Below are 70,839 nucleotides of genomic sequence, written 5' to 3'. Positions count from 1 at the left end.
TGTGTGCATGTGTGTGTTTCCTCCTAGAGGGAAACAGCTTGGAAACCTGGAGCCTTAAAGTCCTGTTGATCTTGGGGCAAGAAGAAGAGACCCTGCTCTTGAGGGCTTAGCCTGGAGCCCAGGGGCTGGAAGCAGGGTGAGGGAGGCTGAGGGGGCCTTGGGGGCTGGGGGCACTTTGAGGTCAACTATACCAACAAAGGCAGGCACGGCGGTGCATGCCTGTAATCCCAGTGACTTGGGAGTCCGAGGCAGGAGGATCACAAGTTTGAGGCCAGCCTCAGCAACTTAGTGAGACCCTTTCTCAAAAGAAAAATAAATAAACAAAAAGGGCTGGGAATATAGCTCAGTGGTAAAGCACCCCTGGATTCAATTCTCAGTACCAAACAAACAACACCCTCCCAACCTCCCCCCAACAACAAACAAAACCAAACCACCGAAGGCTGCCACTGTTCAGCTCTTTCCAGTGCAGTGCACCATGCCAAGGGCTTTAGAGTCACCCATTTGTTCTCTGCTATGACCCTGGGAGGAAGGCAGTAAATATTTCAGAGATGAGGAAACTGAGGTTCTAAGTGGTTCAGAAGGTGACCTCTAGTGGGAAGCCCCCCAAGATCAGAAGGATATGGGGATGAGAGTGTGGGAGGTGCAGGGCTGTACCCTTGTTCCAAGGCCCCTCTGGGTTGGGGAGCTCCTGGAAGGGACACATCTACCATGATTCCTGTGGGTCTCCCACCAGGAACACGGCATGAATGTCCCCAGGCTCCACCTTGCAGGATCCCAGACAATGGGTTCACTGGACTGAGCAGTGAGAACTGGGGCCCAGAGGGCTTTCTAGGTTTAAAGTGGCAGTGTCAGAAGAGGGGAGATTTCATTCTTGAGTCCTTGCACCAAGAGCTGGTGTTCAATCTGCACCAAACTGGAATATGATCACACTGAGATATTAGAATTGTTTGTTACAGCAGCAGAACCTGTCCCACCCCGACCAGTAGAGAGAATTAAAGAACTGAACCAATCCAGAGGTGAAGTCAAGATTTAACTGAAGTTAAATGTTCTGTGTGACCTACAGACTCCTGTTGTCCCCCGAGGACTAGGGGTGGCTGGTGCTTTGACTCATACTTACATTTACTATATCTGAAATTCATATGGTGTTAGAATAAAAGTCATTCCTGTTACCATACCTGGAGCAGGCTGAGGGCCCCAGGGTTCGGCCAGTCTTGCTTCCGGGCCCCTCCTCCTACTCTGACCAAATTCAAGGTGGCTCCATTCCTAGGTAGTTCCTGAACCCTGCACCGGCTGATCCCTAGCAGCCAAGACTTGGCCACTATTCACAGAGCCTGGCCCACGCCTTGGTCTCTGCCTGTCTGAAATGCATTTATTTGGGGAGACTGAGAACCAAACTTGGCTTAACTCAGATTGGCACCAACTGAGTACCTTCACTTCTAACCTTCAAACCAGCCTAAAGAATTCCCCTAAGCTGCAGTTAAGAGCCTCCCCCCACCCCAAAACACTCCTGTCAAAGTTCTTGGCAGGTACTTGATAGGAAGAAGTCGGAATTTGACTGTATTTGTGTCTGTTGCTTAATAGGGTTTAAAATGTTCTGGGGGGAGGAAGTGCATTAAGAGAGCAGCAGGGGGCTGGCAGAGGGGGCAGGCACTTAGAGGGATAGGAAAGCCTGCCTTCCCCTGCTCTGGAGGGAGCAGACGACAAACTGCAAATCAAATAATTTGTGTGGGAAATGGCAAGGCCATCCTCACATCAGGGAAGAATAACAGCAGGAAGTACTCAGAGCAGCACGTATGGAGAACTGCACTACTGCCCTCCACGCCTCGTCTCCTCTCTCACCGCCTGCATTGTACAGACGGAAGAATCAGAGAGGTCAGCCAAAGTGCCCTGACCACACAGCATGGGGCTGAGCTGTCTGATGGCTGCTGTCCTGATGCAGGAGGGCAACAGAAGAGCCCAGCAGCTCTCGGCCCTGGCTGCACGGTGGGAAAATCAGCTGGGAGCTTTTAAAACAGCACTGGTGCCCTGAAGCCACCCCAGAGAATCTGACTTAATTGAATTGGGCCGCAGCCTGGGCATCGGGAAGTCTTAAAGCTCCCCAGGTGGATCTCGGGTGCAGCCAGGCCTGGGAACCCAGGATCCATGGTCGGGAGCCTAGACAAGTCCTGAGCTGACCTGGGCAAGTGTAGGGAGATGGAGGAGACCAGTGGGGGGTGCTGGACAGCTTGGGAGAAGGGGGACAGAAGTGACCACTGTTTAGTTCTTTCTTTTTAATGACAAGTGGCTGTATCAGGTATTAAGAACTTCAGATTCCACGTTTCCCTAGATAAAGCATCAGGAGACCAAATCCTCCAATGCTTCCTCAGTAGTTGGACCTGGTGCTGCTGCCTGGACCCTGAGCTGGGCTAGCCCAGACCTGGGAGTTCACCCAGACCTATTTTTAAAAATTATTTATTTCTAAAACTATGACAAAATATTTATAGCATAAAATAAACCACTCTAACCATCGGTAGGAACACAGTGCGTTAAGCTCCTCCCCCTGCTGTGTGACCATCGCCACTGTCCATCTTTGGCCCTTCTTTATCCTGCAAAACTGAAACTCCATGTCTGCTCAACAAGAACTCCACAGTCCTCCCTTTCCCTCACCCCTGTTCCCACTAGGCTGATTTCTGTCTCTGGGAACTTGACTACAATCCAGACCTGTTTGGATGACGTCGATACACTTGTGCCAGCTCAAAATCAAATAATAATAACTACCTTTGAACAAGCAGCTAATAGCACAGTGACCGTTTAGAATGTACTGCAGCCTCCAGGCTCAGGCAGGCTGGCAGCGAGGGTTCCTTGTGCTCACAGTGGAAGATTGCCTTTCGTAGCCCGTATGATGGTTGCGTGCGACCGTACTGCTGGGTTCTAGCCAAATGAGAGTGGCAGAAGTGAGACAGATCATTTCCATGCCTAGCCACACCCTCCCTGTCCTGTATCACCTGACATACCCTCTTCCCCTTCCGTAAAAACCTCATAGGCCACATGTTTGAAGTGGCAGTGTCAGAAGAGGAGACATTTCATTCTTGAGTCCTTGCACCAAGAGCTGGTGTCCAATCTGCACCAAACTGGAACATGATCACACTGAGATGTTAGGTATATTTGTTACAGCAGCAGAACCTGTCCCACCCTGACCAAAAGAGAGAACTAAAGAACTGAACCAACCCAGAGGTGAAGTCAAGATTTAACTGAAGTCAAGATTTAACCCCAGCCCTCCCTGCTTCCAAATTTGATGGTTGGAAACATTACATTCAATTTTTCTCACGTGTCCCTATTGCTCTCAAACTGTTTTCGGTTAAATAGATGATTTTAGAAAAAAGAAAATGAAAACACTTCTGTAAAAAAATTTTAGACATTTTAGCATTTCTGTCTCTCCACATCAAACCATCCCCCCAAAAGAAAAATAAAACCAGCTTCTGCTGAGCTCTCTCTTCTAGCTGATAAAAATCCTAGGAGCCTCCGGGACTCGTGTCAGGCAGACGTTTAAACCTATTCTTTAAGCGATGTTTCTCCAGCAATTTATTTCCTGTCACAGCCTGTGTTTTCTGCCTATGAAGGATGATGTTTTGTTCACCTCTGGTGCCCTCAGACCATCGTCTTCTGCAGTAAATGTCCTCAAACAGGGCTTGCGCTATCCATTAGGTAGGGCTGTCTTGGTGGCTTGTCACCATGAGGCTGCTTCCCCAGCTGTGTAAGCTTCATGTCACTTCTCAGCATGTCACCTGCTCCTGGCTCCTACTGAGTGAGTGTGTGCGCCTCGTTGAAAAACACCCCTTCCAAGTGTTCCTCTCTCTTCTTTCTCAACGTAGCATGAACAGACGTGGAGCACAAGCCCAGGGCGGGGTCGGGAGGTGTAGAAAAAGGACCCAGAGGGAGGGCACAAATCTGGGGACTTGGAAACAGAAAAGCAATGTTGGATGGAGAGCGGCAATAACGGTAAAAAGGAAAGCACCAGAAAACTCTTCACACTGTGAACCTCAGGCCGCAGAGAGGGAAGTGGTCGGCGGCCAGATTCAGCAAGCGAGAGCCCGACGTCCAGGTCCATTCAAATCTTGTTTTGCATTAGTGTGTCTTGTGTGATATTGGGGTGTCCTTAGAATAAAAGTATTCAGTGTTTACCTGAAGTTCAGCTTCACTGGGCACCCTTCATTTGTCTGGCAACCCTAAGATGGGCGGGGGGTACCGCTGGAAGCCTGGGCTGGGCGGGGGGTACCGCTGGAAGTTCAGGGTGCTTGGGTTCCTGCCGTCGCTGGCTGGGTCCCTTCCGATGGGATATTTAACCTCCCTGAGCCTCAGGTTCCTCTTTCTGCCATGGGGGTGGTGCGGGCACAGTTGTGAGGCCTCAGCAGGAAATGCTAGTAAACTCCATGCTCTGTGCTTGGCCACGTAGTAAGTGTTCAGTAAGCGCACACACCTTGCTGGAGCGCTAAGGCAGGACCAGGCCTGTCGGCATCCAAAGGCTTCAGGTGCCCGGTGCCATCTTGGGTGTGTCCCACAGCATCCTCCTTGGAGTCGGTGGGCGGGTGCTGATGCCTCTGAACCTCACTCTGCTCACCTGCAACCCGGAGCTGATAAATGCACCTTTCAGGATCGCTGGGGACATTAGAGACTGGGTACAGGGAGTGGCACCAGTGACTTCAGCTGTTCCCATTCCTGTGCCCCTCAGCAGGTTCAGTCCTCCTCAGGGCCCAGGGCGGCCCAAAGCGCCGAGGCTGGCTGGGAGATGGGCAGGAGGTCCAGAAGTGCCAGAGGAGGAAACGGCCCTCCTCCAGGGACCTCAGGGACACAGAAGAAATGGCCTCTCTCCTTGCACTTGGCCTTGTGCAGCTGGAGCTGGGTTTCCATTTTGGTGAGGGACCCCCCTACACACTGCCTGCCCTGTCCCCACACCCCAGAGGCTTCTCTGTTATCTCTCCACCCCTTCCTCTCTGATTGCTGATGTTGCAAATATTTTCCTGGGAGGACCTTGATCCTTAACCAACTGGATTCTTCAAATGTTTGTGGAGAACCCACCGCACACATTGGGGTGGCAGGTGTGGGGCGGCAGGTAGAAGGTTTAAAGGGATCCAAGACCGAGGCTAAAGGGGGGGTGGGGTGGGGAACGCAGGACTCTTGGAATCACACTATAAAGCTATGCGAGTCCATCATATGTAAAGCATGTTTTGAGCATCTATTCTGGACCTGGTACTGCTGGGGGCTGGACAAGACCTCATCTTGCACTTGCTCATGGTCTGCTAAGCAAAGTGTTCAAGTGCTGTGCTAAGTCCCCAGTGAGTGCCGTGGGACATGGAGGACGCACATCCAACCAGATCTGCGGTTGGGGGACAGGGAAGCCTGTGCAGGGGGAGGCACACTCTGCTAGAGTCTTGGGGAGGAGCGGGTCTTAAAGACAGGGAAAGAACAAAGGAGGAAAACGTTTCAGGCAGGAAATAGAGTGGCCCCCAAGACGCAGATCACCCACGGAAAACCCATCCACCATAACCAGGCATCAAAAATAGGAGCAGCCGACATTTCCCGAACGCTTCTTGTAAGTACAGGCCTTTACACAGCTGATCTCACTGTCCCCTCACTCAGTCCCTGGAGATGGGGGTCACTGATCTTCCCATTCTCCAGGTAGGGAAGTGGAGTCCGGATGCAGTCAGGCAATTTGCCCAGTCACCAGACCCAGTGGGCCCTGGAGCTCCGTGCTGTACCTGGCTTTTCCAATTTCTGAAGTTCATCTCCTAAGTCCTCCTCCACGCATCTCCTAGATTCTAATTTGGAATGTTGACCTGAGACACTTAGTACATCTTTCTATATGATTGCCGTTTTCTCTTTGATGGAAAATCTGGCCCAGTCCGAGGCCCCTCCCCAAACCCACTAGCCTGCTGCACTGGAAGGTCTGGGCTCCTTTCTGCCCATCCTCTGTCCAGATTCCCGGTCATTTATCTTCACAAAGCACCGAATCAGAGAAAAGTTCTGGGAAAGGCAAAATCAATGGCCGGATGTCCCCCCAGGCCCTGAAAGAAACCACAGTCCTGCTTGGCTTGTGGTGGCCTCCCCCACCGTCCACCCCGGCTCCCCAAGCACTTAGCTGCCCCTATCGATTCCAGGCCCCTGGAGGTGGAGTCATTAGGAGGAGCTGCTCAAGTCTGGGTCTCCTTCCCTCCTATTGTCAAGTCACAAAGAAAAATAAAAAGAGGGGAAAGATGTATTGGTCCTGTTGCTCTTGACTTCCTTCCCCGTCTAGAGCTGCTCTGTCCCAGGGGGAGCTGACCCTGCAGGCTGGGCTGCAATTGACCTTGGCCACGTTTGTCCAGGGGGAGGCGATGGCGGGAGCCTGGGGCTGGAGAGCAGGCAGAGGCCGGGGTACGTACCCCCAGCGCCCCCAGCAGCTCTGCATTGTCTCCGGCATCTTCCTCCAAGGGCCCTCTGTGGTCCTGGAGGGCCCTGGCTCCGGGCGTTGGTAAGGCCACCTACTTCTTTGTCCCTCTAGCCTAGGGGTGGACTCACCAGCCTGCGTTTGGCATCTTAGCCACTTCATCAACTGGGCAAACAACACCCGTATTATAGTCCTTCTGAGTTAAGTACTTTGAGCGATTTCTGTTTACCTGGCTGGAGTCTAACTGATCCAGAAAGGGAAACTAATTTGCTAAGCAAAGACGTCTGGGATGCACCCAGTCTATAAAACCATTGGCAAACCCATCCAAAATGATCCGGTTCAACTCAGGGCAATGCAATGACTCAATTCAGCCCAGTTCAGATGATGGTGCCCCTACTTTGAGAAAGGCACTCTGCCAGGGGGTGGGGAGACGAAAGGAGGAGTCGAGGAGCACCCCTCCACGGAGTTGGTGGGCTGGTAGCGTACGTGGTCAAGACAACTGGGTTGAGCTACTCTGCAGGGTGGACTAAGGGTATTATGAGATGACCCTGGATCTGGGGTTTCAGGAGACCTGAGAGGGACTTCCCAGGGAACAGCACTCAAATGGGAAGATGGGAGGAAGGACTGCAGGCACAGGGAGTGTGTGAGCGTGGGGTGTAGGCCAACAGCTGTAGGAGATCTAATCCTCAGAAAGCAGGACATGAAAATGCGTCTCTAGAATCCACCCAGGCAGCCGGCTGTGCACCTGTAGTCCCAGCACTTGGGGAGGCTGAGGCAGGAGGATTGCAAGGTGGAGGCCAACCTGGGCAATTTAGCAAGACACTGTCTCAAAATAAAAAAATAAAAGGGCTGGGGATGTGACCCAGTGGTAGGGCACCCCTGGGTTCAATCCCCACTACCGAATAATAAACGAACAAACAAAATCCACCCAGGCAGATGGAGGAATGGAGCAGAAGAGTTAGCTAGGAGACCAAAGGCTGAGATTTCTATTTGACAAAAATAATAAAGGTTTAAAAAAGACCATTAAACAAATGGTGTTGGGACAGCTATTTAATTATTGGAAAGAAATATAAATATAGGTTTTGTCTCTTGCTTCTTATCAAAATAATTGAAGAGTTAACTCCTCCCTCTCAAAGTAACCAGAACATCTAGAAGACACTCTAGGTTCAATTTAAATTGGACTGGGATGGAGAGGACTTTCTGGAGCATATGATTAAGAAAAAGAAAAAGTTATGGAAATTAAACTCCAGGAACGTTACTAAAGTTAAGGTGGCATAAACTAGGATTAAAAGTTTGCCAAAAAATATGACAGAGAGCTTTGGATTCTTAATATAGAAAGAATTTTACAAACAAATATGAGGAAACAACCTAGTGGAAAATATGTGACTTAAGTGTGCAATTCATATGGAATGTGTGGGGAAATTGTAACCAATTAGTCCTTGGAGATATGCAGATTCTCTATAATAAGACATCTTTTCCAATGAAATTTGCAGGGTGTGCTTTGTTTTCTAATTTAAACTTGAAGCTGGTGGGCATTGTCTGAGAAGGGGTCTCTTGTCATTGCTGGTGGGAGTGTGAATTTTACCTTTCCAGGAAATGATTTTGTGGTGTGTATTAATGACGGTAAAAATGCCCGTGGCTTTGTTTCATCTCTATAATGCCACTTTAGGAGTATGTCCAGAGGAAATTCACAGGGAGGCATCCTCTTGGTATTATTTAGAGTGAGAGGGAAATGTGTGCCCTCGGTGACACCGCAGTGTAACAGAAAACCAGCGCGTCTCCTGTCACGCCACAGTAACATGTGATAGATATGACATGATAAATGCACTTTGGGATAAAGATAGGAGCAAAGGAAAGGGAGAAGCCAGGCGAGAAAGGGAACATTCTGCCCAGAACCCCATGGAAAGTTCTCACCGAGATGGTGATATTTAAATTGGGTCTTGAGGGATGAATAGGAGTTTACCAGGTGGAGCAGAGGAAGGTCCAGGCAGCCAGAAGAACACGTGTCAATGTGTAATGTGGGGAGTCCTGAGTGTGATGTAGCAAGAGCTAGACTGGCTATTAGAGGAGGGAGGGAGGGTGAACAGGGAGGGGGGTGTCAGGAGGATTTTGGTCAACTCAAATTTGCAGGCAGAATTTGGGGCAGATTAGTTTGGTTCAGTAGGTTGCCGGTGCTCTCAGGAGGTAGGACGACACTGAGGAGGCTTGGAAGAGAGGCTGGCCAGGAGAGATGGCGAGGTGTGAAGGGGCAGGATTGCTACCATGAGGATAGGCAGGGGCAGAATTCCAGGATCTGAGACTTGTTGAAGCAAATGGGAACAGATAATTGGAATTCAGGAGGCACGTGCGAGGCAGAAAGCCACCGAGGAAGAGGAAGTAGACATAGTTGATGGAAGTCATCGTGTCAAGCAGCAGCAGTTCCAGAAGAATCCTGCCCCGGCTGTCAGCCTCCCCCAAGAAGACAAGACCCTGGTGCCTCCTGGAAGGACTCAGGGAGCCCGTCACCTGGACGACCCCGGGGAGGGCTGGCAGGTGCTCAGGTCTGGCATCTCCCGGTCTAGCCTGTGCTCTGCGGCGGAGCTGAGGGAATGGAAGTTCATGAAGTGACACCTCTGAACTTCCACGGAGGCCAAGTTCAAAGACGGGGCCAGGCTTGAAGTACAGGTTTTCTGTGAAGATCTGCAAATAGTCCCTCCAGCAGGGAGACGGACAGTGCAGACAAGGGAAATTGGTAAAACAGGCACACACACACACACACACACACACACACTCACACAAACACTCACTCACACGTGCACACTCACACACACACTCATACACACACACATTCACACACACACACTCACACACATTCACACACACACTCACACACACATTCACACACACTCACACAAACACTCACACATGCACACTCACACACACACACTCACACACATTCACACACACACATTCACACACAGTCCTCTGCCCCAACACCTGGCAGGCATTTTTGATCCAATATTGGGTGATCACATGCAGAACTGTTGTGAACGCCCGTGTGCAGTGCCACCTGTCACGGTGGCAGTCTCATTTATAAAACAAGACCAATAGGCCCTCCTATTGGAGTGGGGGGTTGGCCGTAGTGTGGTGGCCTGGGTCCAGCTCTCAGGCCCACAGTGTGTAGGCTGATTCCTCCTTCTGTGGAAGAGGCCGCCTTCTCAGGTCTGTGGGAAAGAGGAGCATGGCTTACCCCAGGCACTGCTGTCACAGATAATGCAGGATGTCGCCACCTCACCAATGTGTCTTGAAGGGGACAGGCTTACAGGGGGTGCAAAGAGGACCTCAAGACCAGGAGACAGGGGAGAGAAGAGACCACCACTTATGACTTTGGACATGACCTATTGGAGCACACTGTCAAGGTCACCTGGGGACCGGTTATTGGGCCCTGGTTGAGAGGGTGCACACTTTGGAGCCTGCTTCCAAAGAGCACTGTCCTCACTGCCAAAGCCCTTACATGAGTGATAGCCCCGTGACAGCAGGGTTTAAAGTGCCAAGTGTGTGGCCCTTTAGTAAAGCTGGAAATCGGCCTATGCCCTTTATCACTTGGTTTCCTCAAAATGGGCTGCCCCTCCTGATGGAACTGCAACTGTACAGAGACACGGTCCCTGGTGATGGCTGCCTTCCCCGGCCCACCCTCCAGCAACACCTGGGGACGTCCTTGCCCAACTTGTGCTCCACTGTCCCACCTGAAGCACTCCATCTCTGGTGGCCGCTCACCGCAGCCTCATCCTGGGCCCCGTGTTTTAGGGTAAATGTGAACCTACTAAAAGGGCACTGGATCATACACAGCCCCCGACAAGACAGAGATCTCCTTCTCTTCCTGATCACTTTGGGTACAGGAGGACGCTCCAGGCAGGGTGGGCACTCTTGTCTGTGGAGCCCTGGGCCACGGGATGTGGCTTTTGGTCTCTGGCTTCTACATCTTCTGTAAAGGACCAGTCAAGAAGCATTTCAGTGTCGTGGTCCATGAGGACTCGATTGTGACTACTCAACTCTACTTTTGTAGCACTCAGGTAGACGGAAACTATGTTTACACAAATGAACATGGTTTTGTGCCAATAAAACTTTATTTATAAAGACAGATCATGGGCAGGAATTGACCCCTAGTTTGCTGGCTTCTGTTTTCATGCTGCCCAATGGAAATATCAGGTGAGCCTCCTACATGACTTTTAACTTTTTAGTCATCACATTTAAAAAGTACAATGAAGCCTGTGAAATTAATTTTAATATTGCATTGTTTTAAATTTAATGCAATCTATTTAAAATCTTATCATTTAGAAATGTAATCAATATTTTGAAAGTTTTTTTTTTGTGTGTGTGTGTATGTTGCTGGGGATTGAACCCAGGGCCTTGTGCATACGAGGCAAGCACTCTGCCAACTGAGCTTTATCCCCAGCTCATTTTTTAAAAGTTCCAATGAGATAGTGCACGGGCACCTGGTCTCTGAAATCCAGTGTGTACACACTATGGCACCTCCATGTGAGCGCCTGGAGCCCTCCTGAGGCCAGCGGCTGCCGCGTGAGAGCGCAGTCCTCACGGTTGCTCTTGGCTACGTGCTCAAAGTCGTCTCCTTGGCACCACGTCTGCCTTCCAGTTCATGAGAAGAGGAGGAGTGCTCACACCCAAGTGTTCTAGAGTCAAGACTCCAAAATCACAGGTCACTTCCCCATATCCACTAGGGTAAAGATCCAGTCACGTGGTGCCCTGGCTGCAAAGGACCTTGGGAAATGTAGTCTCTAGCTGGTGGCCATGGGCTCAGCTAAAACTTGGGGGCAGGGCTGTCACAAGGAGAAAGGGAGAAGGGTATTTGCTGGATCTTCTCTATTTTATCATTTCAACAGTCTTCTCTCTGATTCTGAGATAATACTCTCACCAAGGCTGGTCTTGAAAGTCAATCTCCTGGAAGGTGTGTTAGTGAGCCTTCCGCACTGTGACAAAGAACCTCAGATAATCAAGTTAAAGGAGAAAAGGTTTATTTTGGCTCATGATTTCAGAAGTTTCACTCCATGGTCGCTTGTCCCTGTTGCTTTGGGCCCGTCATGGCACTGTATGTCATGGAAGGACAGTGTGTGGAGGAGCCCTGTTCACCTGATGGCATTTGGGAAGTGAAGGGGAGAGACATGAAGGGCCCCGAGTCCCAGGGTCCCCTCCAAGGGCACATCTACAATGAACTAACTTCCTTCCACTAGGCACCACCCCCTAAAGGCTCCACCCCTCTCAATTGCCGGTGGGCAGGTGACCAAAGCCTTTAACACGTGGGCCTTGGTAGGACACTCAAGATCCTAACTCCAACAGAAGGGAAGTGTTAAGCTGAATTAAGTTTGGCCTAAGGGTTTCTCAGACACACCTAACTGGACGTGTCCACAGACCACAGCAGTCCTGTAACAAAGAGCTGCGTCTCAGCCAATCACAATCAATCACCTGTGCAAACCACGAGCCAATGAGACAGACACAGCTGTAACCAGTCGGGCTCTCTCTCTCTACCCCTCTTCCATTTTCTGTGGGTCCCTCACTTTTCTCTGGCCATAATGTGGCCTGCCTGCGTGGCAGGGTGGAGAATTCTGGGGCGATATGCTGGGGACTGCTCTAGGCGATTCTAGAATCATAAAAAAGCCGATTCCGATCTGCAAATCTAGATGGGTGATAATTTTCCCTTTTAGCAGAAGGGACGGGGACTCCTGTTTCAGACCCACCCCCTTGACACCTCCCACCCCTCTGCCATGCCCCTGGTCCCTCTCCTCCATCTCCCCTGGTCCCCTGTACTCCTCCACCTGCACGGGTGTCCTGGGGCTGCCATGACTGTCCCTTAAAGTGGTAGCTTAAAACAGCAGAAAGGGATTCTCTCACAGATCCAGAGGCCGGAGGTCAAAACCAAGGGCAATGCCATGCTCCTTCCAAAGTCCCAGGGACAGTGCCTCTCCCGCCACTTCCGGTTTCTGGTGGCTCCTGGTCCTCCCTGGCCTATTGACCATGGCTTTAGCCACATCACCTTCTCTTCTGTCCCCTGGTGTACTCTTCTTACAGGGATGATGCTCAGTGGATTGCTGACCCTTCCTGAGCCCAGGCTGATGGAGATCTTTAATCAGACCTGCCTGGACCCTATTTCCACATAAGGTCACGTTCCTGGTGGGCGTGAATTTGGGGAGATGTTACCACACCAAAGGATACTATCCTGTCTGCAGGGTGGCCGGCAGCTTTCCAATCACACTCATTTCTGCCACAACCCTGACTTTCTGTCGCTCAAAGTCTCTGGCAGGTGGGAAGTCTCCAGCACAGGGACCCTCAGGGAGGCCGGAGGACCCCAAGAGACTGGAGAAGCCAAAGGGGGCAGGGAGAGAGTGAAGAAGCAAACCTCGGCGGGAAGCAGAGAAGAGTGCCCACCCTGCCCCAGAGACATAAAAAGCACCGACACTCTGTGTCCCCAGATAAACAACAGAGCCAAATAACCCGATCCCCTTATCTAGTTCTAGTGCCCGAAATCAGCGAATTCTGGGGCATGTCCTGACGGCTGCTGACGACTAGCAAAACGCCTCCACCTTGTCCTCCTGCAGTACGGCTCTGATGTAGGGATGACAGTCCTGCCTGAAAACAGCTGTTCTTCCACCGGGGCGACGGGGAGAGTTGGCAGCCTTGTGCAGGTGTTTCATTCTGTTCTTTTAAATATCTTGGTGTTTTTTCATTTCCTGGCTTCCTTGTCATTCTTTGCAAATGACCTTCGTGTCTTTGCCTTGAGTCTTGTTCCACAGCAGGACCCCTCCGGATGGTGGCGTGGAGCGGGAGAGGACCCTCCTCTGTCTCCACGACCTGTGATTCCATCTCTCACTGCCCCTTCCTTATGTCCACTTTTCTCCATCTGCACTCCAGGTCCCTGTTCAACTCTCCCCCAGACCACTGCAACAAGCAGCAGCTTCCCCCTCCCCACAACCCATTCTCTACCCAGTGAGGGGTGGTCTTCCTAAAACACAAACCTGATCATGTCCCTCTCCTGCTATACGCCGCTCTGTCTCCCTGTTGCTCTTAGCATAATAGCTAAGAGGTGCCCAGCACTGTGTGCCAAGCACTATGCGGACAAATGTTATGCACATCTGTATTAATTTGACCCTCCTCCTAACAGCCTCACATTTCACATTAGCAAACAGAGAAATTAGGTAGCATACTAATAAGTGATAGAGCAGGGATCTGATCCCAGAGACACTTGCTCCGGAACCTGTTCTTACCTGTCACTCTGCACAATTGGCCTTGTGGCCTCTGCAGCCATCCATGAAGCCCCTGCCACCTTGCCAGCCCCCTCACTCCCTATACTCTGAGGATACTGTCCTGCTTGCACTTCCTCGTACCTTCCAGCTCTTGTCCACCCCAGGTCCTTTGCACTTACTCTGCCCTCTGCTGAAGACACTCTTTCTCCCCACTTTCCAGGCCTGGGTTCAGAGATGCCATCCTCCATCTTCCAGACCAGATCAAACCCTCTAGGGGCTTTCAGAGCACAGAGGGCCTTCCCTTGCAGCACGCGACCCAGTCCCACCTCCCCGGGGTGTGGGTGAGCATTTGATAATGGTCCTGCCTCCTTTCTCTCCACTTCTTCCACACGAATGTAGGCTACAGAGAAAGGGAGGGTTGTTCTCACTGTCCCTCCAGGGCTTGACCCAGGGTCTGGTTCACAATATTTGCAGAATAAAGAAATAGATGAAGATGATAAATCAGTGATGCCTGATATAAGGTGAAAAAAAATGTCCTTACTGATAAAGGTCACGGAAAAGCTGACAAGGGAAGAGAAGCACTAAACATGGAGCTTGTTGTGTGATCGGCACGGGTTACCCATCCTGCCACCATCGCACCTGGCACAGAACAGGCAGTGGGTAGGCTGCAGAGAGGGGATCAGACGGCTCCTGGGTGCGCCACCTCGGGTGAATGTCCCGCCACGGCTCCGCGGAGTCCAGACGCTCCCTTTTCCCTTCAAATTTTAATGTTTCTGAAAGCCAAGTTCATCTTACAACGAGCTGTACACTTAGTGAAGTGTATTTTTGTTGTTGTTGTTGTTGGTCCCTGAAAAGCGGTTAGGGGATCAATGGCGAGTCCTGCAATCAACGGCGTTTGCAATCGAGGGAATTCCATGTGTGGCCTGGGGTAAATCCTTTGCTTTCCTGAATCCTAACTTCCTTATCTACCAAAGGGGCAGGGGTGTTGTAAATATTGAGGATGTCCATGTGGCCTTAGCGTCGTGACAGGTACCTTGAATTTCTCCAGGGAAAGTCTGAGTTTCATAAAATATGAGTCAGATGGGTGTTTTGCTGGAATCGTCCCCACACCGTGTCCGCAGGGTCAGTCCCACATTTGGCTACTCATCCTTTCAGAGGAGAATCGAGAGAGGAGACTGGGGAGGCTCTGTCTTCTTGACATTTTAGTTGATGCTGCAGGAAACCTCTTCTTGTCTCTTGGGAAAAGCCTTCCCCAGCCGGGGCGACGGGAGAGAGGCACCTTCTAGCCCCCACCAGGGCGCATCCTGGGGCTCAGACGGCTCCTGCTCCCTTGATAAAGACTACGAGCTTCTGCATGGGATGTTCCCCCTGCGTTAAAAATAGCAGGGAATTTGACTCATTTATGGAGCACCTGGCTTTTTTTTTTTAAACCTAGGGCAGCGACTTGTTCTATTTCGACATCTAATGCTCTTTTTCCTGTTATTCTGGATGCACATTAGTCAGTGCAGCTACGTTGCACTGAAAGTCTGCATTTGCTCTGAAGCGGTCACTGGGTACCATCTCGGCAAAGCTATCCAGAGCCTTCGCTGGGGTCACTGCCGGCTCCTCCACTGACTTGAGCCAGGGCCTGGGTCATGATGGAAATGATGCCTTCAGATGACACTGTGAAAAATCACGCCTTTATGAACAGCCTCTCTCCCCTTCACAGGCTCAGTGCAAGTCGCAGCCACGTTTAAGTCGGCAGGCTCACGCGCACTCTGAATAAGCTGGAAAACAGACATTTGGGTTAAAATGGAAAAACCACGGCAGAGGTAGGTGCAGAAGTGGAAAGGAGATTGAGACACCTCCCAGGTCAGAGGGCCCGGTCCCTTTCCTGCTGACGGGTGGAACACACCACAGCCTGCCTGGTCCAGGGACCAACTTTTGTGGATGTCAGCAAATGGTTTTTCATCTCTGCTTAAGCCACCGCAATAGGCCTTCCGCTATTTGCTGTGGGGCAAATGGCTTGTCTTTTAAGAGTTGATGTGACCTTTGAAAAAGCAAAAACTTGACCACTAGGTTGGGTAAATGAAGTGGGTGATGGAATTTGTGTGTGTGTGTGTGTGTGTGTGTGTGTGTGAGAGAGAGAGAGAGAGAGAGAGAGAAAGATTGATTTACTTCCTCTAACCACACACTTCCTGCCTATGGTTACCACCCAGTTAATCCATATCACTGTCTCCAGAGCCAGCAAGTAATCGTAGCAGGTTGGTGCTGTCTCTCTCTCCAAAAGGTCTGCCTATGTCTTAGCAAGTGGAATCTGTAAATGGGACCTTATTGGACAAAAGGGGTCTTTGCAGATGTAATTAAGTTAAAGATCTTGAGATGAGTTCCTGCTGGATTACCCTGGTGGCCTTATATCCAACAGTGAGTGTCCCTACAGGAGGAAGGCAGAGGGAGGTTTGAGACCACAAAGAGCAGAAGGTCCTGTGAAGTCGGAAGAGGAGACTGAGGACCCAGCCACAAGCCCAGGAGCACGGGCAGCCGCCAGAGCCAGAGGTCGCGACGGAGGACTCTCCCCTGGAGCAGCCGGAGGGACACAGCCCTGCTGACACCTGGATTTTAGGCTTCTGGCCTACACTTCTGAGAGCATGCATTTCTGTGGTTTGAAGCTGCCACGTTTGTGGTGGTTTATTACAGCAAACACTTTCTTGGTTACTTTATTACAGTTGATTCTTTTTTTGTCTTGAAAACTTGGAACTAAGACAATTCCCAAAGAAACAAGAATTTCAGAACTAATTTCAGTGGTGACAGTTTCATTGAACTCAGTGTCTATTTTTCTCTAAAGCCTACTTAAAATAGTTCCTTATCAACTTCATCAATCAAGGCCCAACTAGGCATGTAGAAGCCACTTGAGGTATTTGTAGAGAGGAAATTTCATGCAGGAATTTGTCACGTTGGTGATGGAGGGGCTGAGAAGTCACTAGACCACAGAGAGGTCACCCAGAAATTAGCAGCAACAGGAAGCCTTGCCACTCCTAGGGAGGAGGTGCTATTACCCGAGCCCCGGGGTAGGGCCACTTGCAGGGAGCTGGGAGCATGGTGGGCTTACGTGGGGGGACTGTGAAGCTGAGAGGACACCTGAGGTGGACAGGGGACGGGGGGGATGCCAAGCTCTTCCTTCCTCCACCTTCTGTCCCTGGCTAGTCCCTCTTGCTGTGACCCCAGCCAGCAGCTGCCCCACGAGCAGCCTCAGAGAGAGTGACAGTCCCCAGAGGACAGAGCAGGGGAAGGTGAGGGGACCTTGGACTGAGCCACCCAGGACCTGGACCGTCTCCTGAGGACGCACTTCCAGAAAAGCTGCCCAGGATGCCAGGGCTGGGGTGGGGGCGGGACAGGGTGCTCTCCGCCTTCCCAGGAGACTCGGTCCCATTCCTCTTCATGTCCCTCATGGCAACAGGGGGATGCTCCCCGAAGAGGTCTGCCGCCCAGTCCCTGGACTCTGTGAGTACGATGCCTTGATGGTCCAGATGTGATAAGTTAAGGATTCTGAGATGGGGACATGAATTGCCCATTGTCCCAATGGACCACAGAGGGACCATAAGAGGGAGGCAGGAGCATCCCAGATGAAAAAGGAGAGGGACGACGAAGCAGGGGTTGGAGGTTAGGCTTTGAAGATGGAGGAAGGGGCCCCTGGCTAAGGAATGGGGGGCCCCTAGAAAGACAAGGAAATAGCCCCAGGAAGGAGCTCAGCCCCACCAGCAACCTGAGGCTAGTCCAGGGAGGCTGGCCAAGGGCTTCTGGCTTCCAGATCCCTGAGATGATACATGAGCGTGGGCTTAAAACAGTTTGTGGTGGTTTCAGTAGGAAAACATCCATGGGCCCACTTCAAATGTTAGGGTGAAACACCCAGCCCCGTTCTGTGCCCAGCGGAGACTGCGATGGACCCAGTTCCTTTTTCACACGTTCCTCTGAGCCTCTCTTCGCCCCGAGTGTTCAAGGCAAAGACAAACAGCCAAGCAGCTACTGGCCGCGGCTTGATGCCATCGGGGGAATTACAAACCACTCTTGGTCCTAAGTGGTGCTTGGATGGTTTGTGTGGAAGTGTGACCCACACCTACGGAGCAGGGGTTGGTCCTACGCCTGCACCAACCAGACAGTCGCACTGAGTCCCCACCACGCCCCTTTCCACCTGCTAGGTGTGATTGCTTGGCTCTGGTAGTTGGTCAGCATTGCTTTGGAGGCTATTGATTGAAGCTGTGAAAGTCTTCTGCTATTCCTGGAGAGTCTTCGTTAAATGAAGCAGGCTTGATTCAGACAAATGAAGTGGGAAAGAATGTTTTCTAAAATGATAGCTCCTGTTGTTGCAAGATTTCTGTAATCTAATTAATGGCAGAGGCCTCAAGCTCCTGTCTCCATTCTAGAGAAAAGGAAATAAAAAGAGGAAAGGAAAAGCACCAGGAACCCATTCCTTTTACTCCTAAAGACAACAGACTAAGAACAACAGCAGCGATAGGGACACAATGATTGATTTCACTGCAGAGAGCTTACGTTGAGAGCGATCTTGCATATCCTTTTCTCGTCACTTAAGGAGAGAGGTTGGATTGGCCAGGTTTTCATAGGAAGCAGTTAGGTGTTGGCAGGTCAAGTTCATGCAGGTGGGAAGCATTGGGCTGGAACTCTTGAATCAAATATTTTAAGTGCTATATTACTGTTGCTTGTATTTGGATCTGAGAGAACACCCAACTCAATAAACTAATTAAAACTAATTAAAATAATAATAGTAATAATAATAATAATAATTTACACCTGGCATACATTTGTTAATGACTGATCCCAGTCAAATGTCATGAGTGAAAGTGGTCCACCCAGCCACAGCCCACCCCCAGGCCAGTGACTGCCACTCGTATTCCTGAGCGAGTGTTAGTTCCAAGAGGCGAAGCAGCTTCTGGTTTGGGAAAGAGCAAATGTCTTGGGCTCGTGGGTGGTGGGTTCGTTCGATCCTTCAGACCTTTGCTGAGCAGTCATTGCTGAGGGCTCACCTTGAGCCAAGTACTGCACAGGGCAGAAGGAGTCACAGTCCCCTCTCTTAGCCGAGGTCATTGGCCTCTCCCTAGGGCCTGCCCCCACAGCCCACCCTGACAACTTGGGAAAGACCCTAGGCTTACAGAGTCCAGACCCGAAGGGGACCTTGGAGGGTTATCTTTATGTGAAAGGGGGCCCGGCTGACCAGCTGGACTACGGCTAAGAGTCGCAGAGGTCTGAGTTCAAATTCGGGGTCGGTGCCTTCCTAGCCAGGCTCTCCTCGCTGTGCCTGCTGGGTTGGGGATGATACTCGTGTGTACCCCAGAGGGCAGGGGTGAAGTTTAAAGACGAGATAAAGCGATTCGCTAAGGATCTGTCCATAGCAAGTGCTCGATACATATTCAAGCTCTGTATCACTGTCACGACCCTGCTCCTCCTCTCCATTACTGAATATTTAATGTTCGTGTGTCCAGTCCACAGGGCAGGTGCCTTCGGGATTGGTGAATATAGAATTATGGTTGTATGTGCAGATCCCAGTCCTCCCCCTCCTGGTACCACGGCTGTCCAAGCCCCATCATGCCCTCCCAGTGCCCCAAGACCTGGCCTCCCCGCTCCCTGCTTGGTTGTGGGGTCCATCCTGTGAGCAGCATGTCCTGTGGATGCTGTGTGGTGGTCCTGTGACTCCCCCACCCTGCCCGCTCCTGCTGCCCTGGACATCCAGCCTGCAGGTCCCCGTCTGCACCCCTCCGAGCCGCCCCACAGCCTCCTTTCTGCTCCTTGAACACACCGGGTCCTCTCCTGCCCCAGGGCCTCTGGGCCTTCTGTTCCCTCTCTCCAGAATGACCTCCCCACTGTCCCTGGTCTTGCCTGTCTCATCAAGGGCCACCTCCCCACATCCTTGCAGAGCACCTCCCGGTGTCTCCTTCTCTGGCAGGGAAGCTCCAAGAACATGCCAGCCCCCGGGGCCCGGAACAGAGCCTGGCGCAGGTCAGGTGCTCCATGAATACCTGGGAAGAAGGAATGAGTCCCTCGCAGCCGTGGTTTTCCTAATAGGAGCTTGAAGAGACAAACTTTTATGATTCAATGACGTGGTGGATTCTAATTTTTAAATCGTACCTGCTTGAGCTAGAATCATTTATCCACAAATTTATCCATTGTCTCCAAAAAGCTAGGGGACAATGACCGTCGCCCTTCCACAGACACGGGACACAGCAGCCGGAGGACCCTTTATGCCCAGTGGTCCCAATATGCTAGTGAGAAAGGGTCCTGCACCTGCAGCTGCCTCAGCAAGTCCAGGCAGATTGACCAACCCAGGGGGAGGCCAGCGCCAGGAAATTAGATCTCCAGCCAGAGAGGCAGGTTCGGTGACTCTACTAAGAAGTACAGTGTGTGCACATCCAACATGCCTGAGGACATGGCTCTGCAGTCTTCCCATCTGCCCTCCTGTCCCTGCACCCTTGAGGAAGGTGACCTGGGGGAGAGGGACCAGTGTGGCTCTCGGCACCAATGCTTGTGTTGGAAACAGATGGGAACCCGGCTTTGGTGGCTCATGTAGAAAAATGACGCAGATCTCAGTGGGAAAGCTGGTTTGAGGGTGGCAAAAATCCTACTGTTTTATGTATAAAGAACATTTAGATATTTATACACATTATATGGGGGCAGGACTCAGGAGAAAATAAACATTTAGATGAGGTCTAAAGTTCACCTACCTAACAAACCCTTCGAGGGTGGACTTGGTTCACCACTTCCCAGTCGGGGAAACCGATCCTCCCGACAGGGTAGGCTGCACTCGAGTTCACCCAGCTGTAAGTTGGAGAGCAGAGAATAGAAGTGTCAAAGTTCCACGTAATTCCAGAAAAAAACTATTTCTCATAGAACTGTGGAAGGTGCCCAGGGCCAGTGAGTGCTGCTGGACACCCTGTGCATTAATAGAGAAGACAGCAAAACTGGGAGTTCAGGCCTTCCAACTCTCCATCAGGAAGCCTCTGACTCCTGAGGATTCTGACCCCTGCACCTGGGGGAGGGGTCTCATAAACACACCTGAGACCTCCGGTGATGCCCCACCATTCACCTGTCCTCATGTGAAAGCACAAGGCAACGAGGCAGGAGGAATCAGACAGACATCACCAAGCACTGCGGGGAGATGTGAGGAAAACAGGGAAGAACGCGACTGCAGAGAAACCACCAGGCTTCCAGGACGGGTCTCCATGATGATGAAGGATAATGCTCCAGCTCTGTCCCTTGAACACTGTGTGACCCAGACAAGTTGTCCAACCTCTCTGAGCCCCAGTTCCCTCACCTGGGAGAAGGCTGTGAGAACTAGTGAGATATTCTGAGAATGGGCCTTCCAGCCTCTGTTAACAGAGATGCCAGTGTCTCCATGACCATCCTTCCATACTCTAAGAGAGTTTCCTTCTCCTAAAAGTTCCGTCTTAGTTTGTTTTCTGTTGCTATAGCAAAATACCCGAGACCAGGTGATTTATAAAGAATAGAAGATTATTTGGCTCACGGTCATGGAGGCTGTAAAGTCCAAGAGCAGAGCACTGGGATCTGGTCATGGCCTTCCCGAGGCATCCCAACATGGCGGAGGACATCCCATGGCGAGACAGAGCAAGCCTGACACCTCAGGTCTCTCTTCCTCTTCTTACGAAGCCACTAATGCCACCACAAGGGACCCATCCTCATGACATCATCCAACCCTATTCACCTCCCCAAAGCCCCACCCCCAAAACACAGGAATTACCTTTCTCAGGTGTGGACTTTGAGGGGTGGTGGGGGACACAAACCACGGTGACTTTTCTGCTTCATTACAATGTTTCATTTGTCCCTAATGATGGGGTAGTGGGAGGGGACAGGAGCCCCTGAGCTCAGATGTAAGTGTTCAGATGGATCTGTCCTCTGTGGCCCCACAGAACCAGCTGGACAAAGACCACGTCCAAAGAGGAGGGAGATGCTGTCAGACATACACTGTGTCAAGTGCCTTGCGGTTCAGCCACCGTGGGTACCTTGGGGTCATCTCTTCCTCCCCACTCCTGGGAGCCCAGCTCTGAAGTGTCTCTCAATGACCCTCTTTGTTTGTTTGTTTGTCTATTTTTTAGTGGTGCTGGGGATTGAACCCATGGCCTTGTGCATGCGAGGCAAACACTCTACCAACCGAGCCATATCCCCAGCCCCTCGATGACCCTCTTTGAATCTAGCTCTTTTCCCCCCAAGTGTTTGAATGTTCCATTTTTATTTTTATTTTTTTTTACAGGAAATTAAAACGTCCTGTTACTCACAGTCAGTGTTTGTGGGTTGTCATTCTCTCCTCTGTGCCCTGTCCACAGGAGCCAGCGCAGACATGTGGCAATGCCACCCTCATTGGAGAAAGCAGGAAATGCAGGGGAGTCCCAGAGGCTGATGAACTTGTTACTTAAGTTCTCTGAGCCTCAGTTTCTTTATTGCTAAAACAGAAGCAGTGCTATTGCTTAGATATGAGGGTCCCCCAAAAGCTCATTGTGAGAAATGCAAGAACATTCAGAGCCTAAGTGATTGGGTTATGAGAGCTTTAACCTAACCAGTGGATTAATCCACAGATATGGATTAACTGGGTGGTAACTGTAGGCAGGAGCGTGTGGTTAGAGGAGGTGAGTCCCTGAGGAAGTGCCTTGGGGTTTATACCTTGTCTCTGGGGAGCCCCCCACCCCACCCCCAGCTTCCTGTTGCCACGTCCTGAGCTGCTTCCCTCCACCATGTCCTTCTGCCACACCTGACCTTAGGCCTAGAGCAATGGAGTTGGCCGTCTGTGGACTGAGACCTCTGGAACCGTGAGCCCCCAAATAAAACTCTACCTCTGTGTTGTTCTCATCAGGTCTTTTGGTCACAATGATGAAAAGGCTGACTAAACCAAACAGAGATTCCTGATGTGAGAATTAAATGACATTGGGTTTGCATTCTTAATAGTAAGTGGCAAATGGACAAAGTAAATTCTATATCCTGCAAATGTAGAATTCACTGGTTCAAGGAACAGCACAACCCAGGGACACACAACGTCAGATTCCACTAACAATGTCAGCAAAGGATGCTCCTTACACACTCAGGGGACAGAAAGGAGGCCACCCCAACCTGGGTTAGGTGCTGTTCCACCACTTAACTACACGACCCCTTGGAACTGAAGACCCACTGTGTGCTTACATTCCGTGCATATCAAAAGGAAATAATTCATGTAGTACTCATTGTTCCATTGTTGGAAAATTTTAAATGTTTTGAAATTTGGGGGTATATGATTTTTTTTTCCAACTGGAAAATTTATAAGGTACAAGGATAGAAGAAATAGCTATGATGAAAATTTTCTGCTATAAGTATGATTACAAGTATAAAAATACGCCACTCTACATCATGGTATAAGTATAAAATTCACTACCGTATTTCAAAGACTTGGTGTGAAGAAAATAAAATATTTCTGTAGTTTTTACATCAATGACAAGATGCAATGAAAATATCTCGAATCTCTTAGGGGTTGGAATTGTGTCCCCTCCAGGCCACGTGTTGAAGCTCTAACCCCAGCACCTTGGAATGTGACTATTTGGAAACAGTCGTTGTGGATGGAATTCACTGAGATGGGGTCATTCCCAGCCCAACAGACTGGCGTCCTTATTAAAGAGCACCTAGTGAAGGGGCAGTGACCCACTCTCAGGGAAGACAATGTGAGACCCCATTCCTAAGCCTTGGAATGCCGCAGAGGGCCTGCCACCACAGAGGCTGGGGGAGAGGCCTGGAGCACATTGTCTGTCCCAGCCCTCGGACTGTGGGCGAGACATTTCTGGTGTTTCCACCACTCCGTTTGTGGTTCTCTGTTACAGTCCCCTTAGCAAGCTGGCACATCTGGGCTAAATAAAATATATTATTATGTCCCTTCTTTATTGACTTTCTAAAAATGTTAACAAAAGGTTTGAGATTATACACACATCATCCCATGTTGCTCTTCCATGTTTCTATCCCATGTTGCTTTTCCAGGGGTAAAGTCCAGATACTGTAGGACACAAGACAGGGGACTTGACCCTTGGGAGTGGGATTGGAGAAGGGAGGCTTAGACTGAGTTGGGAGATTCATGAGGGCTTAATTAATGGAGAGAAGCAGGATGTGGAGGGCACAGAGCTAAGGGATGGTGTCTTCTCCTGAGCCATCTCCCCAGCCCCTCCACCCCAGGAACAATGTGGCCAAAGCTGACCAAACTGAAACACCCTCTGGCACAACGTCAGTGGATACCTGGGGGCAGTCACTGGCTGCATCCCCCTCCCCTGCTGCTGAGGGGCGCTGAGTGCAAGACCATGCTGTGGAGCTGGACAGAGAGAAAGAGGTCCACGGCTTCTGGGGGACGTCCCGTACCACTGAGAGCTTAGAGTTAATAACTCATCTAATTATTTACAGGTGTAAATGGTTCAGGCTCACTCGGAAGATGAGACGAGCTGTCACCACACTCAAAGATTTCAAGTTCCTAAAACATTCCCTGCTCATCGCTCAAGGGAAACAGCTCCACTCTACCCTGGGGAGCCAGTGGTGACTCTCAGGGTGTCCTTTCCTGGCCAAGATGGACCCGTTTTTTTATTAGATTATCAGAGATAGCAACCCCACAGGAAATTTCATACCAGACCCACTAGATTCCCATCTATGGCCAGAAGCGGCCTCCGTCCTCCAAACCAACACAGTGTGGACTGGGCAGTCTGAGACAGGAGCATGGACCCCATTGTGCTCAAGAAGATGACCGAATGAGAGCGGGGGTGGTGGAGAGCAGACTCAGGTATTTATTTCCAAGCTAAGCCCTGCCACCTTCAAATATGTCTGATTCTTGTGAAAAAAATTCCCTAGCTGAGTGCAGTGGAGAATGCCTATCATCCCAGCAACCTGGGAGGCTGAGGCAGGAGGATTGCAGGTTCAAAGCCAGCCTCAGCAACTTGATGAGGCTCTGTCTCTAAATAAAAAAATTAACAAAGGGCTGGTGATGTGGCTCAGTTGGTTAAGTGCCCCTGGGTTCAATTCCTGGCACAAAAATAAATAAATTCCTTTACATTTTGAAAAATGGACACATGGCTGGTTAACCCTGGAAGGACATCTCTGAGGTCATCTGATTTCCCAGTCATCGAACTCCCCTCCCTCTAGGCTCCATTGGAAGTCCCTACAGCAGGGTGCTCTCGTCCCTCCCTTCACTCCTTCCTGGAGCCATTTGGGGAGCCCAGAGAGCCCCGGAGGTGGTGAGGTTCACAGAGACAGTTAGCGCTGCGTCTGTTTTGTCTGAAGCCTGCTTCCCTCTGATGGAAGCAGAATTAAACAGCTGACCTTCACAGGCTCCTCTCAGACCAGGGGTCCGAATGGCCCAGGGGCCTGGAGAACCTTCAATCCTCTCTGGTCTCTCTTTGGGTGGCTTCTCCTCTTCATCAGCCCTTGTGCCAGGTGCTCCAAGCCCTGTGGTCTCCAGGACATGTCCTCAGTCCCACTGGGGGAATGCCAGCCCGGACCTGGGTCCTCCCTTCATTCTTCCTCGTCACCATCCATCAGTCATCCCGGAGGCTGTCACGGGCACCGTGCGGGGTGATGCGGCTGGACCAGCGAACCCAACATGCTGGGCTCTGTGGGGCTCCTTTGGGAACACTGGGTCTCAGTGCCACCATCCTCCAACAGGGGCCATTTGAGGCTTTCAGGATTCAGCAGAGAGCAGGACGGCGGGGTTCTGTCTCCAGGAGGCCACACCCTGGTGAGGAGCATGCATTCAACAAGCCAGGAAATGGACCCACGCGAAGTGAAGCAGTGGGAAACTGCTTGAAGGGGGGTGGGGTGGGGGGTGGAGGGTGACGGAGGGACCCTTGAGAGGGGTGGGCAGGGAAGGCCTGTCAGAGGATGAGACCTGCACCAAGCAGGGTAGGTGCTGCTGAGGGGCGACGGGCCGTGGGCATCACTCCTGCAGGGGGAAGCCCCGCTGAAGGAAGGCCTCTGTCCTCCGCCCTGTGTAGGGAGGGTTTGTCGGCAGGTGGGAGTCTTCCCGCTCGGTGTCCTGAGGCCCTGCCTGCGGGTGCTCAGGCTCCTCTGGGACGGCAGGCAGAGCGGTCTGCAGACTGCAGAGAGCCAGCTGAAGGAGGAGGCCCTGCACACAGCCTCCTCCATCTCACCTCCTGCGAGTCCTCCATCTGATCAGGAGGGGCAGTCGTACCGACCAGAACTGCTTGACCACAGCCTCATGGTCCCCGTAGCCATGAGTGTGAGCCGTGGGACTCCTGTCACCTGGCACTGGAAAAACGGGTCAGCAGCCAGGACAGAATGTGCCGCCCCCGAGAAGTGCCAGCAAGGGCCAGGGTGCCCACTCCGCTCGGTACAGACACGTGTACCCCGGGGTGAGTACTCCTGTGGCCAGCACCATACAAAGAGGATCGTGGCCACTTCCTCCCGAAACACGCTATGACAGTCCTTCTACGTTCCACACCAGCTCCAGCCCTCAGCTCCCCAGCCTTGGCCCTCCACAGCTCCAGGGGCAGCCCCCGGCGGTACCCCCCTTGGCACCCAGGACAATGCAGCTCTTCTTTCTGCTCCTGTCTCCTGGCCCATTCTGAAGGGCCCACAACGTCACCACGGGAAGGGCCCTGGGGCTGTGGGCTCTGGGGCTCCCTGCAGCACTGAGGCCCGAGGCGGAGCCCGACAGGTGCCTCAGGGCAGCATCAGGCCCGGCTCCCCCTTGGCTGGGGGCTGCCTCCGTCCTCTCTCCACCTGCCTCTCCTTTCTCCTTCCCTGGGCTTCGTCCCCTCCGCAGCCTCTTTCGCAGTGGCCTTAAGCCAAGGCCCAGCCAGGGAGTCTGTGCTGGCCCAGCCAGGGCCTCCCAAGATTTGACTCAAGTCTTTGGCCCGTGAAGGGCCAGAGCCCTGCCGTGACTCCTGCAAATTAACCTGAGGAGGGAGCTTTGCTTATCTGTATCTGGGTGCTCAGGGTCCCTGTGCCAGACCCTTGTCAGGTACATGGTCGATGTCACCAGGTGAGGCCTCAGTGTGAAGGCTGCTTTGGCGACTTCCTCTCTCTCTCTCTCTCTCTCTCTCTCTCTCTCTCTCTCTCTCTCTCTCACACACACACACACACACACACACACACACACACACTCATTCCCTGTCCAGAGCATGAGTACTTTCTCAAAATTCCCCAGAGGCTGGGCAATCTTCACGGGGACTTCCTCCTCTCACTGGGTCTCTGTCCTTCTGTCCTTCCTATTTATTTCTCCAGCTCCCTGAATGAATAAACACATCCCTACCTCCCAACATCGATGACCTTTCTCCATCTCTCACCCAAACCCATTCCTTACCCCGGACTCGTGTTTGCATTTCAAATTCAAATTTCCAGCTAGTGCCCAGGGAATACCCTCTCAGGTGGTCCAGCCAACCCAGTGGTGCCCCCTGCTCTTCTCCCTCCCAATATCCCCTCTTCCCTGTTCTCTGTGTGCTCTCCCTGGCCAATGGAGTCTTCAATCTCAAATTCACCCACCTTGGGAGACAGCATAGGGCTGGGACTGGGCTTTCAAGTCAGATGATCTGACTTTGTAAGCCGAGTCTATCACTACCTGTGCAAACTTAGAAAAATTACCTACCTCTCTGAGCCTCAGACTCTTAATCTGTAAATGGGGGATAGTATCACCTCCAGGCAGAGCTGTTTCAAGTCCTAAGATAAACTTACGTATAGTGCCCGGCACCTAACAGGCATTAGAAAGTGTTCACTGTTGTTTTTACTGTTGTTATTAATTGGTGGCTTTAGCCATTCCATTTCCTCCACGCACAATGTCCCTCCTCCATATCTGGTGGTTTAGAGCCTGTCCATCCTTCCTGACCCAGCTGCAAGGATAGAGCCTGGGAAGCCCGACTTGACCTTGCAGATTAGAAGGAAGCATTCCCTCTCTTCCTCTTTTTCTTTGTGTGTGTGGTGGGTGAAGCCCGAAGTCCTACGCAAGCTGAGCAAAGGATCTAGCTCCGAGCCACACCTCCAGGGCTCTTTGCTGTCCTTGGGCCCTTTTGCTGTCCTTTGTTACCAACTCCTATAAAGTAGTGAATGTATAAGAAAATAATTGCTGCTCAAAGTCTCTTGGATAGACTTGAATTTTTCTGAAACAATCTTTACCAAGCTCCCCTTGTTTTGGTCACTGACCAAGTCCAGTTGTCTTTCGGAACCTCCACAGCCATTGTCCCCCCCGCCGTCTTGCATTTCTTCAGGGACTCCTCTGCTGTACTTGTCTTATGCTGAAAAGCCCACTCTTTGGCTCTTTACAGACAGGGCTTGATCCTCATCCGTCTTGGCAGCCTCGGCCCTTCATCCAGTGTTCTCCCAACTCAAGCGGCTCAGTAGATCCATATTGGGTAGATGGACTTGTCTGTAGATTGTTGTGGTTTGGCGGTGAGGTGCTCCCTAAACTCCGGCATTAATGCAGGAATGTTCTGAGATGAGATGATCAGAGTGTGAGAGCTGTCACCCAGTCAATCCACCCTCGTTAGAATGACCTGGCTGGGTGGTCACTGTGGCAGGTGGGCATGGTGGGAGGAGGCGGGTCACTGGGGATGTGCCTGGAAAGGTGGGCCTTCCCTGGGCCACGCCCCTCCCCTGCTTCCTGATCCCACCATGACAGAGCAGCTTTCCTCTGCTGACCCCCACCACAGCATGCTGGGCTAACTCCCCTCGAGGCCCAGAGCCATGGGGTGGGCCCATGTGAACTGAGACCTCTGAAATGGTGGGCCCCAGATAAGCTTTTCTTCCTCTAAGTTGTTCTTGTCAGGTACTTTGGTCGAAGTGCTGAGAAGCTGACTCACGCAGGAGTTGACCAGGGAACAATGACAGAATGAATCCCAGACCAGGAAGCGTCGTCAACTCCCAGGTGGCAGCAAATTTCTAAGAACTATCACCACTAATATTCTCTTGGCTCCAGAAGGATCTGGAGATGTGTCACAGCTTTACTGAGCTCCTATTGGTTTACATCCACCCACCAACAAAATGTCCTTTTGACCCTTTGTGGCAGACCTGGAGCCTGGCAGCTCAGATTCTCCTCCGGAAGGGGCTGGCTGACCAGGGGCTGGCCGTGTGCTGAGGGGACAGGCTCCAGCTGTTAGTGCCTAGGGATCCTCCTTGACCAAGCTGGGCAGTGGTAGGAGGCCCAGCCATTTCCCCTAGAGGTAGCTCTCCTCTGGGGGGTCTCCCCCTGGGAGCGCCAGGTGGGCAGGCAGAGACCTGGTATGTCTGCCTCGCTGGGCAGCCTGCTTCTCTAGCTGTCTGAGGTAGATGGCCACCCCTAGTAAGCCTTTTGCATTTGACTCCAGCTTCAGCCTCCACTTCCCTGTGATCCCAAACAGCACTCTGCAGACCCGAGTTCCAAGAGCCCCAAGAAAGAGCCCAAGGGCAGACCGACCCTGCACATTCACACCAGGAAAAGAGAAGGTGGGGCTGACCTGATGACACTCATTCTGGCCATACATGGTCACTGGAAGCCTCTTCCAGTGGCCTCTCCATGTCCCAGGAAGGACATGGGTCTTTTGTTTCTTTGGGGGAATTCAACTGTAACTACATTGTCCAAAATAGTACAGTAAAATCAATCAGAGGGAATGCTATTCTCATGGCAAATTTCCTGATTTCCCAAATGAGTCTAAAGCCAAAGACATTATTGATGAATCCTATTATTCCTCTTGGAGGATAAAAAATAAAGATAAATAGTGCTGTCTTGGATGGGCCCCCAGGGGACTGCGGCAGCTCTGGCTAGAGGGGAGGCTGGGGTGGGTGGGGGCCGGCTTGCCCCGCGGGCCCTTTCCTGGCCCAGAGGCTTCAGGAGTGATCTCTGCTCTCCCAGGGTGACTCTGCCATCTCCTCTCTGTCCCCATCAACCCTCAGCAACTCTCTCTTGGTTCCTGGGGATTCTTGCGTCCAGCCAGGTCTCCTTTGCCTCAGTGGGGACTTGTTGAAGGTGTCTTCTCCAAGGGCTGAAAGAACAGTCATATTAATGTTGCTCTAACAGCAAAGAGATGCCTTCGAAAGCCTTGGGTTAAGATGAAGGAAGGCATGGTAGGTTCCGGCCTTCTAGAACCTTGGGGAAGGCATTGATACCATTTCCCCACTCGTCCTGATACCCTCCAGTAGGACTGTTGGTGGAGCAGTCTTTGACACGTGGACATTAGCTTCCTGATCATGGACAGGCCACTTGACCTCCAAACCTCGGTTTCCTCCTTTGAAAACGCCTGCTCCAGGGCAGCTGTGAGCCAGAGTCGAGGTTGAGATAACGGGGTGAGAAGGCCTGGTAAACCACGCAGCTGTGGCGTGAACGTCAGATGCCTCACTGAGCCTCCGAGTGCTACTTCTCTTCTTCCAGTGAAGGTCAGTATCTTACCAGTGCTCAGAGCTTGACATAGAAACTCCCAGAACTTTATATGTAACAGAGGGCAAACCTAGGTCCGACATGAGCTAAGATGGCCTGCTGGGGACAGACGTGGGATTTACAACCATCCTCTCCTTAAAGCCAATGTTCCTGTGTGTCAGCACTTGGGCCAATGGACCTGACCCCTTGCCCTTCCTTAAGTGATGGATCACCCACTCTCCTGCCAAATGAGCAGTCCTCAGGAGCCACATAGATTCTGAGCTCCAATGTCAACGTGAAGATCAAGAACAAGGAGTCAGGAGGTTCCTTTAGGGATGAGAACTTATCTGGGTGCAGGGACAGGCCTGGTCTTGCCCTGGGGGAAGGACAGGATGTGAAAGTTTCCACTCTCTTGTCCCCTGGCTGGCCTTGGGGCACTGCTCAGCTGCCTGGGGGCTGCCAATCCAAGAGCAAGGTGTCCACCTGGATTTCCTCCATGTGCAGGGCAGGCTGGAGGCAGCAGGAGACGTCTGCCCACCACCGGATGCCAGGGTCTAACACAAGGGCTGGTCCATGGGAGCCTCGGGAAGGATTTGTTGAACAATTAAACCAAGCTTCTCAGCTTTCAGAGAAATGCACAGATTGTGTCTCCTGGGGCTGTTGAAAGAAGTTTTCGGGAAGAAGTAAGACCCTTTTGAGGTACTGACAGACTCCTCTGACAGAGAAGGGCCTTACTTCCTTGTATATATTTCAAGCTCTTTGAGGAGAATTATCCATGGCTAATAGCAACCATATCTATAACCTATTCCTAATCCACCTCCATCAATCCATTTCAAAACCCATATTCATAGTGATTTCTGGCTCAGTAGGTAGAGACCAACTAGCTGAACACACAATGGACTAACTCATACGGCTTATAAACACTTTCCACATTTTTGAACTGATTTCAGTTCCCAGCAATCCGGGGTGATGTGCACTGTCTCCTTCCCTTGGCAGAACAGGAAATCGAGGCCAGAAAGATGAGTGGTGACTGAGGGGTTCAAATGAAGGACTCTGAGGGCACACTCCACGCTCCCTGCTATGCCGACTTCTGGTACCAGATTCTGAAGAGCTCTGGAGAGGGAGGCCTGGGGAGGCTCGGAAGATAGCTGTCCTTGCTTTTCTTCTGAGCAGCCTTTCCTCTAAGACTAGAGGAGAGACCTAGGGGTGGGTCGGGTGCCAATGTCTTAGCTGGGCACAAGATCACGAGCCACCACACACCTTGTAGATTCAAACAGCAATTCTTTATTCCCGAACTCACACCGGCCTCTACACACACGCTCTGGGGCAATCCCAGTTCTCCTCCGCCCAATTCACCTACTCCACCAGGCTTTTTTCCAATATCCCATTTGAATCTCACGAGAACTCAACGGGAACAAGCAGCAGGAACACCCTAATCCCGGCAGCAATAATCTTCAACCTCCAACTTCCCTAAAACCCCTATTGTCTTAAACCGGGAACGCCCTAAACCCAAGGACCGGGATACTTCCTCAAACCTGATCAGCTCTAAACCCAGATCCGCCTTCCTTGAGCAAGGTCACCTGACATGCAATGTCAACAGCGAAATCCATTTAACATGGGGTACGCTAGCAAGGAAATTTTGATGCGTCATTCCTACTTGGCAATGGCCCTCAGCAGTCGGGGGAGCAGAGGAAACCATGGTCCATTTCTGATTTCAGGAATTCTGCGTGGCATCACCTCCATGATGTTTAGCTTAAGTCTGAGAGCTGTGTCAAATCAGTAACGTGCCAGAGACGGAGAGCCCTATAAATATGCAGCGCAGGCATTGCCAATACTGCCCAAGGAACACGTTTTGATGCGGGCTGGGGCAGGTCGAACAGAGTATATCTGATCACAGAATAACTCAGATGTGGTAGGACAGAAAAATTATAAGTCCCAAATATATTTGATTTAGCCTTGATTAAAGTTAAGTGGGGACCAAAGGTCAGAAAGCCTTTAATAGTAAGAATCTTCAGATTCAATATTCAGAGCAAAGCACTGGATTAACCATGGTTTACGGATAAGAGAGGAGCTTAGAGGATCTGTTATTTTACAGATCTATTATTATACATTTAAGTTAAATCTCTACTTTTTTCTTAACTCCTACTTCTGAAAGAGAATTTCTGCTAAGACTCTTCACTAAGAAGAACAAAGAGATTTCCCGTACAGTTATTATGTTGACTAATAAACTCCAGTCCATGGAAATTTGTTATAAAGTGCACCCTGTTTGTTTTAGGAGATCTTTGCTCACAGACCCTCCACCTGCCTGTGATCTGTCCTCGCACAACCCAACTGAAAGGCTGGCACGTTCTCTTAGAACTAGGAACATAGCTGAGGCCTTCGGTCTTGTAAACATAAATAAAGTGCAAAACAAGTGACCTGTGAAATGCGGTGACTCGTGTGGTTAAGTGACTCTAACTGATTACGACCTAAGTATTGGATTTCAGATGAAGTAGGAAAAAACAGATGGGAAGGTAACATCGTAGCGAACTCAGCACAGAGAAAATTAACAAAGATGGAAACAAAATGTAGAGAACTAAGGTAGAAGAAAGAAAATCAACAGGGGCCTGACTTGGTTCCTTGAGTGAATTAATAAAATAGACTGATGCTATTATTCAAGAGAATAAAAACAAAACAAAACAAAAAAGTGTGCATGTGCAGGGGAGGCAGGATTTCAAAATTTCTTGAGCAGGGGGAAAGGAAAGGACATCATAAAATTGGGGCGGAGCACGTGGCGAGACAGTTGTGGTAGTTGCTTATCTCAGTCACTGCGTATGGCCTCTGTTCTTGGTGATAACTCAGTGTATTAGTTAGGATTTGTTTGGGTGCAATGGGCCAAAACCCAGATTCAGAGAAGTTAAGCATCAGAGAGCTCGTGTTACCTCACATAACTGAAGAGTTGAAGGGTAGGCTTGATTTGAGACTCGAGCAACACCCCTGAGATCCCTCTCAGGTGGGGCCTCTCTCTGCATATGTGGATTCGCAGGCTCACGTCACACAGCTCCCAGGTCAGTGGCACAGAGAGACTCTGTTCCCAACATTTCAAGAAAAATCCCAGTTAACGGATTTTGCTAGCCCTGGTTAGCCCAGTTGGGTGGTGTATTCATATCTAAACCAGTCACTGTGGCTGGGGGATTGGAATGTTTTGGAATGCTATAGTCTAGCTGAGATGTACAGTGGAAGATGGAAGTGTGGGTCAAGTGAGGCCCTTGGACTAGACACTGAGGAGGCTTGATTCCCTCCCGGGCAAGATGGCGTCCTGTCTCCATGAGAAGGTACAGCTGGCATAAGCTAACAGAAACCCACAGGAGTCCCTTATGCTGGTGGAGGAGGTGACAAAGGTCACTGGAACTGTGACCAGGGTCCCGAGGGCCTTTTAGTTGACTTAGGAAACTCAGGAAGAACGCATACTGGCAGCCCTTCAAGAACACAACTGAATTCAAGAGGCCCATCAGGGGCAGCTTCAAAACGAGCTCCAGCCTCTGACACCACCAAGTTCTGGAGAGGAAATGACGGGGAGCCAGGAACCACATCCACATTTGACCAGCAGCCAGCCCCAGAGTGGCCTATCAGGGTGATGTGGTCAGAGAGGGATTGGCAGACTCTGGGTGTGGGGGAGGCTTTAAAAATTTTTTTTAACCCCAGGGAATCTCGTCTGTATTCATTCAAACCAGGAAATACCTTTGAGGTTTGGATGAATAATTTTTATTCGGTTGTTACAGTAAGCATTGAAGCCAGAGGCACTGGGCGGTAGCAGAGGCCCTCTGAAGCTGAAGCTTATGGTCCTGGTGAGGGGAGCAGGCGGGGGGTGGAGGTGGGATTTGGTTGGAAAGTAGGGGAGGGGGATTAACAGCCTGATGGAGTCTCGAAGGTTCTCACAAGATTCATAGTTTGGTTGAGGATTTGAAGATGATCTGTGATCTAAAAATAGATTTCCCAAACTGCAGTATTCTTAGATTCACCGCCTTCTATAAAATTTCTGCCGTTCCTCGCTGCCTGTACCTGGGCTGGATCTTGTCCCTCATGTCTGGGATTTCTGAAATGTCACTTCTTCATTGCATCAGCCAACATTACAGCCAGGGCTTCCCGAGGAAGGACCACAGCTTCCCCTGGAGTGAACATTCCCATTATGCCAGCTCCTCTTTCCACCCCTGAGCTCCACCTGGGCCTGTGGGTGCCTCGAGGTCACCTCAACTCAACCTCCGGACATTCCCGATACCGCTCTCCCCCAACCCTCTGCTCTTCTAAGCTTCCTTGTCTTAAGAGATGGCTCCTCCAGCCACCCGCTGGCTCTGGCCCACACCCGTGGACATCTCACTCATCTTTCCCCCTAAATTCAGCCCAATGGCGAGTCCTGCTGATCTTCCCTCCAAGCTGCACCTTGAGCGCACACCACTCTGCATCTCCTCTGCTGCTCACTGTGCCCCAGCTGCACCATCTCTCTCCAGGACTCGTTCCTCCTCCCATTCTGTACCTGATCATCTGGAATAACCACGTTGAAGCACACGTGACATCATGCCTGTTTGATGGGAGGGGTGGACTCCCTATGGCATTTAGAACGACAGGCAGGCTCCTTGCTTGGCCTACGAGTCCTGCGTGATTTAGTTCCTCCCTACCTTTCAGATCTCATCTCACCTTCTCCCTCTCCCTCCTTCTCTGTGCACTGGCCACCCTGGCCTTCATTTGAATCCCTCCAAGCATGCATCTCTTCCTGGTCCTGGGCCTTTGCACATGCTCTGCTTTCTGAGGACACTACCCCTTCCTCAGCCTCTGCCTCTCCCCTGGCTCCTTCTCCTCCTCATGCTCAGTGAAGTCCTCAGTCAGGCTTCCAGCCCCCCCTTCCCTCCACTCAACTAGGCTCTCCCCTTTTCTCTTCCTTCATGGGTCCTACCATCATTTGTCATCACATGTGTCTCCCATGAAGGTGGGGACCATGTCTGTCTTTGCCATTGCTTCATATGGACGCCCAGCAAGCACCTAGCAACTTCTCAGTCTATACTGACCCCTGAACAGACCAGCAGCGGAATGTGAGTGTGCATGATTGGATGCTACTTCGAGCTACCATTTCATCCATATTCAAGGTAGCAACGTGCATTCATGTCACGGGGCTCCGCCTGAATAAGTGTGCATCTAAATGAGGATTTCTACATCTTCAGAAAACTTGCTATTTCCTGGAAACAGATTGTGTCTCTCTGATTGTCTATTAAGTTTTTTTTTTTTTTAAACTGCTGAAGATCTTGGAACCAAACCAAAGTCATCTCCATTTCCATTTTTATATCTTAATTTATAAACTGCGCCTTATAATTTACAAGCACTCGCTTACTGAGTGTCTTTAGCAGAGCCGAAACAAATACCAGCTCTGCCAGCTCCCTACTCCAGGCTTTTCTCCACACTGTGTTCTAGGATGAGCCAGAGCTGGCCTGAGTTGCCGAGAGTAAGGACAGTAATAATGATGACGAGTCACATTTATTTAGAGAAGAGAGAGAAGTCTTTTTATCCCCATGAAACAGGTGAGGGAAGAGCAGCAGGAGGTGGGAATGACATGAAGGAGGGTTTGCTTGTGAGAAGTGGAGCCCGGCCTGGAATCTGTGCCTCTAGAGTTCTCCAAGGATCTGTTAGGTCACTAGGCCACATGCTAGTGACATTGTGGGCCAGATCATTCTTTGCTGTGTACTCTAGGATGTTCAGCTGCATCCCTGGCTTCTACCACCCCTCGGTGACAATCACAAATACATCCAGACATGGCCAAGTATCACCTGTATCATGCTCAATGGAAAACCAGGGTGCTAGACTGTGACCCAGACCTTGATTAAAATGCAGGCTCAGGAGCCAGGAAAGCTCCATTTTTCCAGGTGAGGAAACAGAGGACAGAGAGGGCCTAGCTTTCTCAGCATTACACAGTAGTACACCGCAGGCTGGGTGCCAAACCTAGGCCTGTCTGGTTCTGGGGCAGAGCCCACTTACCTCCCCGGACCTCCAGCAGGCTTCAATGCAGATCTTCTTGTCCTGGGTTGGCAGGAAGTGCTCCATTTGTGAAGCCTCATCTCTACCACTCTGTAAAGCAGCAGCCCCTCCTTTAGAAAGACACATGCATGATGTTGGGTCCCTGTATCTGTTGCTGTCCCTAGACCCAGCAGCCAATTTTGGAGTATAATCCTTCTGGCTGGGTCCTGAGTGACCTCGGGCAAGAAAAAAAAATCTTGACGCTCAATTTTCCTATCCATAAAATGGGAAGACTCACTTCCCAGGGCAGATGTGAGAATAAATGATAAATGTTGCTTGGTTTGCATGGATGCGAGGTGTCGGGTAAATGGTGGCCGCAATGAATGTCCAGCTCCCTCCATGAAGTTTCCTACAGTGAGTTCACCTTACATTTCTGAACCTCTTCTGGAAGGTCTGTGACCTCCGTGTAGCCCTGTGCAGTTACTCCTTTAGGGCTACCTGCTGAGCTAGACTCAGGCTCCCTTGAGGATAGGGCCTGCTGATGTGGTATTTTCCTGGGGGATGGTGCTATAAATAATTGTGAAGAAGTGATAGCCCTAAACTTTGGTGCTGGGCTTTTCTGGATATTGCTCCATATCAGAAGTGGTTTCCTTGGTCTGTAGCCTCAGGATGGGGCTCTCAACCCCCCCCCCCCCCAATTCAGCAGTGTGGGCTACTGGCCACTGTTTGGGTTCTGCTTTGTGGTTTTCCTTGATTTCCCCAGCTGCGGGCTAACTCAAGATCACACGACAAACTCAAGGAGTGCCAAAGGGACTAAGTGGGGCCAGGTAACCAATCCCCATCCCAGGCCAAATCACTTAGACCACAGGCCTGTCGTGATGCCTTCTGGCTCTTTCCTTATCAGCAAATCAATCTGCCTCAAACCATCAGCGAAGATTAAGTGGCAGTTCCTAGACGCATCACGCCCTGGGTTCCCATCAGTTTGCATCCCCTGTTTAATGGGGTGGTGGGCTGCTGGGTAAGCAAGCTACCTTGTTGAGTAAGGGAAAACTTTCGCAGGCTTTTTGTCAAGCTCAGGCAGGGCCCAGAGTGACAGAGGCGCATACAGCGGTCGCGGCTTCCCTTTTCCACAAGCCTTCAGCTTGGGCGAGCGCCTGGTTCCAGTAACCAGATGCCAGAACCCAGTGCCCTCTCAGAAGACAAGCAAAGCCACCCTCGCTGAGCCCCACGGCTCACTTCAAAATCACTAAAGGCTGCTCAAAAGTCAGGACTCTTCAAAGCTCCCAGGGCAGAGTCCCCTCCCCACTGATCACGCCAGTTCTCCCTGTGCCTACTTTTTGGGGCACACATTGTGGCCAGGCTTTAAGGATTCAGATCTCCCCCACCTTCTTTGCAGCCCGTGGAGGGACTGCGGGCATCTGATCCTCTGCGGTTGGGCCAGACTCCCAAGGGGTCTCGGTCCCGGAGGTCCCCCAACTTTTCCCTGTGGCCCTCCGGGGCGCGGCGGCCCCCTCCCCCGCGGGGCGGGCCTGGCCGTGCGCTACTCATTGGCCAGCGGGGCTGCGGGCGCGAGTGCTGATGTCAGGCGGGCGCGAGTGCGGCGGGCGCAGCGGCGGCGGCCGCCCAGCAGCCCGGGCTCGGGTGGGGGCGCCGAGTGGGGGTGGCGGCCAGCATGCTGCTCGGCTGCGGCTCGGCCTCCCACACCCGCGGCGCCCGCGTCCTCGCCAGCAGCGGCGGCGGCCGAGCAGCGAGCGGCGCCCGGGTCTGCAGCGGCGCCGGGTCCGAGCGCGCGGCGCGGCGGCGGGGGTCGGGGCCGGGCCGGGGACCGGGGACCCGGCATGGCGCTGCGGAGAGGCGGCGGCGGGGCGCTGGGGCTGCTGCTGCTGCTGCTGCTGGGCGCCGGGTGCCTGATCCCGCGGAGCGCGCAGGTGAGGCGGCTGGCGCGCTGCCCCGCCACTTGCAGCTGTACCAAGGAGTCCATCATCTGCGTGGGCTCTTCCTGGGTGCCCAGGATCGTGCCGGGCGACATCAGCTCCCTGTGAGTGGGACCCCTCCAGCCCCCACCTCGCCCCACCCTGTGCCCGCCACCGCCAGGGAGTTGCCTCTGGCGCTGGGGCAGCGCGCCGGACCCCTCTCGCCAGTCCCTGTTTTGGTAATTGGGTGCGGGCGCTCTAGGGACGTGGGTGGAGTCTCGGTTCCCAGGAGGATGGAAGGACCCTGAGCTCTAGAGTCTGGAAACCCGGTCAGGTCCCCGTGACAGTATTTCTCAAAGTGTGGTCGGCGGTCCACCTGCATCAGTCCCACCTGGGGGATCTGGTGACAGTGAAGGATTGGGGCCCATGGAGAGGTAGGGTCTGTGGAGTGGAGCCTGAGGGTCGGCGTTTGGCGACCACTTGTGATTCTGGGTTGCAGCGTTAAACTTTGACAGGCTGTGTCTGTGCTTGTGGGGTGGTGGGTGTGTGGTTGCCAGAGGAGCAGCAGAACCCGACTGGATGGGGTGCAAACTAAGACTTGGTGAGCCTCGCTGCCCCACCTCACAGTGGGGCTGAGGTTGGCACTGTGGCCTCCTCCTCCCTCCACACTGCAGGTTGAGAAGAGCCTGGGAAGGCATGCAGCCTCTGGAAGTGGAGGCCACCCCACGTGGCCTGAAGAGGGGGTTCCGAGATCTTGGCGGAGCCTCGGGATGTGGGTTGTCCAGCTCAGTGTCAAGGGCAGGAAGTCAGCCCAGTTCTTGTTTGAAGTCCAAGGGTCTTCTTGCCCTTCCTCCCCTCACATTGTGTTGCCTGCTTTTCCAGCTCTGGAGTGAATGACTAGGAAGGGCTTTGCACTGCTTGTTCCCCTGCTAAGTGAGGCTTTCAACTTGGGTCATACAGCCACTCAGGTCCAATGACTAGCTGTCCTAATGGCTGTGGAAGGGCTGTTGGGCCATATCTACTGCAGGCCCAGGTGCTGGGGTGCCCCCTGGGTTGTAGAGGAGGGAGTCCTGAGAGTGACGTTACTGTGCTTGCTCACGTACAACATTCCCCTGCCTTTGTCCAAGGCCAGACCCGGGCCTGGACCTAGGAGCAGGGGCATCCTGTTTGCATTTATAGGAAGTCAGGAGAGTGTAGCTGGAAGAACAGAAGGCTTGTTTGATTCTTACTGTTGCCAAGTCAGGTGACATGGAGGATTCCAGAAATTAGAATTCCCCTTGTTAAATCCTTTAAACCAGCAGCTGCTTAATTGATCTGCATGTTAACGAAAATAAAGTATTGAGGTCCTGCTGTGGCCAGGAAGGGTAGGGAACCTGGGGGCAGAACTAGAGCCAAGCTTCTTGCCCCCGAGTTGACCGTTTCATCTGGCAGATGGCATTGCCTCCCCCGCACAGTCAAGTTCAGGTGTCTTTTGAGTTTTCCCTCAAGGCTTTCACGGTGCATTTAATCAGAAGTGCTCGCAGTGTCTTTCAGAGACATGCTCCCAAGGGGAATGCTTAATTCTACCCCAGAGTTTCGTGGGCCAACATTAACTTTGTGTCTGCACACACAGAATCTTGGGCAGAGGTGAAGTAATTATCCATTTGCAGCCGGGGCCTCCTGTAGTTAAGCAAAGGAAGCCCGGGGATTGATTGGAGCTGGCTGAGCTAATGTCTCTAAAGGAAGCCAGACCGATGGTGCAGGTGTCTAGTATCCAGACTAGTTTTCATATTGATCAAATGCATTGGCAAGAGGCCCCACTCTTCCATTCCTACCCCGGGGAAGCTGATGGCCTCGTGTGGTAAGCCTCATTGAGAGGAAGAGTTTGAAGTGCAGGTGGAGGGTCAGGCGGATTGCCCACCCCGCCCGCACTTCCTGAAAGAAACCCAGGCCTTCTTTTGTTCTGTTTTTGCCTGTAGGAGCCTAGTAAATGGAACTTTTTCAGAAATCAAGGACCGAATGTTTTCCCATCTGCCTTCCCTGCAGCTGTTGTAAGTATGGAAAGTTCTCTTTGCAAAATGGGGTTCCCTGAAGTGTGGTCCTTGAAGGGTGGTCTCTGCCTCTTTGGTGTCAGTCCTTCCTGAAATCTCCTAGCTCCCTGAATGAATGGTGGCTGCCTCTTGGGGTGCACTGGCCCTGGGGTGTCTTAAACAAAGTATCAAGGCCCCTTGCTCCAGGTCCTCTCCCGACTTTGGTCCATGCTGTCTTCCAGGACTTTGTTGTAGATTCGACTTCCAGATTCAGCAACTGGGCAGGTGATTACATCAATCATGACCAGAATGAAGTGTTCCCCAAACATCTCACTTTAAAAGAAACTTACTTTTTAAGATCTTAATATTACCCTGGAAATAGGAGCATTTCTAGTTTATCCATTAAACAGGCAAGCACCATAGTATGCATTTATGTGCTTCATTATATCTCATGAACATAGCATCTCTCTGAAGAGGGTATTTTGATTTTCCTATTTGACAGATGAGGAAGCTGAGGTCAGAGAATTAAGTAACTTGCCAAAAAAAAAAAAAAAGAATCACAGATTCTAACCCCAAACTCAAAGACCTCACTCATAACTACTCTTCGTCCCAGCACTTCTCGGTGAGCAATGCCCAGGTCACTGTGATAAGCGACGTGCAGTACACATAACCCAGGTCAGCTAATGTTTGTTAGTGAAGATAAGTGTCCAAAAAGCAGTTTTCCAAAGCAGATCATTGCCAGAAAAAGTCAAGTACACAGCTCATTCTCTTTATCATATTAGTTTCTTAAATTTGAGATGAGATTGTAAACTAAAGCAAGCAATGAGCTACAGAAAGATATACAGAAATGTAGATCATTCCTCCTCCTAAATAAACGGACTGTGGATACTTTTTCTTGAAGTGTTATGTGTCTACTTACAACATTATGCTTTAAAAGCTGAATTCTCTTAGAATTGTAATGATATTATAATGAACTTTCTCTACCATGGTAGGAGTATAAATATAAATTTAGGTATTTTAAGTGATTACTATAGACTATATAGACTTTTACCAAATAGAAAACTATATAATGATGAAGAGTCTGCTGAAGACTTCTTAAACTTTTCTGACATTTTTCATGGGAATGTATAATATAGTAAAAGGGACTTCCCCCCACCGCCAACTGTGTGACTTTGGTTAAATCACTAAACTTCTTTGGGTTTGGATTTCCCTAAAAATAAAGTTGGATGAGATCCTTCTAGGTCTATGATTCCATGGTTTCTTGTGTATTATAAAGCATTCCCTAGCTGTTCAGCTGTGCCTCGCCTTAGAATTATCAGCTCATATTCACTAAGAAACCCAGGGGTGAGAGGTATACAGTATTGGAAATGACCAGAAAATCTGGCCAAAAGGAACCCACTTCCTATCGCCTGTATCAGTAGTGTGGAAATGAGGCTGGGGACCTAATGGGCTGCTCTTGGGCTGAGAACAGCTCAGGTTTGCCTACAAATCAGAACACAGCAAAAGAAACAGAAAGGGCTGTATCATGTGGCTCAGGCATTGCGTCTCTGCCTTGATATCTGTCTTATTTTCAGACTGCTGAATTCTAACTCATTCACCGTGATCCGTGACGATGCATTTGCTGGACTTTTCCATTTGGAATACCTGTAAGTGTGGTGATTTGTCTGCTCCCAGAGTGCTCTGTCTCTTGGTGGCTTGCTGGATTGTGTCCTAAGCTAGGACAGCGTCTCTGATGGGTCTGCAAGTGAAGTAAACCTTGTTTTCTTTTCTGCACGGACTTTTGAGAGTTTCCTTGCTTGTAAACACACTGGGGTAAGAGGAGGCTGGAGACAAAGAGTGGGGAAGCAAACAAAGAGGGAAAGACATTCATTCATTCTCTGATGACATTTAATTTGTGGTGGAGTAAGCAAAATTGGAAACTGCGTTGGATATTTTTACCTCTCATAACCAGGTGTGGATTTGCTGATCAGTTAGAAATTGGGCTGAAGGGTTCTGAGGGTTACTTATTTTTAAACAAAGTTTCCCTATTTGGGGGTACAACTCTGTTCTTTATCCAGCTCTTCCACGTCCCGTATTCCACAGTATTTCCTGTGGATTCTGCTGAGTTGTATTTTCTTTTTCCCTCTATAAGAAAAAAAGGTAATTTCCCCCTCTCCAGATGTGTAGTTCTTATTTTTATTTTTCCTAGCTACAAGCTTTGCCTTGTTCTGGTTTCTGCACCAGGACACCATGTCTTTTTCCCTCCTAGATTCTTTCACTCTAGTATTCCGTAAATCTGTCATAAAGCTAATCCTGCCATCAGATAGGATTTCCTCACTTAGCATTCAGAGGGGATTTTTAAGGCTTTCTTATTTGATGTCAACAGGTAGATGTTGGAATTCTAGACACATCTGGGTATAGGGAAACTTTCTGTTGACCTGGGGTCTTGGGGAATGAGGAATTCTTCCCCCAGAGTCGATGTGATTTGGATGTTGTGATCATGTGGTACTCTGGCTTGTACGTGATATGGAAAGAACGGCAGGACCCCGTTGCTAATTCCAGCCAACCCCAGTGCTAGCTCCAGCCAGCCTCTCTGAAGGCACACACTCTACGAGGGAGGTACAAAGGGGAAGCTGTGAGTTTTCCCAGCAGGCAGTTCATCTCAGTGGCCAGGTCACTGGGGAGGAAGTGAGCTTGTCAGTTTATGCTGTAGTCTATTACTAGAGAGGCCCCAGATTCTTTTATTTTTTATTTTTTTAAGGCATCAGAAAGTTCTCAGTGTGAGGATCAAGAACCCGTTCACAGATCTAGCAAAGCCTCTTTCTTGGACCGTCTCATCAAAGGCCCCCTGACAGTTGACGTAATGCAAAGCCATAAACTAAAACTTAGTTCTCTGTGGCCCTAGGGAGTCGTCACAGTACATTCTCGCCCTGTCTTCCCTACAGAGTTTAAAGCACCACCAGTGTGATGGTTGCAAGATTCTATGAGCAAGCCCTGCACCATTTTAGCACAGATAGAGAAAGCCAGCCCTGGTTCAACTTCAGCATACTCCCTATTCCTCGTGGCACAGATCTGGAAGGGATCCTTGCCTCATCACCCATTTGCTTGGAGGGTGGGACCTGAGGAGCTCACAGTTGCTGGGAAACAACCTTAATGGAACTTTCCCTCCTCAAAAACTTTAATAGCACCATGTAGAACACTGGAGTCTCCTCAAGGGACTGTGATATTATCAGAAGAGCGGTAGCCAGGCACTGTGAAATGCAAGCAGAGCTGAGCTGGCTGGGGGCATGTCTGGAAGCTCTCCGGTCTTGCAGAGATGAGCATTTCTTGTCTTTGTCCCATGCACTCCCTACCCCACCCCAACACCCCAACTCTGAGTTTGAAGACTTCCGTGCTGTCCGGAAGGAGGAAGTGCAGACACGCTCATGTGCCTTGCTCCCATGTGGACTTTGCTGTGGCTAACTTAGTCTTCAGAGACGTGATGATTCATGAATGCTTCTAGATTTTACTCCCAAATCATACCAGGATCACTTTTTTAGACATTTTCAGAAGAGGAAATTCAGTTGAATTATGCGACTTTCCTCCCCTAGGTTCATCGAAGGGAACAAAATAGAAACCATTTCAAGAAATGCCTTCCGCGGCCTCCGGGATCTGACTCACCTGTAAGTCCTGTAGCAAATGTCACCTGTCCTTTAATGTGTGGAGTAGGACTGGCCCCTGGCGTGTGTCTCTGCCTCCATAGTTCCATACTGCAACGTCCCCCGAAGGAGACTCACCTCCCAGCTGCCCAGGTTTTCTGCTGTGGAACAGACCTTGCTCTTTGTGGTTACCAACACTTGGCTTAATTACCCTCTTCATCCCCTGCATTGCAGTTGGGGTCACGTGAAGTGAGGAGCCCTGAGCTGTGAGGGGCCTTGCGGCTGGGTGGAGGAAACGGCAAGGGGGCTAACATGCGTCCTGCACCTACTTGGTGTCAGTACAGGGCTGGGGGCCTATGAGCCTTCTCCTCTCTCTTCTGTGATAATCTGTGAGTCCCCCTTGTACAGATTTGAGAACTGAGGCATAAATAACTCCTTACAGAAGGTCAGAGACGGGATCAGGGCGCTGGAGTTGTGGCTCAGAGGTAGAGCATTTGCCTAGCATGCGTGAGGCGCTGGGTTGGATCCTCAGCACCACATAAAAATAAAATAAAGGTATTGTGTCCACCTCTAACTAAAAAAAAAAAAAATTAAATATGTGATCAGAATTAGGACCAAGCAGAACAGAGACATCTTCATGGTTCCTCTCATTTGAATGCAAATCACTTTTTCTTTTATGTTGGATTAATCTGCGGGTTCAGCTAAGCTCTCGGATTCCTTAATAGCTTTCTGAAGACAAAAAAAAAATATTAAATTGATTTGAATTGGCATATCAAAATGAAGCAAGTACACACATTGAGCAAATTTATAAAACTAGAAAAAAGTAATGGCTGTATTTATGAAAATGCAAAAATCGTCCTTGTCTTGGTGAGGGTGATTTATTAGGCAGGAGCCAGGTTCCGTTGGCACGCTTGATATTTTGTGTCTGAGGAAGATGACAGGTCTCATCAGCACTGGGAAATCTGAAGGGCTTTGGGTGTGGACATTGGGCAGGGAGGGCAGTACCTTTGGGTGTGACCCTGACAGGTAATGGTCTTTGAGACAGCCATCACATCAAGCCGGTGGGGCTGGGGGGTCTGTCTTGGGCACAGGGAGCCCTGTGTTTGGAGGGCTACCCGGCAGAGCTCTGCAGGGGGTTTCTGGAGCAGGGAGGTGGGGTGCCATGGTGAGGGAGAGGACACCTGGATCCACAGGGCCATGCTGGAGAGCGGCAGGTTCTCTTTGACATTCTACCTCCAGGTTTCCTTTTTTCCCTATAAAAGACTTGACTTGTTTCCGGTTCAGTCTAGACGCCAGATCCCCACAGTCTTGTAGAGGCTAAGATTATGGGCTTGGCGTTCCATAGACTTGGGCTCAAATCTCAAGGCCATCACTGATTCATATTACTTAACTTTTCCGAGTCCCAGTTCCTTATTCTTAATAAGAGGATGATCGTGCTGACTTCGTAGGGTTGCCGCAGGTAATGACGCTGGTGGCACCCAGCCCATTCCTCATGGGGAACGGTCGAGGTACGGTTGACCTCAACGCCATCGTCAAAAAACATGGTTCCCTCCTTCCACTCATTAAGTCTCGATTTATCCACGGACTGCTAGGTAGCCTTGGAAGATTGGGTGTCCAGACAGGGTTTCTAACCGGACAGCTGCGGTGTCTGGAGAGGAACAGCCGAGTCAGGGCAAGCCTGGCTCCCAGAAGTCAGGACTGAGGGGCTTTGTTTTTAAGTAAGCCTGTGTGACTGACTTAGTCCAGATGGCCACTTCATTTGTCCAGTTGGCTTGGCTACTGTTCCTCCCTCTGGGGAGGGTGAATGTACCCTGGCAGGTCCTGGGTGTGGATTGGCTATCTCTTGCTTGTGCGCCTGTGGGTACATGGACATTGATATGTGTGTGCATGCCTGTTTGCGTGTGCATGCCTGTGAATTGTTTCACGTGTTATCCTATGTGCATGCTTACAAGACATACCTCCTTCTCTGTGTGACATCCAGAGAGCGCAAATTCAGAAAGAATGAGGGAATCCTCCACATGGGTCCAGAGTATTCCAGATGCATTGGAGGGGAAGCAGGCTCATCTCAGCTGGGAGGGGGAAATCCCCAGGCCCCCCTCTAGCTCTCCAGCCTCAGTACCCTGGACATCCTGAGAACACGAGGCTCTCCGTGTGCCCCTGCACGCCCCGCTCATCTTATAAAGGGCTTTCCCTCACGCCCTTCCCTATGCCTATGATGCTACTTCTTCTGTCCTCAATTTCCTAGAAACGTCTTCTCCTTCAAAGTCTAAATCAAGTTCTGTCTCCCCCGTGAAGCGTTTCTCCCGTGTCCCCCCTTCTGCTGGCTACACACACACACACACACACACACACACACACACACACTGTTATGCTCTACACCAGCCACCCTGGCTGAGGTTTCACGATGCTGGTCCTGGCTCCCCAGCAAGGGAGGAAGCCCCCTGAGGACAAGCCCTTGCACATCTTCCACAAGCCCTCAGAGTCCGGTTCAGGGCAAATCCTATAGGAAACATTTGATGATTCATTGGTTGAGCAATGGATTTCTTACGGAGCTGGATTTTTTAGTGTGTCCTCTACTTCCAGGCAAATCTGGTGACTTTAAAGTTGCTCCTGTAGGCTTCTGATGTATTTAGAAATTAATGCATTTAGTACAGTGTTTAATGAATGAGCTGGTCCCCCTCCTTCCGTTTTTATTAAACCTCTAATGAAGAGAAGACATCAGCTCTGAAGTTCACTTCTGTGCCCAGGACAATGTGGCTTGAAATTGGCCTGTTTAAATTAGAGATCTGATATCTCCCCCCCCCCCCCCAGCACCTTCAGATGCACATTCACATGTAAGGAAACACAGATCAGGTTTCAGAGCATTGAGAAGTCACGCCAATCTGTAACTAAAATCTAGGACATTGGTTTTCAGCAGTCCTGTAAAGCCCAAGGGACAGAGAGCTGTTAAATAGTTTCAGAAATGAAGTAAGTGCCATGAATTTGTAGACAAAATGAAGTAGGGAGGGAGATGTTAAGCACTTAGTGTGAGTGGGGTGGATGACCCTCTAAATAATTCTGCTTTCAGAGCTCTAAATTGCATTCTTGGAACGATCGCTGAATGCACTTTCTGTGGCTTTTAAAAATATAAATCATTTAGGAAAAAAAATATAAAATAGTACCTGCAACTGGATTTTAATCCATTTGTGATTACATGGATGGGAAGGGGTGCAATTTAGAAACTACAAATCTCCTCATATTGAAGCAAGACTATTTGGTTTAAGAATGGTTAAGCCAGGTGCAGTGGTGCACACCTTTAATGGGGCTCAGGAGGCTGAGGCAGGAGGATCATGAGTTCAAAGCCAGCCTCAGCAAAAGCCAGGCACTAAGCAACTCAGTGAGACCCTGTCTCTAAATAAAATACAAAATAAGGCTGGGAATGTGGCTCAGTGGTTGAGTGTCCCTAAGTCCAATCCCCGGTACGTACCCCCCGCCCAAAAAAGAATGATCTTTAAAAAAAAAAAAAAAACCCTAAGCAAACCAAATACAAACAAAAACACAATGGGCACATACTTTTGAGTCTAACTGACTCTAAGAAGAAACAACATGTCTTTAGTCCTCTTGGTGGGATGGGTCTTTAGGATGATATAAACAACTTATTTCAACTATATTTGTTTATTAATTATGTTTTGTCATTTATTCTTGAATTAATAAGAGAACAAAAAAGTAGGCATCAGTTTCTTAGCTGACTCCTATAAGCATGTGGGGCCTGGGGAAACCAGACTTGATGGACAGCATTTGGATTCCCAGCATCTTTCCATGACAGCCCTGAATAATGAATGTCCACCTTCAGCAAGATGGTGGCAGGGCACTGCAGGATCCTGAATCCTCAGGAGGAGTTCATGTTTCCACGTAGGTCTACTTCTGGAGGTGGGGCATAGACCAGGGCATCTTGGGAAGATCTTCAACACTAAGGACAAACATGCACAACAGTTTCTCCTCAACCTTTGTTAACGAGAAAATGAAATTGAACATTAACAGTCATTCCCTAAACATTATGACTCACTGAGTTTTTATTATATTCTTCTTGAGTGTTAGAGCTGAGTGTCTTTATGTAAAAGAGTATTCATTGGGTCCTTTGTAGAGTCACAAGTGATAGAATTCACTTAGGTGGACTATTAGGGAACTTCCTGGGGCCAGACCATATCCATCTTCTGTCATCACTGTCATTTTTACTTGGGTGCTTAATTCATTCATTCAACAAAGAATTTATTGAGAATCCACCATGTGCTGGGCAATGTTCTAGGAACTGGGAATATAGCTAGGGACAGACAGACAATCATCTTTGTCTTCATGTTGCTTCTGTATGGGGAGGGTATATAGCCAATAAACTAATAATTAAAACAGATAATTAAAATATGGAGCGTGCCAATGAGAATCTTCCAATGAAGATCAACAGAGTCGGGAAGAGAGATGTACCGAGGTCTGGGAGGGTGGGAAGAGTTGAGTGCAGACCTCAGGAGGCAGAGTGAGCTGTGTCTCTGTCTGGGGAAGAGTGGCCCAGACAGGCCCACAGGTGCCCAGCCCTGGAGGCTGCTGGGGGAATCTCGTGGAGGCCACTCGACTAGAGCTGAGCAGTGTGAGATGTGCTCTCGTGGGTGAGCTGGGACAGTCCTGCATACCATCAAAGGGACTTTTCCAAGAAACAGAAAGCCATCTGAAGTTTAACAGATGTACATAAACAGCTTTATAAATGCTTATTTTAAAAGCAAACACAAGTTGGGTGCGGTGGTGCACGCCTGTAGTCCTAATGGCTCAAGAGTCTGAGGCAGGAGGATCATTAGTTCAAAGCCAGCCTCAGCAACTTAGCAAGGCCCTGTGTCTAAATAAAGTACAAAAAAGGGCTGGGGGATGTGGCTTAGTGGCTAAGTGACCCTAGGTTCAATTCCCAGTACTAATAATAAATAAATAACATACACAAAAAGGCTTCCCTGGTAATCTGACATCTACAACGTCTTCTTTGTGTAAGTGAGCTCATGTCTTTCTCCCAGTGCTGATGATCAAGGCCAGGAATTAAGCCACGCTGGGATGAGGAGGTCGAGAGCTATTTAAGTCATTAGCTATATTTACAGGGACTTCAGAGTGTCAGGGCGTGCAGATGATAACCACATCATAATGTGACTCTCTGTTTCTAGTTCTTTGGCCAATAACCACATTAAAGCGCTACCGAGGGACGTCTTCAGTGACTTAGACTCTCTGATTGAACTGTAAGTAATGAGATTAAGTCTGTGTACGCTTATCATGGGGTCCTGGTTAATCATATCTTCCAATCCCCTCTGCTTCTTGCTGCATTTCTTTTACGTTGTCGTTAACAATCGATAGCAAGTAGTACGTCCTGGGAAACCGTGTGCGGTTTGCCCTGTGCTGGATTTTGCCATTTGATAGTAGACTTGGTACCATTAGGCCAATGGTAAGTTAGGCCTGATGGACGGGAGGACCCCACTCTCCCAAACAGCGAGTCCATCTGCTTTATCGTGTGGTGTTCGTCACGTCTTCCTGGACATGGTTTGATAGGATCTTAAGCTTCTTCCTCTAACATCCTGTTTTGTTTTGGGGAACCTACATTGTGGGTGTCCTTCTATTGTCCCTCCCCCATTTCCACATGGTGACAATTTCAAGAGGGTTGGAGGAAAGGTGACATGCCATCTGGGAACTGTCTATATGTTATACAGCTGGAAGTATGCCCCAAGAAGCACTAAAAAAAGGACAATGATAAACAGAAGAGATAGGAAGCATGAAATGCCCTTTTAAAAAATTCTATGTTTAAGGAGTTTAAAATATGTCAGGCTGTTAATACACCTACGTCACTACCAAAGCATATCAAGTCTCAGTCTCTCTCTCTCTCTCTCTCTCTCTCTCTTCCAGGGATTTAAGGGGTAATAAATTTGAATGTGACTGCAAAGCCAAGTGGTTGTATCTGTGGTTGAAGATGACCAATTCCACCGTCTCCGACGTGCTGTGCTCTGGCCCACCAGAATACCAGGAGAAGAAGCTGAACGAGGTGGCCAGCTTCGACTACGAGTGTACAACCACAGGTACCAGCACCTGCCTTGCCAAATGTGGACATTTAGAACAAGCCCTTTGTTTTCCTTGCAGGTTGTCAACAGGGTGCCGGGAAATGAAAATGTAGAGGTTTCCTACCAAAGCTAGAGAAAGTTCCAGCATTCTATAAGAAATGAGACCATGTGGTGGGCAAACTTTCTCAACTGTTTGGAAGGATTTTTGTTAACTGCACTGCTTTCATTTTGATTCTTGACAAAATTCAAAGTTCTCTAAAGTTTTCTTTCTTTCTCTTTTAAGATCAAAATACAAACTCAGGAGTTTGGCATGAGAACATCTTTCAAGTCTGTCTCTGTTTCATGGGAAATCAGTCACACACCTGAATTATTTTGTCTTTCGATTTCTCCTGATTCACTGAGACAATGTTTATTGGAAGTTGAATACCAGACTTCTAAATCTATAAAATGCTCTTGTAGTTCCAAGTAAGAAGAGCTCACTAGGTATATTATAATAAGTAGCAAAGAAGAAAATGTAAGTTATCCAAAGAAAAATAATATAAGTTATCAAAAGAAACAAAATCATTGAGAGAAAATTGTAAAGTTCAGTTTTGTTTTTCTAGGCCTGGCCTCAGGGTATTAGTTTAAACATTTTTCAGGTTATAGAATAGAATTAAAATACCAACTGGCTCAACTGTCACAGCAGGCAGAGAGCAGGTGAGCATCTCCATATGAAAGGCGCAGGCACAGTTTCTACCGCTTCTAAAGCCAGTTTTTAAAGGAGAGAGGATCAATCCACAGCATGAAACCTGCTTTCTAGATGTTTGTAAAAATAAACATTTAGGCTGAGAGTTGGTATCTACAAAGCCCCTAGGCATGTCAGCAGAAGCAGCAGGAATGAGAACTCAGAAAATAGTTGCAGAAACTCAAAAGACACCCAAATTCCATGAAGAAAATATCACCTTGAGGCCAGAACCTGCTTACACCCTCCCCACAGGTAAACAAAATTCCACAAAGTGAAAATTCTTTCTAGATGCCTTTGTTTGTAAATAAGGGGCCCTACAAGTTCTCTCTTTTTGATTGAAAGCCTGAAGTCTCATGGGAGTGCCCTGTCCTTCATCATTGACTGGGGACTTATTCAGCTGTGTAATTGGCAGGTGCCCTTTAGCCAGCTGAGGCCACCAAGAGGTTATTTATTGTACTGTGGGGCCAGAACAATAAATCAGAGGTCATAGTCAATGACATTTGCACCAAAAGGTGGCATTTGAGATCATTTAGTATGAAATGCTAAACCAGAGCTCGCTGGGGCTCCTTTCTGCCTCTTGTCTAGTTTTTCAGGGGGGGGTCTCTAATTCCCAAGGTGAAGGTAACATCTCCCATTGTTCTGTTCTTACTGAACTGGCCCTCGTGGGGGAAAACTGGTCAGTTTCTGAGAGGATTGACATGGACCACAGAGGACCTTGGGAGTAGGGATTCATTCATACAAGAAAACACGATTTCTGACTTTAGGACCATCTAGATGGTTATAAAAATGACCCAGGTACTGAGAATGATTATTGGAAAGGAGATGGTTTGGAACCAAGGCCGCCAGGTCCTGAAACAGAACCCTGTAGGGCTGTGTCTGTCTTGTGTGTGTTTGTCTTTGCTAGCAAGCTTCCTGCCCCGCTTTGGAAAGCCAGCATAGGGCTTTCTGGGAAAGAGAGAGGACAGTGCTATCTTTGCTGTTTTTTTGAGACTCAAGGACACATTAGCTCTTACAGTTTCTCCCATCTGGAAAAGGTGGCCCCACAATGTGTAAACTGTCCCCAAATGTAGTCTCTGCAATACAGGAAGGAGTTGAGTGAATTGTGGAGGTCTGGGGTTCCTGCCTTCTGCTCAGCTCAAGCCTGGGTCTCTGGTGCTTCACCAAAGGCTGGGGAGCAAACGAGGACGGATGGAAGAATCAAAGCCCATGGGCAGCTCAGGGTATGGCTGCTGTCTCCTTGCTAGAGGTTGGGGAAGAAGCAGATTTCCCAGAGCCTTGTTTTCCTCTTAGCTCAGCTTTTCAGGAAAGGAGACAATGTCCTCTAGTAGATCTCCCCATTTGGCCCAGAGAGAGGAAGGCACCATTACTGCTCTGTTTCTTGGCAAAGGGGACTAATTAACACGAGGCAGCCACCACTGGGTGCTCCAGCTCTTCCACTTAATCACAGTTCTTCCAAAGCCTCCCCTTCAAGTCTATTTTTAACTACTCAAAAATGTCCGTTACCTACCTATGATGGCCCGTGTTAGGTGCATAATTCTCGAAATTCCTTAGAGGGAGTGAACTTTGCATCCTAACTGTCCTAGGAGCTTCCCCATTTGGGGGCTGATGAAAACGCCAAGAGAAATAATGCATTAAATGTGCACTTTCTCTCCCCCTAGGCTCAGCATCATGTATAATTTATTTTCTGCCAGTGCTATAAATAGCCTCGTACAAATCTGTTGATTTTCCAGGGGGAGAAAGGCCTAAATTGTCAGAGACCCCCTGACATCCTGAACTTAATCCAGTGTGAATGGCCGAGAGTGCCATTAATATTTCAACACCCATAAATTGATGTCATGTCAGGATGTGTGTTCTTTGAGTTGTCTCCACAAGAACTCTGCTTTGCGGCTTGGGAAAGGTAAATTAAGATGGAGGTGGGAGAAGATATTTGAATGCTTCCCAGCTGCGGCTCTGATGCGCACAGACGCACACACATCCACGAGCTTCCTTTGCCCTTTCCTCTTTCTCTGCCTTCTGTCTTCTCCTTTTATGGCCGGGCTGCTGCTGGTGTCTTCTACTAAGAAGTAGCTTTGTTATTCAAGGGACTTAACAGTCTGTGTTGTGCTGGTTAATGTAGAGAAAATATGAGGAAACCACTGTTTTGGAAAAATAAATGGAACCGGGGCTGCTAAAGGGTAGATCTGGAGAATGCTCGCTCTCCTGGCTGCCTCTTTTCATCCTGGGATTCTTCAATAAAAATGGAAACTTTTCTGGTCTGCACTTTAAACAGCCTGCATTTGAAAGCCAATGCTCGTGTTTCTGAGAACTGAGAGCTCAGTTGGGAGACTAATGGGAAGGCAGAGCGTGAGTTATGGCCATCAAGGGAGTGTTTAGAACCTCTGGCAGGCTCCGTTGAGCCCGCTGCAACCAGAGATGAGCAGAGGAGTTTACAGCAGTCCTGGCTGTAATTAAAAGAACTCGCTGCATTTGGAATCCTTTTATATCCCCAGAAAAGGCGCACCCAGAGCACCACATACCTCTCTTTCGTTTATCTATGCGTGAACACAGAAGCCAGCAAAGCCTGTGAGGTCAACCAGGTTTGGTGGCTCCTGCGCTGGCTTTGCTGGTGCCTGCAGGGGTGGCTCTGTTCTTAGCCTTTGATGGAACTGCACTATGATCTTTAGGAGTGGGCGGGGTGGGGCCTGGAGCGGCTGGGACTCTTCCCTCCATCTTCCAGCAGCATCCAGGTGCTGCGGTGGTTGTGTCTAGAAAGCTCGGGAGCAGCCTCCGAAGGCCCGCGCTGGGCGCAGCCTTGGCAAGTTGGCGTCCTCTCATTTTATCGTGAGGAATCTGAGGCTCCGTCTTCTTGCTCAAGGTCACACAGCTAACCTTGAGCAGAGGAGACTCTGAAGTCCAGTCTGTCTTCACCAGGATGCTCTGCTCGCTTGCTGCTGGGGTGGGAGCTACCCTGTCCACTAGGGTCACTCGTCCCTCCACTGTCCATCACCTCCTGCCTGTCGGGCTGCGGCGGCAGCTCCCTCTTGGTTCCCAGGGATGCGGCCCACCTCCCACCACCCTCTTTCCTGCACCGGCACCGTCCTCTGCCGCATGCGCTCTGCGGTAGTCTTTACGACGGTCCTTACGACGGTCCTTGGGGCCAGCCAGACCACCCCACCCTCATTAAGCAGAAAAGAGTTTATCACGCACCCACTGTGCATCTGGAGTTGGGGGGGGCACTTCTTCAAGTTAACTTGCTGAAGTTCAGTTTGTGCTAGGTAAGGGCAGGGCAATCCAGAAAACTGAGGCAGAGATGGGTTGAGCCATGTGTTCAAGGTCATTCTGCAAGGAGGTGGTGGTTCAGTGCCAGCATCTTACTTTAGATGTCATTAAAGTGGACACTGCCTCTCTTGGGCCAGGTCTGCCTTAGAAGCTTGCTCTCTCATCTTGGACCTCAGTAACGCATTTATTAACCTGTGGGGCACTAAGATAGGCATTTCTACCACATGGCCTGATCTATCCTGCCGTTTCGCTTGGGAGGTCCATGTCCTTGCCCCATGTTGTTCATGAGACCTGGGGGTTGATTCAAGTGCATGAGACCTGGGGGTGATGTGGGTCTTTGGTAGCTTCAGATCATGGGCCTTCAGGACCAGTGTGCTTTCTGGTGCCCATCGCCCCGCCCCTCAGCCCTGGTGCTACCCTCCACCTGCCCTTCCTGTGCCTGATCCATGGCGCCCACCTCAGCCTGCCCAGCTGCTGCTATCTCCTTTCCTTCCTCTGCTCCTCCTTTGCTCACTACTGAGCGGCCCCTTGGTGCCTTTCTTGAGTGACATCTCTGATGAGGCTTCCTAATCGGTGGTTATTTCTTGAGTGGCCGCCGTGGGCTTGAGCTGTGGGGGGGCTCAGAGTAGGACCCAGGCCTGACTTCTGGGAGCCCTAGGTTCAGGAGACACATCAATCTGGCTGTGTGGCCCAGGCTAGGTGCTCACCCTCTCTGGGCACTCTAAAATGCTGAAGGCTCTTTCCCTTATCTCCAGACTAGACTGTGATGTTATTTGAAGTCATGGTAAATAATAAGATTTAAACGATCGTGCCTAGGGTCAGCCCAGTGAGTGTCATGGACTGGGCTGCTTAGGGAAGGCCTGGCAGAGTACAGGGCACTGGAATGGGATGGTTAAGCACTGGGTGAGAAGGAGCTGGGAAACGCCATGATTTCCTCCTAGGGATGACTTGGCCCCGTGTTATTAAAGAGTGGCACACACTAAAGCACCTCTGGCCAAAAATGTAACTCAAACTTTATTTCACAACCTTTATTAGTGTGTGTGTGTCTTAAGCAGACTCCTTCTCCTCTACATTTCCGAAGCTACTCTGCACACCAGCTAGCCTTGCTCCCAAGCACATGCTTGCTCCGTTCTTTGGCAATTCTATGTCCTTCCCCAGTCGGGTATAATACAGAAAGTCTGCTGCAGCTCAGGGCAGCCACACAGACGGGGATCCTCGACTCACCATGAAATACCAGGAGAATGTGTGCCAGGGTCCAGGCCCCAGGACAGCACCTGTAGTTTCACTTCCCCCTTGGCTGGGAAACCTCTGGGACTGCAGGGGAGGGCTTGGTTTGGTTTCCAGATGGCGCCTGCCCTCTGGAGTGCAGTGTCAGTTCTGAACAGCGGGGGCACTGTTGGGGTGTGTCCAACCACAGGGGATCTCCAGGTAAGTCTCAGAAGCAGGCTGCTTTCCTGCAGGGCTGTGCTGGGAGGGCTGGAAGTGGACCACAGCACCCCCTGGTCACAGAGCAATCTGTGTGCCAGCTTTGAGACTCTCAGCAGCCTCCTCTTGGCCTTGGCTTGTTGAAAGCCAGGTCTCACCAGTTTTGTTTAACGTGTTATCTTTTGCCAAACCCACGAGGCTGTTTATCCACAGGAAGCAGCATGAGAAGCTGATGGTCCTCTGCAATCTCCAGAGTAAAACCCGCCAGAACTCGTTGCTTGGCTCCCACACTCCTGCTCCCTCCTCAGGCCTCTGGAACCTGTGATGGGAAGGAGAGAAGGGTAGGGGCGGTTGGTGAATCCCACGGGAGAGTTTGCAGATCTCATGAACTGTTTTTAATGCCCATCCCCAGATTTTGTTGTCCACCAGACTTTGCCCTACCAGTCCGTGTCGGTGGACACGTTCAACTCCAAGAACGACGTGTACGTGGCCATCGCGCAGCCCAGCATGGAGAACTGCATGGTTCTGGAGTGGGACCACATCGAGATGAACTTCCGGAGCTACGACAATATCACAGGTGCGTTGTGGCTGAGTTGGGCCCCTGAGTAATGTCGAGGGAGGACTTGGCACTCTAACACAGTCGGAGGTGGCACCATGGCAGCCCACCCTGGTCCTTCCTGTGTCTTATCTGTGTGGTCAGTTATTGGACAGAGCAGAGACCACAGGTGGAGAGCCCGCTGACAGGGGGCAGGGGCCAGGGCTGCATGTGGGAAGCAGAAAGCATTGTGTGGTGGCAGAAGTCCCCCCCGGGGCCCCGGGACCTGTGTCGCTGTAGCAGCCTGTCTGCTCAGCTTCTTAACAGCTCTGTAATAGCTCCAACTTGCGAAGCTGATTAACTAACACGCCCCACACCCACCCACGCCCCTCCCGCTCCTTCCTCCCACACTGCTCTCCTTTAATAGGAACATACAAAATAAGAACCAACAGACAGCTCAACTCAGGCCTTTGGGATTTGGCTTAGTTAAGGTTTCTGTTATGGGATCCCAGGGTTTTAGATCTAAAAAACGACTGTCTGCTTGCTTTTGAAATAAGTGGATACAATTGAAATTAAAAAAAAAAAAAGGCTTTCAGGAACTTCTCCGGGATCCAGTGCAGTCTGATGTGGTGCTGACTTTACCAACAGCCCCCCACCCCCACAGGGCTTCCTCTCCAGGCCCCTGTTTGGTGTAGAGCAGCTTTCCCTTTAACCTGCGCAGCTGGAGTGTAGGAGGTAGAATATCGGGGTTGGGAGGCTCTAGGGGTCGCTCATGGTGGCCTTGCAGCAGGTGAGGAGCGCGGTGTTACCCTGGGGAGGCACTGCTCATGGGCCTGCAGATGGCATTTCAGAGGAGCCGCTTGCTGTCGCTGGGCCATCTGGCCTCTGGGTGCTGAGCTCACCTTCCTGAGCAGCAGCTGGAGGTGCAGGCTCAGCGCAGGGCAGCCCAGGTGCAGCTGCCAAGTGAGGGGGGGGGGTGGAAGGCCTCCGAAGCCCAGTGTTTCCTGCTTCCCTCTTTTTCTGGACTTGGGAGAGGGGAAGGATGAATGGGCTGCCAGGTCTTTTCTCCTCCTGCCCCAGGACAGGAGACAGGAGCGGCCTGAAGCTTTGCTCTGGCCCAGGGCTGCTGCGGCCTTGGGGGGGGGGGGGGGCCCTGGCTGCTCTTCTGGGCAACTCACAGCAGCCCCTTACGCAGTGGCCCTGGGCTGCCTGCCCACAGGGAGGGACCGAAGCCCTCTTTCCAAGAGAGACCTGGGATATCGACCTCAGAGCTGAGGGTTTGACCAGTGGTGAGCGTTGGTGCCTGTTGGGTGCTGGGAAGTCGGTGTGCCTCTGAGGCAGCTGTCCTCGGTGAATGGGGAGGACATGTGTCCCCGGGATGTGGGAGGATTCCACATATCAAGTCCTTCCATGTTCATTCAGGGACAAGCCTGGGACCTGTCCCAGTGGCACCCTATTCCTTCTCTGACCCAAGCTGATGTTGGTGGGAGGGGACGGCACTGCCCGCCCCCTACCCTGGGGACATATGGCAGATGGTGGCATCCCCAAATGCATTCATTCTTCCTTCCTTCATTTATTCCCAAACATTTCGTGAGTACTTTCTCTGGGCCAGGCATGTTGTAGGTGCTGGGGACACAGCCGTGACTAAGCAAGATGAAAACCTCTGCCCTAGAGGAGTTTAGATTATAATGGAGGAGAAAGAGACAGAGAGAGAGACACAGAGATGGGGGAGAGAGATAGAGAGATGTGGAGAGATGTGGGGGGAGAGAGAGAGAGTTCAGAGCTCTACACTCTGGGGAAAGGGGTTCAAAGGTGGAAGCGGAGCAACTCCCCAAGGAGCTCCTACAGGGACTCGGGCCTGGGGCAGCCATGGGGGCCTGGACTGACGGAGCTGCAGTGGTGGTGGGTGGGTGTCAGTGTCCTGGAGTGGCTGTGGCCAGGGGCAGACCTCAGGCTAGACCTTGCTCATTACCAGGGTTCCTCCAGCCCTTGGTCTGCAAGCCTGAGTCCTTGGAGCTGGGTCCCCCTGCACCCCCTTGTCACAGCACTGTGGTAGTTGAACTTGGGAGCCCCGACATCAGGCTGGTTTTTGGTCATTCTGGCTCCAGCTCTTTCCAGCAGCGACAGTGGCCCTTTCACCTATGAAATGGGCATTTGATGACTTTTCATCTGTAAAATGGCTCAGCAGGGTTTGGACTCGGGGACTCTGGTTAGGATTCATGGGGAATGGGTGTGTGACAGCTCAGTGCCTGGCATGGAGTGACACCACAACAAGCTGGGGACAAAATAGGACCTCTTCCCCCCACCCCAGACCCTAACTGTCTACTTTAATTAAAGCTTCCCTATGGCTGTACCCAGCACAGGGAGCAGCCGGGACCACCTGAGGGAGGCGGGGCAGGGGTGGGGACAGACAGGGCAGATCCCCTGGCTGGGAGAGGGAGCGTCACTGTTGGTCGCTGGAAATGAGCCTGGAAGATCCCACAGCACAGGTGGACACGCAGGGGCACAGGATCAAGGTGGATGTGGATGTCCCCCTCCCCCACTCCTCAGACCAGGTCCCCTCATGTCATTTTGGGTGGCTGTGAGGTGATCCCTGAGTCAGCAAGGGCTAGGCAGGATTTTCTCAGTCTGTGTAAGAGTGGGGCTCCAAGGACTCAGAGGGGTACCCGCTTCCCGCTTTGGGTTCCTGGTAACCTCGGTGCCAATGGGGTAGCTCCAGCTGTCATGATCACGCCAGTGTCTGCTCCTTCTCATTCTCTCTACATCTCAGCTCTCCTGCTTTTGGTTCAGGGGTTTGTTTGCTTTGTGGTGTCAGAAGCCATGTGTGTTCCCACCTGTTATCTCTCTCCCTGCACACACACACACACACACACACACACACACACACACACTCTGCTGCTACTGACAACTCCATAGAGACTAAAAGTGTTTACAGAACTGCGAGGCAGCCTCTCCAAGAAACTGTCTCATGGGTCCCCTTGGCTGTGACAGGCAGACCTCTAGGACTCCTCTGGGCAGTGGGGCCTGCACAGCCAGGCCGCTCAGAAGGAGACAGGAGTGTGCACTATCAGTGTTGGGAGGGTGGAAATTGATGCACCTTTTGGAGAGTAGTTTGACAGTTGAAGCCCCAAAGCCTTAAAAACATTCACAGTATTTGCCCCAGCAATTCCTGTATTTATGAACATTGCCGGATGGTTCCAAAACAAGTTATTTAACAACATGTTAAAAGAAACATGTTATTTGACAATAATGAAAAATAAGAAATAACTGCTATGTCCAACAGCAGGGGATTAGCTAAATAAAATATGGTGCATCCATGCCGCGGAATACTGTGTAGTATTTTAAAAAATCAAATTGTAGAAATGTTTACATACAACAGAGAAGTCAAGAGAAAAAGGTAGATTCTAGAAAGTATGTGCGTAATATAAATCTCAATATTTTAAAATAAGCATATTTGAATTTGTGTATGGACTGAAGAAATATATCAAGTTATTCTCATTGTATGTTTGTAGTACAAGTGGTTTTTATTTTCTTCTTCATGCCTTTGGGTACTTAGGAGTCACAGACTACTGGATTAAACCCCAGACTCCACGACATACTAGCTGTGTGACTTTGTGTAAATTGGTGAACTTCACTGTCTGTTTCATCCTCTGTAAAATGGGGATGTTGATGACAAGAATTGTACCTTCCTCAGATGGTAATTGTGAAAATCAAATAAGTAAATACACACAAAAGTGCTTAGAATGTAGTGCCTGGTTATAAATACCCACTTTGTTAGTTCTACTAATTATTATTTTTTACATTTTTGTTTTGGTGAACATTTAACAATTTTTATTCAGGAAAAAAAAAATGCCCTAGTTTTAAACAGAGAAAAGGGGTCAGGCTCTTGGATGGAGTGTAGAACAGTGAAAGAGAAAAGTGAATACCACTCTATTACCCACTGTCGGCCCTCAGAGTTAATCCTCAGGATGGACGTTGGGTAATTAATCCTTATAATTTATAAACCAAATTCATCTGAGTCCAAATTACCTAGCAAATTAAGGGAAAGAAAGAACTCAATTTTTTTTTTTTTTTTTTTGGTACTGGGGGTTGAAGCCAGGGGCACTCACCACTGAGCTTTATCCCCAGTCCCTTTTATTTCTATTTACTTTGAGACAGGGTCTTGCTAAGTTGTTGAGGGTCTCTCTAAGTTGCAGAGACGGACCTCAAACTTGAGATCCTCCTGCCTCTGTCTCCCCAGTCATGAACCATGGGCCTGGGCCATCACCACACCTTCCAGGAAATGGCTTCATGGAATGATGAGACAGAGGGTGGGAAACCCTTGAGATTTGTCGGTCCTCCTGCTGGTTGGCTTCTGGATGGGGAAGTGGGGAGGTCCAGGTACAGTGGGGAACAAGACCGCCGGTGAGACCCAGAGAAGAGAGTCCCTGTGGAGCATGGCCCCCTTTTCCATCAAACGCCTGACCTTGACCCGGGGGACCTTGCCCATTCTGTGGGTGTCTGCACAGTGCCCGCTGTGGGCGAGTGCTGGGGGTAGGGTCTTTTGACCACCAAGAAGTGTGCTTCTGGTGTAGGGTGAAGATGGTACCAGTTGTGACGCCCCTCCACGATGCCCTGCTGTGCTAACACTCAGGGTGAGGTGTCCTCTAGTTCTCAAGGTCAGCTCCGTGGCTGCCTTCCTCTCTGTGTACCCATGAGGGCTGGAGCCCCAGAGCTGAGTTCCCTGGCCCAGCGTTGGACCCTACCGCCTTGTGCCTGAGGTTTGAACCCAAGGCCATCTGCTGTGGAGGCTGAGGTCTAACACCCATCGCCTCCCTGGTCTTCTAGAACCCTCCAGAGTCTGCATGGCTTCCAGAGCCCTGGGAACGTCTGCTTTCAGGCCTGACCCCTGCTTTTCACCCTGCCTTACTACCCAGGGGAGCAGTCGTGCCCTTGCCCACTCTGCCAGTTGAGAAAGACTTTTTCTTCTTAAGTATGAAATATGTATGTATAAAATATGTATATATATATATATGCATATGCATATGTATATGTATATACATATATTTATTTTAAATATTATTTAAATATATATTTATTTTGAATATTTTTTATCGACAGGTAAAAATTGTAAATATTCATCATATATGAGATATTTGGAAATACGCATTCACTGTGGACTAGTCCCATTAAGCTAATTAACGTACAATTATTGACTAACACCAAGACACTTCTCCCATGTGCTAGTGAATTTCCTGAGTCGGATGCCTGCCTCTACAGACTGGCAGACCCTAACCACCTCACATGCCCATTTCCATGGTGGCACATTTTTAAAAGATTTTTAAAAATTCTTTTTGTCTTTTTAGTCTGAGGTGGTGGTGCATACTGGTAATTTTGGCAACTGGGGTTGGGGGAGCTGAGGCAGAAGGATTGATTGCAAGTTCGAGGCCAGCCTCAGCAACTTAGTGAGGCCCTAAGGATTTCATGAGACCTTATCTCAAAATAAAACATAAAAGAAGGACTGGGGGTGTTGCTCAGTGGTCAGGCTACCTTGGGTTCATTCCTTGGTACCAAAAAAAAAAATTTTTTTTTAAATTGTGGCAAAATACACATAACATAAAATTTACCATCTTAACCTTTTTAGTGTACTTATTTCATAGGGTCAGATACATTCCAGTGATCCCTAGAACTCTTTTCACCTGTACCCACCCAAGAGCGACTTTGATTCGTCAGCCACCCTTCCCTCTCCCTCTCCTCGTCTCGGCTGCTCTGAGCACCTCCTATGTGGAGTCAAGCAGCATCTGTCCTTTCATGCCTGGCTGTTTTCACTTAGCACATAGTCTTCAAGGTGCATGTGGTAGAATGTGTCAGAATTCCCCTCCTTTTTAGGGCTGAGTAGTATTCCATTGTATGTGTCAGCCACACCTTGTCTGTCCCTTCATCCATCATGGACACTGGAGCTGCTTCTGCTTTTCGGCTGTCATGTAGAATGACACTGTGAGCATGGGTGTCTGGGATGGGGCTGCTCAACAGGAATTTTTTGTCACAGTTTGGGAGGCTGAGGCATCCAGGATGAAGGTCCTGGCAGACTCTGTGTCATAGTAGATAGTCCGATTGCTGTACCCTCACATGGTGGGAGGCCAGAAGAAGTTCTCTGGGCCTCTTTTATGGGGGTGCTACTCACCTCCCCCAAACCCCACTTTCTAACACCATCGCCTTGGAGATAGGACCCAACACAGGAATGTTGGGGACACCAATAGCTTTGGTGCAGCTCCCTCTGAGGACTTGCTTCCATTCTTGGGGTGCGTGTCAGGAGGAGGAATTGCGGAGTCCCGTGGTCATTCTGCGTAAGTCTCCAGGGGGAGCTGTCCAGCTGCTTGCCACAGTGGCTGTCCACAGGTCCTGCGGTCATCTGGAGGTGCCAGGCTAACCTGTCCGTCTCCCTCCCTCTCTCGGGGCGCAGGCCAGTCCATCGTGGGCTGCAAGGCCATCCTGATCGAGGACCAGGTCTTCGTGGTGGTGGCCCAGCTCTTCGGCGGCTCCCACATTTACAAATACGATGAGAGCTGGACCAAGTTCGTCAAGTTCCAGGACATAGAGGTGTCGCGCATCTCCAAGCCCAACGACATCGAGCTGTTCCAGATCGACGCGGAGACGTTCTTCATCATCGCGGACAGCTCCAAGGCCGGCCTGTCCACCGTGTACAAGTGGAACAGCAAGGGCTTCTACTCCTACCAGTCGGTGCACGAGTGGTTCCGCGACACGGACGCCGAGTTCGTGGACATCGATGGCAAGTCGCACCTCATCCTGTCCAGCCGCTCCCAGGTCCCCATCATCCTCCAGTGGAATAAAAGCTCCAAGAAGTTCGTCCCCCATGGTGACATCCCCAACATGGAGGACGTGCTGGCTGTGAAGAGCTTCAGGATGCAGAACACGCTCTACCTGTCCCTCACCCGCTTCATCGGGGACTCCCGGGTCATGAGGTGGAACAGCAAGCAGTTCGTGGAGATCCAGGCGCTCCCCTCCCGGGGGGCCATGACCCTGCAACCCTTCTCCTTTAAAGAGAACCACTACCTGGCGCTGGGCAGCGACTACACCTTCTCACAGATCTACCAGTGGGATAAGGAGAAGCAGCTGTTCAAAAAGTTCAAGGAGATCTACGTGCAGGCCCCTCGTTCCTTCACTGCCGTCTCCACCGACAGGAGGGATTTCTTTTTTGCATCCAGTTTCAAAGGGAAAACAAAGATTTTTGAACACATCATTGTCGACTTAAGTTTGTGAAGGGTGACAGGTGGGTTTAAAAGACTTGTGGCATTAGCCCTCAGAAGAGAGGACCAGGAAGAAATAATAAAATACAATAAGCCAGGCTCAGAGCTCTGAAATGACAATCTCAATTGCACTGGGGAAATAGTTAGAAGTTTTCCAACTTTTAGGACTCACATTTTAATCAGGGATTGCATTTATTGGCTAACCGCATGAGATGCCCATTCTACCATTTAAAAAGACATCTCAAAACCTGTAATTTCTGAGAGTACAGCATTTCCTCTTGCCATCTAGAAAGTAATGTGCTTTTATTTTCTTTCTTTTTAATGAGGAAGGAGAAAATTGAACAAGACAGGATAGCTCTTATAGCAAAATTAAAAAAAAAAAAAAGAGAAAAAGAAAACCAAACTCATGGACCCTTCTCATTTCATTTCAGCAATCTTTTTGGTAAGAACTGTTAAAGCCAAAGTCAGCTGAAAAGATTTGCTGATGATTAGTTTAAAAATCTTAAACCACTCAGCAGTGCTATTTTGAGCCATCCTATTTTCCTGAAAGGATCACCCAGCCTTCCCGAGTCCTCCTGCATTCCAGAACCTCGGCTCTTTGTTGGCTTATACCTCGGGATATTTGTCCTGGGTGTGTTCACAGTGTAAAGCTGGACATTGCTTGCTCTGCCGCAGAGACAACGTCTGGCAACACCTGTCCAGGCCCAGCATGGGCTTCGGGCCCTGCAGTGAGACAAAGGACTTCCTCCCTCCCCTGGCGTGGTTCAAAGCTGACCCTTGTGGTGGCCGGAGCAATAATGTTTGCTTGATGTGCTCTGTGACTCCTCTGCTTCCCCGACCCCTCCTTTGTGTTTGTGGGTAACTAGCAGACAGGCCAAAGAATGAAAGGTGCTTTTTACTCTGTCCTTTAGCGGGACGGAGCAGCTATTGCCATCTGATGTGCGTTTGGTAGAGTTTTTGAAGTGAGAATTTATGGAGTCCAAGGGGACTTTACACAGATCTCGTTGTGCTTTGAAACTCAGAGGTGGCCCTTTGGTTTGTGCATGTCTTTGCCCTTTGGGTAACTTAATATTTCAAGTGATTGAGTAGCAGCCTGCCTACCTGCCCCCAGCCTACCTCCATCCTCCTAGGACAGTCCTGCCCTGTTGAGTTGCTGGTCTCGCTGCTGCTTGAGCAGCCCTGTTGAAGGTGCTGCAGCCATCAAATCACCAGCTGAGCATTTATATCGGGGACGCACCCTCTTCTCCTAGTGCTTTAGCAAGGAGACCCCAGGAGCTCCACACTCGGCAGAGGGCCTCGTTGGTGGTGGGACGTCATGGACAGGCAGGACTTCCAGGCTGAGCAGGAGAGAGCAGCTAGAGCCAGACTAGCTGAATCCCATAGACAGGTCTGTGCTCCGGGACCAGATGGCCTGTCTCAAACTGGCTTCTGGTGTGGACATCGGGGAAGCACAGGGGTCTGCTTTTGTGGGAGTGTCCTAGGGAATGTTCTGCCTGGGTGGCTGCTTCTTTTCAGAGGGTACGAGGTGGATGCTTTAGTCGGAGATTTGCAAATAGTACCCCAGCAACTCCTTCCAGCCCTGAAATTTGCAATTGCAGGGTGGGATTAGGTTTTAATGATTATTGGCCACATCATGAGTAGGTGGATGTCTTGCCCCAAATGTGAATGTGTTTGTTGTTTTTTGACTTTGAGCAACGCAGACTGAGCAGTCAATGGCACTCAGAGAATGAGACGCTGGTGTTGCATCAGCATTCTTGGGAACATTCTGGAACCGCAGGCCAAGGCTTGCAGCCCAGGAAGCCGGGGGTTTAGGGAACCAGCTCACCCACGGTCCAAAGTGTGGTTTTTGCAACTCTTCTACTAAATACCAAGCAAACAGAGAAAAGTGGTTTGTTTTCATTTTTGAACACAAAGCCCTTTTCTGCATTCTTTGCAGTCTTGGTTTATTTGAATGGCCTACAGATGCCCAGATCTCCACATTGCAGGCTACAGGTGGGACAGCTCAGCTATCGCTCCAGCTGTGATGACAGGCCAACTCTTCCCGGTGCATGGAACCCCTCAGACATGCCAGGGTGGAGAAACAGGCCCTGGGCAAGCAGTAAGGGGCCACCGAGACAGTGCCTGCCTTTGTGCCAGGTTGAAAGGATGTTCCAGGTTCCAGCCATTAGTTCATAGAAGAGGCAGATGGGACATCTTTCTGTAGTGCCACCTCGGCGTGGTAAAGCTGTGGACTGGGCACCTATACTCACCACACTGGGAACCATTTCTTAGCATTGGAGAACCAGGGAGCAGCAGGTGCTGGGCTTGGGGTGGGGGCTTGTTGAATCCAGACGGGGCAGCAGGAAGTAAAAGAAAGATCTCAAGTAGGTGGCGGGGACAGGGTGTGAGAGGGTGGGTACCGTAATCCAATTTTCTTTTTTCTTTTTACAAAAGCTTATACAAGACTGGAGTCTGCAACCTGTAGTTCTAGGCTGTGGGAGGAGAGATTTGTTCTGGCTAAACTACCAAGGGAGCCTAGATGTTCTTGGCATTAGGTGGTAGAAGTTCTGCTTCGTTAATTTGATGGCCCCATCCTGAGAATCCCTGGAGTTTTAAGCAACTTCTGCAAGAAGCTTTTCTCCAGTAATAATGTAAAAAAAAAAAAAAAAAAAAAAGCCCACAAACAAAACCAACCAAATGAGGCCCACAAAAGCCCAAAGCGGAGAGACAGGTAGGAGTGCCCCTCATGGAGGTAGCCGGAGGAGGGCCACTTGTCATCATGGGGTGGCCACCTGCTCAGCTTGTCTGTTCCTCATGATCTCTGTGGCTAGGCTGCTGCACTGGTCCCTCCTCACAGCCATGTGGCTTTAAGGCCACTGCCTTAAAGTGAGGACTTGTCCCCAGACCCTGTGGGGTGGGAAGTGGGTCTCCATAAAGACTTTAAGAACCCCTCTGAAGGGAAGTACACCGTGTTCATGAGCAGTGCACAAATCACCTTGCATTTCAGCAAAGCTTTATGTTTTTTCCATGTACATTTGTGTCCATCTCGTTGATCATAAATGATTATTCAGCTTGGAGGGCAGGTGTTCTGATTTCAGAAAGAGGGACATAATACACAGAAGCTCAGAAGATTGCCCGCCTCTGGTTATCAGTAGTGAGGGGCAAAACTGGAACTTTCCCTCTGACCGGCAGCATTCCATTTTTTTTTTTAACTCTGTGACATTCTGCAATACCCTCCCCACAAAAGACCTTCATGTTATCATGATTGTGCAACAGCAGCACCTTTGGATAAATAAGAAGTGTCACAAAATATCCATAAGCCAGAAAGAACTCCATACCCCACAGACACCCCCCATCCGCTGGTTCTTTTTAACAATGAACAAGCTTCGTGGAACTGCTATAACAGGAAAGGCCCCATTCTTGAAAGTCTTCCAGAAACTTCCGAGAGTCTTCTGTTGTCCTGGAGGATCTCTTTTTGGCAATGTGGTGTGTCCTCCCACGTCGCTGTGGGTGGAGGCTGAGGTTTGGACACAGTCTGCTTCTTGTCACACCATCCACCAGATAAACAAGAGGAGTTTGGTGAGAGAAAAATTAAAAACCCAAATGTACGAGCAGTGATGAATTGCTCCGGGCCCTCTCAGCCTTTAGGGAGCTCGCTGAAAATGACAGAGTTGCGTTTTTTCCTCCCCATGGAGTGAAATGCTGGGTATTTTAGGAAAGAAATCAATGTGGGGTGCAGGAGGTTTGGCTGCCAGGAGCGCTCACGATGGAAATTTCTCTGGCAAGCAGTAAAATGAGAGACGAGGTGCTCAGGAGGGGAGTCTGCTTGCATGCCGCCTAAAGAAAATCTCTGCAGCAGGCTTTCTGCTTCTGCAGCGTCTCAGCTCCTCGTTCACAGCTTTGGAAGGCAGCTCTTTAGTTAGACAGTGGCCAGGGATTCCACTCAACAGGGCACTGGGGTGGAAAGTGCGAGCGCTGCCCAGGACATCTGCAGGCTGGGTTCAGGCTAGTTGCAGATGCCACGGGAAAGGTGGTCCATATTTGGGGACCATGGAGAGGCAATGGGAAGAAATTCAGGGCAGATGGCCTTGAAGGAAAGTATCTTGGGAAAATAGAAACAAACCTGGAAGAAAACAATTCTCATGATTTCCTTTTCCTCAGCCAGGCAAGCAGAGGGTAGGATGACCAGGCCAATGAACAGCGTCCCAATGGTTACTGAAGACCACCCATTGTGATGCTGATTAAAATAACAATCACACTGTAAGACTTCTGAGATCTACACAGATGTACTCCATGGCTTGGGTCAGAATCCACCTTTTTCTAGTAGGTAACTATGCATTCCCTATCCATCTCTTTGACTATCAAGAATGTATAAGAACTGTGATAAAATAGGCCAATATGCCATTTGGTACTGTTTTATGTATTTTAAATGCATAACTTAGGTAACATAAGAATAGTTTATATGCATATGAAAGTAAGTTTTGCAGTATGCAGGCAACAATGGATACATTTTAAGGCTGTATCTGTATTTAGCTCTTTTTGGTAAATAGAGTTAACAAATGATATGCCTCTTAATTCAACCTATACTGTAATCCTATGAATAAAATGTAGTTCATGCCTGATACAGCTTTGATCTCTGGTCTTCTTGAATGTGGATGTGTCCACCTGAGTCATCGAGTTGATGGACAGGTGTGATAGGGCATGGGGGTGGGAGGGGACAGTAATGTGTTTGTGGTGACTTCCTATTTAAATGGGAGATGGGTACCACAGGGGCTGTTTTTCTTCTTCTTTTGGAAATACAAAATTCATAAAAAAGTCACTAAAAATTCCCTGAGGAACCCCATAGTGCACCTCCACCTGCTCCGTGGACTCGTAATCTTGAGGGGTTGAATGAGATCTCTAGCAACCTTTGGGTCCCTTCAGATTCTGCCTGGTAATAGGAAGTAAGACCACAAGATCTCAGGGGTGGCACTGAACTCTGAACTCCTCGAGGGCAGGACCTTTGACTTGTCCTCTGCATGTCTGGGATCTCACCTGGCACATAGTAGATACACAGAAATGGTTGCCACACATATCTTAATCTAAGACCCATTGAGTTTAGTTGGACAAAGGAAGGGTTGAGACCCCAAATCACAGGTGAGTGGACCTACTGTGTGCCAAGTATGTTGATGTGCTGTGGGGCTAAAAGCCCAAGAACAGAGCTCTGGACCTCATAGGACTTACCATGTTGTTAAGAAAGCCACAGTTAGGCTGGGGTTGGCTCAGTGGCAGAGAGCTTGTGTAGTACATTCGACGCCCTGGGTTCGATCCTCAGTACCACGAAAAAATAAATAAAATAAAGGTATTGTGCCCAACTACAATATGTTAAAAAAAAAAAGAAGGAGGAGGAGGGGGAGGAGGGAAGAAAAACACAATTACACGAAGCTCCGGTCAACAATACAATCTCTAGATAAAATTCTACATCATAGAGCTCTGTGTGACTAGCCAAGCATGAATGACATATTTAGGGTTGATAACCAAATACCGAGTGACCGGTCTGGCATGGCAGATTGTTGTTTTCTGTTGCTATGTGACAAAGGACCACAGCACCTATTCATTAGCTCCCAGGTCCTGTGGTCAGGAGTCCAGCCTAGGCTTAGGGTCTTAGGGTCTTCTGCTCAAGATGTCACGAGGCTACCATCGAGGGGGTCAGGCCTAGTGTAATCACTTGGAAGTTCCACTAGGGGAAGGTCTGTTGACTAGCCCATTCAGCTCTTGGTGGAATTGATTTATTTGTGACTGTGAGACTGGAGTCCCTGTTTTCTTGGGGGCTGTTGGTTGAGGCCTCTTGTGGCTCCTGGAGACAACCTAGTTCCTTGCCATGTGACTTCTCCACCAGTTCTCCGACCACTGACTGTAGCCCCCTCAGGTCATCAGCAGCCCTGGAAGTGATACCCTGTCCCCTTTGCCCTGCTCAAGGGAGGGCATCTGTCACGCCGGATTCATGGGTCGGGAGGTGCATTCACTGCAGGCACCATCCCCACAGGTGGGATGCCAGCTGCTCAGAGAAGTCCTGCCCGCCAACAGCCCCACCCGAGGACCCAGCAGAACATGAGCCGTGAAGGCAAGTCACAAATTCCCAGGAGAAAGGGTCACTTCAGCCAGAGGGAAGGGCTGGTTCCTTCCTGCTCTTGTTTCACCATTAAACCATTGCCCTGTGTTTGTGGAGAAGTTCACGAAAGAACTAGGACTTTACGGAATTTCCTCTGAAGCCAGGGGCTCATTAAGGCTGAGGCTGACCTCAGTGCATTTGTCTGGGAACTGGAGTGCTCTGTGGGGTCACCCAGCCCCAACTAAGGCAGGGACACATACTTACTTTCTCAGGGGGCTAATTGAGGCCTCACTGAGAAGAATGGGAGGCACCAGTAACGTGTCCCCTTCCTTGATCCTCTGTCCTTGCCATTGGTTCCTTACCTGTCTCACAGACAGGACGACCTTCAGCCAACTGGGTCTAATTGGCACAAATGGCTGTCCCCAGCAAATTGGTAGCAGAGGGGAGACGAGAGGCCCTGGACGAGCCCCCACCTGGCAGCCTCTGGCCTCTCCTCCAGGCAGCCTCTCGTTAAACGTGAACTTCTGTTCCCACCTCAGGGATGGAAAGACTGCCCCAGATTCCCCCACTCACATGTGCCATCTACACCTCAGGGCACACTCCTGCAGGTGTCCCAGGAGACTTCCGGAAGGCAGGAAGGGAGGACAGCTAGGCTTCTTTCACATTCCAAGAGAGGATTGCTAGGGCAGGGAGGGCAAGCCCAGCCACCGTGCCTGCTGCACGCCATCCACCACCCAAAGTGACAGCATCTCTAGTTGGGGGCCGAGAGATGATTCCAGGTGGTCAGTTCCACCATCTCCCAGTTTGCTTCCAAGGGCAGTGAGGGCAAAGGGCACATGAAAATAGGAGCTGGGCTTCTGGAGACAGCGCTCTGGAAGCTTGTCCTGTCCTGGGCTACCCCTCTGCTGTGACTCACCCCCAGGGTCCTGTGTGGGTTTCTCATCATCCATCTAAGAATTCTGGACACACAGCAACTCCATAGTAGTTTTAAATTTCAAGTGTACATCCTTTTCCTGCCCCTTGGTTTATAGCATCTTGGCTCATAAATCATGTGAAAATGCAAATTAATTTTTTCATTTGATTTTTTTTTTTTTTAGCTAATTCTAAGTACCCCCTAAGTGATCAGTGCTGTGTGAGTACAGAGAATGGGAACATATTAACAGAGACAAAAGCATTTAAGAATCTTGAGGAACAGTGGTTTCTTGCTATTTCACGCGTGTGGCAGGAATTCTCAGGGAGGGTCAGTGTAACCGGAGTAAATATCAGGACCCACACTATCCAGTCTCACCACAGTGCAGCACTTAATGAAACAGCTCCAAACCTTGCAGTAAGTACAAGTGATTCTGGAAAAAGAGGGAAACCTGTTCCTAGCTGTCCAGGTGCTGCTCCTGATGTCGAGGATCCCCAAGCCCCCGGCCTTCCAGCAGCCTGCGTCCATCAGCAGCCCCCAGTCCTCATGCCTCGCTCTTCCCCAGACTCTCTGAACGTCACCCTGCATCCGGGCTGGCCCCTTCCTTTTCACACGTCAGCTCCCTGAGTCCCCGGCAGAGGGGAAGGCTCTCCAAACCGCAGACACCTGTGTGTTATTCCTGCTATGGTCAATTTAGCAAATTTCAGGATCCTTCAGCCTGAGCTCCTCCCCTTTGAATCAAGTTACTTGTCGGGTTTTAATTTTGCTCACAGATTTCTTGGTGCTCCTCTCATCAAGAGGTGGAGGCCAATTTCCCACCCCTGGAGTGTGAGCCGTGCTTGGTGACTCCCTGCGAAGGTGAAGCAGAAGGCAGAAGTGCAGGGCTGAGCCTTCCTGGAATAGCCCTCAGAAGGCATTTGGGCTGGGCATGGTGATGTATGCCTGTAATCCCAACAGCTCAAGAGACTGAGGCAGGAGGATCTCGAGTTCAAAGCCAGCCTCAGCAATGGCAAGGTGCTAAGCAACTCAATGAGACCCTGTCTCTAAATAAAATACAAAATAGGACTGGTGTTGGGAGTCTTCAGTAGGTGAGTTCCCCTATCAGGTATCCAACTTCAG

The 70,839-nt window shown here is 50.1% G+C and overlaps 1 protein-coding gene across 1 annotated transcript; it reads left to right on the top strand.

Moving 5' to 3' along the window:
- The first annotated feature begins 37,562 nt into the window (after window positions 1-37,562).
- LGI2 (leucine rich repeat LGI family member 2) lies at window positions 37,563-67,317 on the top strand. Its single transcript, XM_081304454.1, has 8 exons — window positions 37,563-37,994; window positions 39,828-39,899; window positions 41,453-41,524; window positions 43,448-43,519; window positions 48,670-48,741; window positions 49,400-49,569; window positions 55,371-55,535; window positions 61,936-67,317. The coding sequence occupies exons 1-8, from the start codon at window positions 37,795-37,797 to the stop codon at window positions 62,751-62,753; spliced, it is 1,641 nt and encodes a 546-aa protein (XP_081160580.1). The 5' UTR covers window positions 37,563-37,794; the 3' UTR covers window positions 62,754-67,317.
- Window positions 67,318-70,839: the final 3,522 nt, after the last annotated feature.

Source organism: Spermophilus citellus, assembly GCF_964194105.1.
Source record: "Spermophilus citellus genome assembly, chromosome: 8".
Classification (NCBI taxonomy): domain Eukaryota; kingdom Metazoa; phylum Chordata; class Mammalia; order Rodentia; family Sciuridae; genus Spermophilus; species Spermophilus citellus.
The sequence above is the reverse complement of the archived record's forward strand: the minus strand, read 5'-3'. Positions and strand labels throughout refer to the sequence as shown.

Coding starts and splice junctions, on each gene's coding strand:
- LGI2 (XM_081304454.1), top strand. CDS start 37,795: ATGGCGCTGCGGAGAGGCGGCGGCGGGGCGCTGGGGCTGCTGCTGCTG. Junction 41,525..43,447: donor CTTTTCCATTTGGAATACCT/GTAAGTGTGGTG, acceptor TTCCTCCCCTAG/GTTCATCGAAGGGAACAAAA. Junction 49,570..55,370: donor CTACGAGTGTACAACCACAG/GTACCAGCACCT, acceptor GCCCATCCCCAG/ATTTTGTTGTCCACCAGACT.